The following is a 72089-nucleotide window of genomic DNA, read 5'->3' as shown; positions in this document are numbered from 1 at the left end:
TGAAGAGTGGCCCCCGCTTGCCACAACTAGAGAAAGCCCTCACACAGAAACGAAGATCCAACACAGCCAAAATAAATAAATAAATAAATAAAGATCGAAGTCAGAACTCTTAAAAAAAAAAAAAAAAAAAAACCCCGAGGCCTCAAGATTTAAAAAAAAAAAAAAAAAAAAAATCCTAGCTCTTAGTTTATTGATATTTTCTATTGTCTTTTTAGTCTCTATTTATTTCCACTCTGATCTTGTTGTTTCTTTCCTTCTACTAACTTTGAGCTTAATTTGCTCTCCTTTTTCTAGTTTCTTGAGGTGTAAAGTTTGGCTGTTTATTTGAGATATTTTATTTTCCTTAATGTGGGCATTTATCATTATAAGCTTCCCTCTTAGAACTGTTTTTGCTGCATGCCATAAGTTTTGGTATGTTGTGTTTCTATTCTCATTTGTCTCAAGATATTTTTTGATTTCTTCTCTGACTGGCTGTTCAGGAGCATATTATTTAATCTCCACATATTTGTGAATTTTCTAGTTTTCTTTTTGCAATTGACTTCTAGTTTTATACCATTGTGGTAAAAACATCAAAAAGATGCTTGATATGATTTCAATTCTTAAATTTAGTAAGACTTGTTTTATGGCCTAACATATTATCTGTCCTAGAGAAAATTCCATATTTGTTTGTGAAGAATGTGCATTCTGCTGCTATTTGATGGAATGTTCTGTATATGTCTATTAGGTTCATCTGTTTAATGTGTAATTAAAGTACAATGTTTCCTTATTGGATTTTCTGTTTGGATAAACACCATTGAAAGTGGAGTGTCGAACCTCTGGTATTATCATATTGTTATCTAGTTTCCCCTTTAGATCTGTTAATATTTTCTTTGTATATTTAGGTACTCCTATGTTGGATACATAAATACTTATAAATGTTATATCCTCTTAATTAATTGACCCCTTTATCATTATGTAATGACCTTCTTTTGTTACAGTCTTTAGATTAAAGTTTATTTTGTCTGATACAAATATAGCTACCACTGTTTTCTTTTGATTTCCATTTTCATATAATTTATTTTTCTATCACTTCACTTTGTCTTGGGTTCCTTAAAGATGAAGTTAGTCTCTTATAAGCAGCATGTAGTTTGGTCTTATTTTATTTATTTTTTAATCCATTTAGTCACTGAATGTCTTTTGACTGGAGAATTTAGTCCATTTATATTTAAAGTAATTATTGATAGGTTTGGACTTACTATTGCCATTTTGTTCATTGTTTTCTGGTTGTTTTGTAATTCCTTTCTTCCTCTATTTCTCTCTTCCTTTGTGATTTGATGACTTTCTGTAGTGGTATGTTTTGATTCCTTTTTCTTTGTTTTTTTTATATCTACTATAGGTTTTTGCTTTGTGGCTCCTGTGAGGCTTGCATAAACATCTTATATTTATAACAGTATTTTTAAAGCTAGTAAGAACTTAATTTTGAATACATACAGAAGCTCTATATTTCTATACTCTCTTTCAATATTTTATGTCTTCAGTTTTCATCTTCTTACATTATGTATTCATTAACAAATTATTGTAGTGATATTTATTTTTTAATACTTTTTCTTTCAATTCTCATTCTAGAGTTTAAGTGATTTACCCACCACCATTATATTAGAGTGTTCTGAATTTTACTATATATTTACCATTACCCATGAGTTTTATACTTTTATGTTTTCCTATTACTAATTAGCGTCATTTTATTCAGGTTGAAGAACTCCCTTTAACATTTCTTGTAAGGCCAATCTAGTGTTGATGAGCTCCTTCAGGTTTTGTTTGTCTGGAAAACTCTATCTCTTCTTTAATTCTGAAGGACAACTTTACCAGGTACAGTATTCTTGTCTGGCAGATTTTTCTTTCAGCACTTTGAATATATCATCCCACTCCCTTATGGCCAGCAAGATTTCTGTTGAAAAAATTATTAATAGTCTTATGGGGGTTCCCTTGTAAAACACAACAAGTTGCTGTTCTCTTGTTGCTTTTAAGACTCTCTCCCAGTCTTTAATTTTTGACAGTTTAATTATGATATGTCTCAGTGTGACTTTCTTTAGGTTCATCTTACTTGATAATTTATGGTCTTCCTGGATCTGGATATCTTTTTCTTTCCCCAGGTTAAGAAAGGTTTGGGCCATTATTTCTTTAAGTTTTCTGTCCCTTTCTCTCTTCTTTTTCTGGTACCGCTAAAATGTATATAATGGTCCATTTGATGGTGTTTGATAATTCTCTTACACTATCTTCACTCTTTTTCATTCTTTTTTCTTTCTGCTCCTCTGATTGGATGAATTCCACTACCCTGTCTTCAAGTTCACCAATCCTTTCTTCCAATTTAATATGGCCTGTTGTTGAATCCCTCTATTAAAATTTCAGTATGGTCATTGTACTTTTCAGCTCTGTGATTTCTGTTTGGTACTTTTTAACATTTTCTACCTCTGTGTTGAAATTCTCATTTTATTCATTCATTGCTCTCCTGACTTCATTGAGCATTTTATAACCCTTATTTTGAACTATCAGGTGAATCATTTATCTCCATTTTATTAAGATCTGTTTCTGGAGATGTATATTGTTCTTTTGTTTTAACATATTCCTCTGTTTCTTCATTTTCCTGGACTCTCCGTGTTGGTTTCTGTGCATTAGATAAAACAGCCACCTCTCCCAGTCTTGACAGAGTGGTCTTGTGTAGGAGATAAACATCATCAATTAGCCCAGCCCAAGCTCCTAGTTGTCTGTCAAACTTTTGTGATTGTCCAAGCTTCCTTCCTTGTTCTTAGTGGCTCCCAGTAGTTGAGGGTATGCCAAGATCCACTAGTTTCCCAAAGGGGAATATCACAGTCAGCATTTAGAAGCAGACTGATTGGAAGCTGGGCCCTCTGGCAGCAGCTGAGAAAGTACGTAGTTAATCTCGTTCCAGGGAGAAACTGGGAGACAGGCCTTTCTGTCTGTTCCCTCTGTGCTGGGCCTGGGTGTATAGTTGCGGGGGGGGTGGGGGGTGTGATCCTTAGAAGCAGAAGAAGGAACTGCTTCTTTGTTTGCCACAGTACTGTGGGTCTGTGAATTGTAAGCCCCATGGCTATCAGAGCCAGGTGAGAAGTGAGAAGATGGGAGAGGTGTCCACCAGTTTCTCTGGTCTCCAGGGAGGATCACAGATAAATTAGAAGCCTGACTCCTGGGCAACAGATTTTAAAGTATGCAGATAACCTTCTTTCAGGGAAAGATTGAGAGATGGATGACCATTTTTGCCTGCTCCCTCTGTGCTCCTGGGAGGGATAGCTGGTTAAGAAATGCTTTTTTGTTTACTATACTCTTGTGGGTCTCATGGGCAAGAGCCTGGCTGGCTTTGAAGCTAGGTATTTTGAGAGCCTATCCTTCAGTTGGGAGTCTTAAAGTTGAGGTGCTAAATGTGGGGTTCAAACCCTTCAATTATTAGGGAGAAAGTGGGAGTTGAGCATTCTCTCCTGATTGTATGGTGCTGTGCCAGGGATGGGGTTTGTGGTGATAATGTATCTCGGCCTTTCCTTCCTGTTTCAGTGTGGGTATTTTTTCATTCATCTAATGTGCCAGCATTGCTTAGCTAGTTTCTGGATCCCTCTCAAAGGAAATTGCTCTGTGTGTAGCTGTATGTTTGGTGTGTCCATGGGACGAGGGGAGCACAGGAACCTCCTATGTGCCATCTTGCCTTATCTTCATTTTACCTTTTCTAATGACGTCTCTACTCTTCCTCTTCTTTGCTGTTGATAATTATCGCACCATGTTCTTCTTGTCTTAACCTCTTTTTGGTTCTCATTATCTGTTTTATATGCATTAGCCTTTGGTTTTATACAATTATATATCAGACTGCAATGATTCTACATCTTAATTGTTTGATTTATCTACAAGTTCCTTACAGGAAGTTCATGGTACTGAATGCTGGCACAGTGCCTGGCACATAGTCAATGCTTCACATCTATGTGTGCCTCTACTGAAGTAGGACTGGAGATGTACTGGTGAGATTTAATAAAGTGTTGCCAATTTCTTCTTTCTGAGTCAAAGACTCAAGGTTGCTAAGCTATCCGTTTCCAGAAACGTCTTTAAGAACCATGTTGTAGTTGCTTGTTGATCAAAGTTGCTTTAACTATGTTCATGCCTGAAGGCAGACAAATCATACCTATTCATTCAGCCAAATATTTAATAAACACTTAATAAGCCCCTTCTATGTAAGAAGATCCTATTATCTAAGTATAAATAGCAGAAGATAAAGACTTTTGAGAATAAATTCACTTAAAATAAAACATCAAAATTTCATAAGAGTGAAGAAAATAAAAAAGGTCTCATTGGGTCTATATCTTGAAAAAAGGGACAAATAATTTATCTTACATTTAGCAAAATATCAGTAATAAACACAACAATTCGCTAACTCTTAGAATGAACAAAGAATGAATCAAGGGATAGGATTTTTGATATAATTTTTTTCAACAACATCCCTTTCCTAAACACTGACTTTTATTAAAATGCCACAGAAAAGTCACTTTTGGAGTGAAAATATTTGAGAGCTTCATCAGTTTCTCCAAAGATATCTATTAATTCTTTGACATGTAAATCATTAGTTTGAAACACTGTTCCTGACATCATTTATTGTTGGTTACCTCTTTGTTCATTGTTAAGTAGTCAAACTCTGAAAGACCCCTTAAGTCCTTTTTTTTTAAACTTTTTATTTTATATTGGGGTATAGCCGATTAACAATGCTGTGATAGCTTCAGGTGCACAGCAAAGTGACTCAGCCATACATATACATGTATCCATTCTCCCTCAAACTCCCCTCCCATCCAGGCTGCCACATAACATTGAGCAGAGTTCCCTGTGCTATACAGTAGGTCCTTGTTGGTTATCCATTTTAAATATAGCAGTATATACATGTACCTGTCAATCCCAAACTCCCTAACTATCCCTTTCCCCCATCCTTCCCCCCTAGTAACCAGAAATTTGTTCTCTAAGTCTGTGAGTCTGTTTCTGTTTTGTAAATAAGTTCATTTGTATCATTTCCTTTTAGATTCCACATATAAAGGATATCATATGATATTTCTCTTTCTCTGTCTGACTTACTTCAGTCAGTATGACAATCTCTATGAAAGACCCTTAATTCTTTAAGTTAAAGTCTATTTCGTCTGATATAAATATAGGATTTACCTTTGGTAGTTGGATTCTAAAATCTTTCTCCTATTAAGCTATTCTTTTTTAAAAATTGAAGTATAGTTGATTTACAATATTATATTAGTTTCATGTGTACAGCTAGTGATTCAGGATTTTTACAGATTATACTCCATTAAAAGTTATTACAAGATAATGTTTATATTTTCCTATGCTATGCAATATATCCTTGTTACCTATCTATTTTATACATATTAGTTTGTATCTCTTAATCCCATACCCCTAACTTTCACCTACCCCCTTCCCTCTCCCCTCTGGTAACCACTAGATTGTTTCCTATATCTGTGAGTCTGTTTCTGTTTTGCTATATACATTCATTTGTGTTATTGTTTAGATTCCACACATAAGTAATATCATACAGGATTTGTCTTTCTCTGTCTGACTTATTTCACTAAGCAAAATATTCTCTAGGTCCATCCATCTTACTGCAAATGGCAGAATTTCATTCCTTTTTATGGCTGAGTAATATTCCAGTGTATTTACATACCACATCTTAAGCTATTCTTGAACATGGAGTAATGTTGTTGCTGGGGATATAAAACTTGCTTCACTTATAAAACCACTCATCAGTTTTTGCTCTGGCAGATACTGCTTATCAATTTGGACAGTGTCTCAGCTCATATTTGGGCTAAGATTTCTTAAGACGATTCTCTAGGCAACCACTGCCAACTGATCAGAGCTGACATGATGATGAAATGTACTCTAATTCCTTTTGCTTTTATAGTTTGTACTTCACAACTAACTTTTGATATATACTCTCCCTTTTGAGTTTTAGTAGCATTTGATAATGTAACACTTGATTATATTGTTACACTATTCTCTTTTTTGATTCATATGATTTAAACATTGTTTCTCCCAAACAATGAGCCCAGAGTACTTGGACTGTGTTATATACCACCATGTAACCTTCTCAATGTCAAAATGGGTACAGACTAGGTGCTCAATAAATACTTGGTTGATTAATTACCTAAGGAATTACGATTAATCACGTAAAGGATTCCTTGATTGATTAACCCAAGGAATCCAATATAATGGAAGGCTAGGAAAAGTTTTGCTTACATGGAGCTAACAAAGGAAAACTTTGGACTGTGGATAGTTTAAGTCAACCTGCAGCCTTTATTTACCTGCTCAGAGTTTGTGAAGACCTCTACTGTAAGCACTGGAGTGTACTGACAATTAGATGTGGTCTTTATCCTCATGGAGTTTATGGCTCAGTACCAGAGACAAGAAAAATATGTATAATCATCAGAACTGTAGAAATATATAAGTGCCTTGAAGGGAAAGAATTAAGATGGATGGAGTGGGCTAGCTTAACAGCTGCACACTTCACAGTGGAAAGTGGGAGTGAAATGGGCAGTTATTCCATAAATCTGCCCTCTGAGAGTGTCAAAAAGAAATTCAATGCCATTTGAGTAGAAAATCTTCTGATGAATTCACAGTGTCATATGTGATAGACCTTTGACTTTACATGAAATTACTGATGCGTAAGTACAGTAACATCTTCACCTTGAGTATTCCCTTTTTATTCACTCATCCAAGCTTGTCATAAATGTTTCCTTGGGCATTCATGTCTTTTTCATGTTTGTTGGCACTGATTTTCTAGCAATGGAGCATCTTGGACTGAATGTGTCCTTCAACTGTGGCCTCTTAAGCCTGACCCACTTGATAGTCTTCAGTTTGTGAAGCATTTCACCTGCCCTGCTCCACCCAGATTCTCTCTCATGAGGACCACTTTCAATGCAGAGATCTGGTGGTACCTGGGAATTTGCATCCCCTGTGGGTCAGCCTATGACTGACCGGTGTGTGAAAGCCCAGATCCCTTGACCCTTGTAGGAACTCACTCACTCTTAGGCATCTCCCTGCAGGATTAGAACAAACCTGAGACTTTATCTGAAGTTGTATCCTTATGTACATTCTTTCCCTTTCCTGTCCTGTTTCCCCCACTTTCTTGACAGTTTCTACTGGGAGCAGTTCCTTAATCAATCACTTACGCATACACTTCATGCCAGGGCCTGCCTCTGGGAGCTCCAACCTAACACAAGTGGTACTTCTCAAAGTGTGATCTATAGGCTGGGAGACTTCTTAAAACAGCAGATGCCAAGTCCCCACCCCAGATATTCTAGAACAGAGTCTTGGGGGACTGGTCAGAAGAGCTGCTTTTATAACAAGGTCCCCAAGTGAGCTTATACATTTTTTCTTAGCTATAAAATATTGATTAATGAATACTAAACAAAACTAAGGTTTTGTTTATTATAGGGTTGATTATTTTAAGCAACATACATCAGATATTTGGGGATGGGATTAGTAAGGTGAGATATAAATATCCTCTAACCAATCTGATCCTGGGGTCTGTTAAATGATCAAAGGACCCAACTCCAGAGTTGACACTGATGTTCCGCACTGATGGCATTTTTATTTTGTGTCTTGTCTGTGCATAAATCTTAGAAACATTATTTTTCCCTTTGCAATAGTGATTGTTTTTTTCAGAGAGTTCACTCTGGAAGCCACCCAGTTCAGTGGTTTTCTATTTTATCTTATTTTTAGAATATTTTAAGCAATGAAACCCTTGAATGGAAAGAATAGGCAGAAGTCAATAAGCAACACAGAGTTGCATTTTTTAATGCAGGTGGGGAACCTGGGACCTCACCTGCTCCAATTCCTTCGCATGGTCCTAGGGCTACAGGAAACATAATTGGAAAACAACTAGCCAAGTCCCAAATTTCACCTTACAGGTGGATAAATCAAAGCCCCAAGAGGTCGGGAACTTGCCCAAGATGAGGTAACCGGTGTTGAGTGGTACCCGGTATGAAATGCAATTTTCCACATTCTCTCATCAGAGCTGCTTCCACTAACTCCTGTTAGTTATTGAAAGGAGGTTAATTATCCTGTTATCTCAGGGGCCTCTTAGAATTCTGTTTGAGTGGAAAAGAAAAAGATAGATGGGCTTTTTTTTTCTACTAGGTTGCTTGCTTGGTACTCTTGTGGACTCAAATTTGGGGACTGCAAAGTGGTTTCAGCTTGTTTGATCTATTTACAAGAGTATTAAACTACTCTAAAAGAGTCTGCATGAAGTGTTTTTTTATTTCCTAGTGCAGTAGAAAACTTATATGAACCCAGCTTTTAGAACTGTATGAAAATAGTTAACTGGGACTAGGGCATAGGAAAGAGTAAAACCCAACAGCAGGAATAACTAAGAAAGACTTCACTTATTTGTCAGAGCAGCGGATCTCAGAGCCCATTGTTTCCTGTCAGTTAGCTGTTTCTCCTAATGCCCTAGCGGGATGTGTCTCCATCCATGCTTCTCATTCTTTACCCGACTTTCTACTACAGAGAAAAGTCACATTGGGTCAGCCCTGAAGAGAGAGTCCCTGCTGTTTCACTGTAGCTTTCTCTGATCATTAGCCAAACGAGGGGACTTCTCCCTTGCCATAAGCTGCTGGAGGTTCAGATGGGCTGAATTTTACACAATAGCTTCATTCCTGAAACAAACAATTCAACTAGGCACTCAGGGATGAAGAAACAGTGTCTCTCTTGGCTGACTCGGGATGGGGGCGGCTATTGTCGCTGGGGGCAGGGAAGATGGCAGTCAGGTGAGGCCTCAGGAAGCAGGAACGGGGTCTAAGGCAGCTCTGGATCTTGGTAGGGTTTTCAGGACCTTTCCTCAGGTCCTTGGATGTGCTACCCACTGGGTCTGTGCTTTTCCTGGACTCTCCCCACTGTCCCTGACCTTGCTTTCTTTCTCCTCCCTATCTTCTTCCTTGCCCTGCTTTGTACCTTTCCTCATGGTACCTGCTTCCTCATGACTTTGTCTTTCCACGTTCCTCTTCAGGGTACAGCCTCTGCTCACAGCTTTGGCTCTTCAATCCCAATTTTTGGAAAGAAAGGTCTATTTCAACACAGAACTTGCTCTTCAAAGAAGCCCTCGGCGGAGTAAAGAATCCCTTTGGAAACCAAACATTATCTGTTTGTGGAGTTAATCATTTTGATGTGGCTTGAAGCAGGACACATGTATATGCTAAAGGAGTCTTGGACTGGTGGTTGCCAAGGGGGAGGGGGTTTGGGGAGGGATGGAGTGGGAAGTTGGGGTTAGCAGTTGTAAGCTTTTATATACAGAATGGATAAACAGCAAGGTCCTATTGTATAGCACAGAGAAATATATTTAATATCCTATGATAAACCATAATGGAAAAGAATATATATATAAAGAATGTATATATGTGTATAACTGAATCACTTTGCTGTACAGCAGAAATTAACACAACATTGTAAATCAACTATACTTAGATTTTAAAAAAAATAAAGTCTTGGAGAGATCTAGAACATGACAGTCAAAGTGCCTGGGGCTTCCCTGGTGGCGCAGTGGTTGAGAGTCTGCCTGCCAATGCAGGGGACACGGGTTCGAGCCCTGGTCTGGGAAGATCCCACATGCCGCTGAGCAGCTGGGCCCGTGAGCCACAACTGCTGAGCCTGCGCGTCTGGAGCCTGTGCTCCGCAGCGGGAGGGGCCGCGATGGTGAGAGGCCCGCGCACCGCGATGAGGAGTGGCCCCCGCTTGCCGCAACTAGAGAAAGCCCTCGCACAGAAACGAAGACCCAACACAGCCATAAATAAATAAATAAGTAAATAAATAAATTGTATAACTTTAAAAAAAAAAAAAAAAAAGTGCCTGAGTGTCTGCGTAATTGGGATGCAGAAGAGACTGCTGACGGAGGTCTTCAACAAAGGAAGTGAGGGTTCAAGAATAAAAATTCCTGGATGGAGAGTCAGGAGACGTGGGTTCTAAAACTAACTCCTCTGGGCTTCGTAAACTGTGAAGATGTTACTAGCTGTTCTGTAAAAATTCTGTGTAAGGAATGAAAGGTGGGCTTCCTACTTCCTCTTATCTTTCTCTTCCCCCCATGCCTGTCTGTAACGATGAACATTTGTCCCATCACATCCTGAGAGCAGCTCTCACATCCCTAACTCTGCCACACTGAAAAGATTTTCCAACTGATTACTCATTGGGCACCGAGTGCCAATCACTTGAGAAGTCTCAGACCAGGCATCCATTAGAGCAGACAGAGGCTGATTCGTGGCTCTTAAAAGATTGTCCACCCACACGAGCAAGCCTTTTCTTTGAGAAGAGTTCATTTGAAAGAAACACACACACACACACAGAGTGCAACTACTCCCTTTGGTCTTTTCTTTTTTATAGAGGCAAAAGTCTAACCCAAGATACAAGAGGTCTGGAGAAGACCTTCCTTGATCTCTCAGCTGCTGGGTTTTGGTAGAAGCCTGTTTTTTTGCTTCCTGATCCTAGAATAACTTTGTTACTAGATCCAGGTCTGGGACTTGAATTTATTCATCCTGTGAATTACTGGAGGTTGTATAAAAGGAAAATTCCCTGAGCATCCCTAAGAGGTGGGGACTGATGCTGTGAATAAGTTACTCTGGAGGACGTTGAAGCTTCGTGATAAGAATGAGGAAAAAGAGTGTGGAGACCACAAAACCCAGAACAGAGAAATGGGTTTCCTCTTTATGAGACAAAACAGCAGCAGGATTCACGGAAGGTGGAGCAGGGAAGCATTCTGTAGTTTGCTGATGTCTCCTTTCATTAGCGAGAGGCGAGCTCCCTCAGCCTGGAAGAGTGCCAGCCAGAAGGAAGAGGTCAACCTGAGGCCTCAGCTTTGTCCAGCTCTGAGCAAAGTCAGTCAAGGAACTTCACTGTTGCAAAGATCCTCAAGGTCACTGTCTCCACTCCCTATTTGACAGAAACAGAAAAGTAAAGGGACATCTCCAAAGCCATGTACACATCGGTGGTGGAGCTGGGGCTAGAACCCTGCAAGCTGCCTCCTACTGAGAATGAGTTTTTGCTGTAGATTTGAGAAGGGCAAATTTCTGAGTCAAGAACCCAGGGAAAGAATCAGTCCCTCTTGGCTGAGTCATTATAAAGGAATAAGGGAACAAATGCCACAAGAACTCCAAAGCATCAAGTTGCATTTTTTTCCAGCCCTCCAATCAGATGTGATGGTGTGGAGGCAGCCCAGAGCTTTGCTGCAACACGTCTTGTTAGCTATACAAGTAAAGTTTTAAAGCAGTGTGAATGCCAAGAATGCTGAGTAAAATCATGTTCTCAACTTTCGATGGCTTCAATCAAAATGTGAAGTAGGGTTCAAACTAATGTCCCCAAAAAGGGGACTTTGTTGGCAATGCAACCAAACTAAGATAAAGGTTAGAGGCCCATTTGTGCCTCAGAGATGACTGGACACCAGAAATCACGTGGGCCAGGATGTCTTCAAGCCAACTCTGCATGACAGTTTTATTTTATCAGAGTAGTTTTCCCATAGTCTCTGACTCCTCCTAATCTCATATCTCAAGTCCTCATCACTGAAGAAAACTTAGAATTCCTCCCCTAGTTCCAGACTGAAAAATCCCAGGTAGGTTTGCCCAATGTGGGTCACTTGCCTGTGTCACTTCTTTGATGAGCCTTCTCTGGACCAGCCCCTAGCAGAGGAGTGCTGTTGATTAGGTAACTTCTATCATTTCTCACATCTCCTCAGTGTTCTCGTGTTTCCAGAGCCCTTCCTTTCTGAGGAAAGCTTCATATTTAAACATTAGAACTGGGGTGTGGAAAAGATTCAGTTTTTCATGTCATTTGTGGTTAGTTGCTAGAGTCTACCCACAGGTCTGACTTGAAGAAGTCTATGACCAGCAAGAGGCTCAGTGCAGTGATTGATTAGTAATGTCTTCCACAGCCTGGGAAGGTGGAGCAACAGCACGCATGCCACACATTTGTCAGTGATTGATTAGTAATGTCTTCCACAGCCTGGGAAGGTGGAGCAACAGCACGCATGCCACACATTTGTCATCTTTGTGTAAGGGACCCTAAAGCCACCCAACCCAAACTAGGAGCACAAGGTGCTTCAGATAGGTCCTTGCCTTCAGAGTCAAGTGAAAAAGACAGATAATTAAGAGATTAATTACAACAAAGGGACAAGAGCCAACACTATTGATATGAATAGCAAAGGGAGCTAACACTGGAGAATGAATCATGTATCTTGTGGCACAGACACACTCTGATTATCTACATTTCTTTGAGGGAGGAACAGAGAAAGAACTATATTATTTCTATTTTTTTTTTTCCTCTAACATATTTACATGACTAATTGTGGTTTTCTCAGATCGGTACTGAAATGATAATGCATTACCCAAACATAACAACCAGGTCAGAGTTTATCTAGAAGTTCTCTCTAAGAGATGAGGGAGTGCCAACCCCCCTGCGCTTATTTTCTATAAATGAACTGTTTGGAGTTACTGATGACTGCTGCACACATTTCAGATTTACATTTTAAGTAATACTCTAATGAAGTGGTTAAAGATATGAGGACCGTGGCATTATTACTTGACAAATTGGCTCCTGCCCCCTTTACGCCTCCCCCATCAGAAATCAGACATGGGACCTTGAGAACTCACTGAATTCTTGAGCCTAAGAATCCTTATTTGGTAGTTACTTTGATAAAGTACCTGACATGGTTCAAGCCCTTCACACAGTGTCCAGCACATACGTGAGCTCAAGAAAGGATGGCGAGAGAATGTCAAGTCATCAATAAGTCCATGTATAAGAGCGTAGGCTCTTCAAAATCTGTCAGATGTATAAACCGGAGGCCCAGACACCCAGCTTCATATTATCTCCAGTAGTAAATATATCGCTGAGCCTGGGTTTGATGTCTTCTTGCTCAGAATCTGACTTTTGTAAGCTCAGGGAAGAGATCAAGCAATTAGTTTCCAATCTGCAGCCACAGTGGAGAGGAAGGAGTCCATCCTGGTCAAATCTGTCCTTGTACTTTGGCCACGTCGTGAAAACTCATGAATTCTGGCTGGTTGGCGGCAAGGTGCTGGACCATCTTGGGGTGTCACAGCTCCCAACGTCCACCACACCATTCAGGCTGGGTGCAGATCTCCCAGGAGTGCAGAGGGTGAAAGGTGGGTGGGCAGTGGGATGGCTGACCTGCTGTGCGACGCACACAGTCCAGAGCACCTCCCCGCTGGGCTTGGCCAAAACCACAATGCATTTTCCCCTTAAATTTTTAAGCCCATGTGTGTTTTGGAGGGAATTTAATCTACTTTTTTAAAACTCATTTTCATTCATTTTCATTTAGCTCATAAAAATGTTTCTAAAGAGATGGTGGATGGACAAGAATACATTTTTTTTTAAAAATTCTTTTTCTCCTTCCTCCTCTTTATAAATCTTCTTTCTTAGGAAAAGAAATTAATTCCCCCCTCAACCCCACCCTTTTTATTTATCTAAATATTTAAGACCATATGTCTGAGCTTGCTTGGAAGTTAGCATCCATTGATCTGAATAAGTGCTAAGTGACTTCTTCCAGGGCAAAACCTGAAGCAATTGTTCTATTTCAATGTCTGCTCTGTTGATGGCTTCACAGGGTACATTTAGGATAATGCTACTTATCACAGTGTAATATTAGTCATCTGGATGACTCACACTGAGGGTAGGGTAGAGCAGATGGCTGGAAGGAGGCTCTTTAACATAGAGTTTCTGGAAATTTGGGGTTAAAGTGCATGTCTTCAGACTCTGGAGGTCCTAAGAGGTTCTCCTACAGACATTGTAGCCCTCAACTCGGAATCCAAATCAGCACTTGTGACTGTCTCCTGGACCACTGCTTGGTATGGGGACCTGAAAATTGATCAGGGCACTCAGAATGCATGTGGAGGGACAGAGGGGGAAGACTGCACCCCGTTCCCCCCCAAGCCCCATCCTACCCGCTGCAGGGAGTGGAAGGAAAAATTGGGCAAAGTCCAATGTCTTTTTAACACAGTAACCACACCGTCCAATAAATGTCATCCTTCAGTTGCCTTAAAACACAACTTTTCCTCTCTCCATTGGGGAGGAGCTAGGAAGGGAGAGGCAGAAAACTGAGTGAAGGATGCCCATGACCCTGGCATAGGGGGGGTAGAGAGAGTTCTCTTCTCCCTTGTGTCTGATGTTCTAGAGTGTTTTTTGGGTTTTGGGGGGTTTTTTTTCCAGTGAAGACAAGACCATACTTCTTTTCTTCTCTCCTATCCCTCACAGCAAGTAGATCAGGGTTCCATAAATGAGGTGCTCAATTTGGTTATATTGAATATCACTTTAGTCTGTCTCCTGGAAGATACAGGGAAGAACATGGGTTTAAGATTTGAGTCAGGGGCTTCCCTGGTGGCACAGTGGTTGAGAGTCTGCCTGCCAATGCAGGGGACACGGGTTCGAGTCCTGGTCTGTGAAGATCCCACATGCCGCGGAGCAACTAAGCCCGTGAGCCACAACTACTGAGCCTGTGCATCTGGAGCCTGTGCTCCACAACAAGAGAGGCCGCGATAGTGAGAGGCCCGTGCACCGCGATGAAGAGTGGCCCCCGCTCGCCGCAACTGGAGAAAGCCCTCGCACAGAAATGAAGACCCAACACAGCCATAAATAAATAAATAAATTTATTTAAAAAAAAAAAAAAAGTTCTCGCCCTCAATAGTTAGATATTCTAAAAAAAGAAAAAAAGATTTGAGTCACAATTTTAAACCTGGGACTTGCGTTCTTTTCGTGGAGTACTTTAATTTCCAGTGGGTTGTTTTAGAGACGAACTCCTCCTTCAACTTGCTTTACTGTGAAATGGGGAAAGAATTCTGCACTATGATTCAGGAGATCTGGATTGGAGAGCTGGCTCTGCCTGACTCAGTGGCTGGGTGATGGCAGCAAGACGCTTCATTTCCCTGGGACTCGTTTTCATCCTCTTTATAATTGAGACCCTATAACCGCAGAACTTTAAAAATCACCTAGCTCCATTTACCTCATTTTATAGATGAGCAAACGAATTAATAGACTACTTAGAAACAGAAACTCAGATCCTTTAGGAAGTCAGTGAGCATAGCAGGTAGAGCATGGGCTCCCAGGTCAGATTGCCTGGGTTCAAATCTCACCTGAGTCAATTACTGGCTCTGTGACTTTAGGCAAGTTACTTAATCTCTCTGACCCTCAGTTTCTTCATCTGAGGAACAGGATAACAACAACAGTATAGACGACGTAGATTGTTAAGAAGACTCAATACACGGAAAGAGCTTGGAATAGCACGTGACCCATGGCAAGGAGTAAGTAAGCATTAGCTTTGATTATTGACCCAAGATCATGCAGTGCACCAACTATATTGACTTGAGATTGGAACCCCATCTTCTGAGGGCTGCTATTCCCATTCGATTCATCTGGTGGAACACTTTTAAAAATACTTGTGTCTGGACCCCAGCCCACATCAATGAAACCAGAATGAAGAGAAGAGGCCTGGGCTTATGTATTTTTAAAAAGCTTCCCCAAGCAGTTCTAATAAGAAGCTAAGACTGAAAACTACTGCTTCACACTGTTGCCCTCAACCACGTCAGAGAATTTTTTTTTTTTTTTTTTTTTTTTTGAGAATCAGGTACAATTTAAAAGCTTTATGGGTCAAGGGTGTCATTAACTATTTGTCAAGGTCTTTTGCTTTCGTAAGGGGCTTAAGCTGCTTTCCACTGCTATTCTCACTTCAAGGATGTGAGAAATACATTTTTTTCCCCCTATTTCCTCCCTTCCCTGCAAGCCCCTGCTGGGGGGCTGAGCGCGGGCACACTGAGGCTTATTTCAGAAGAACCGGGACAGCCTCCCACCCACTCTCTCCCCCTCCCTCCCCTCCCCTCCCCCACCCGCAGGAGCGACACATCTGAGCCCTCCCGTCATTATCATTTTAATGTACAAAATGACATTACTCCGAAAAGAAGGGGTTCATAAATTATATCTGATTTTAGAAACTTTTCCAGCCATTGTATAAATGACAGATCTATAAAAGAAGACTGAAAATGAATTTCAAATTAAAAAAAAAATAATTCTATGTTTTGGTGGCAAGCTTAAAAAAACCCTGGGAACAAAATGTTTCTGAGGAGGGTGATTCAGGAGCCCATGAAACTGAGCACTGCCTGGCAGGAGGTAGAGACTCAGACCTGGGGGCGAAGTGGGGGGTCTGTCCAAGGTGGGATACGGTCCCCAAGCTGATGAGCCCCGAAGTCAGAAACACAGCCCCGGAGGCCTGAGGAGGAACAGCTCCATTATCTTGTTGGGTGAAAGCAAACGCGTAGGGTGTGTTGGAAACGATGGTTTACAGATGCTGGGACAGGCCTGGAGGCCTAGATGCGGTTGATGGATGGAGTTACACCCTGAATGTCTCCACACATACATTCGGGGCTTGGATGTAGCAGAGTACAGTTGGGCGATGTTCTTCTTCTATTTGCACCCTCAAATTTACATCAGGTCAGAGAAGCCTCTTGGGAGAAGCGTTACCCTGAATGGGGTCCTCCCCTCATTGAGAGTCAGGGACACTTCAGCTTGTCTGAAGCCTGGGGTGGTCCCCAGGGAGGCCAGATTGCAAATCAGGACAGGGAGGCCTCAGAGAGCAGAAGACGGAGAGGCGAGGTGGCCGGTACCCCGAATCTGAGGGTTGGAGAGAAGAGGCCGCCATTGAAATCACAGGGGGCCGGACACCTTGGTGAAGTCCTGTAACGTCAGGGGCCTGGTGGGTCTTCAAAGGTAAGGAAGCTTTTTCCCGAAGCCAGGAGGCACCCTGGTTGCTGGAACTGCCAGGGGGACGGTGTACAGGGAGCAGTTACCCAATCCACGGCTCCACCTGCAACTCAATCCAGGGTTTGAGGTGACGGAGTCCAGTAGGCGAGCTGCTATGTGTGGAGACAGGGTCGCAGTGGTTGTGAGGTTCAGACAACAGAGGTGCCATCTCCCCACTCCGTGCAGCATGGGGATGGGTCAGGCACATGGAAACACTCCTAAGTGACTTAGAGATGCTCATAAACTAAACCAGAATTCCTGCTGGAAGAGTGGCGGCTGGGAACGTCCCTGGTTGTCCAGTGGTTAGGACTCCAGGCTTCCACTGCAGGGGGCACGGGTTTGATCCCCGGTTGGGGAACTAAGACCCTGTATGCTGTGCGGTGTGGCCAAAAAAAAAAAAGACTGGGGGCAGTGAAAGCAAGAAGAGGGGGCTGCGTATTTGTAACAGGGGATTTAAAAAAATGTGTAACCTCATTGTTTTCCATAAACTGATTAAGTTTTGATGCCATCTACCTAGTTTCCTTCAATCCATTGGGTCTCTTCATTCATTCAACAAACATTAACCCCAATTCAGTGATAGGAAGAGAAAAAACTGAGAAAAATTGAGGTGTTTCTTCATCTCCTGGGCAAAGTGGTCCCATATTCTGGCAGAACTGCTAGGAAGAAACTCATAGGTTGTCACAGTCTCCCTTCCTCACCCTCCATCTGGGATGGCTTCTTTCTTCTCACCCCTGCATTCCACACCAGCCCAAGCCTTGGATGATCACACCAGCACCTCCCTGGCTGGCTTTCAATTTCTTCAAGGCAGGTGTCCTGCATTCCGGGCGGGCATCCTTTGACGATGGGGGTCTTCCTTAAAACAATTGCCAAGGACAAAAACAGCCTTAGGTTCTATGGAAAGAAGGCCATGAAGCCAAATCCATTTAAGAAATACTGTCTGTTTCAGTCTTTTCTTGGAGTCTCTTCATAAACACTGATGGACATAAGACTTAGGTGTTCTGGGGGTGATGGGGTCTTTAATTTTGTTTAACCCAGCACTCCCCAAGCCTGTGCGGCCACAGAGGCAAATTTTTTCCCACTTATGAACATTGTCATTCCTTCCTCTTTCCCCACCACAATCCTCATCTTCTTTTCATGTTTTATTTTTCTCCTTAAAGCTTAACACTTTCTGAAATCCAGTTTTCTATATGTATGTGTGTATTTATTGACTATTCTATTTTCTGTTCTCCTTCACATTTCCATTAGAATTCAAGATTTATGAAGGCAGGGATATACATATATATACATATATGTGTGTGTGTGTGTGTGTGTGTGTGTGTATGGCAACTCTAGCAAACTATAAACTATGATACAAACACTCTGAGGAGGGCAGAGGAGAGATTCTAATTCCTACGTGACCAATGAGGAAAAAAAGGTCCTGCTCTCACCTAAGTTTATGTTAAAGCATGGGCCACAGGATCTTTTCAGTACCATGGCGTACCCTGTGTTTCATCCATAAAATCACAAGAGATTAGGAAGGCTGATGAGTAAGCCCATATATACCTGTATATAGAGAGATATACACACACATACATATACACACACAGGGGCCTAAAACAGTGCTTCTGTTGTTTACTGTTCTATATATTTATGGTGAGAACTTAAACACCCATGTGTCCCTCTGCCTGTGCTGAAAAATAATGGGACCAAGAAAAATAACATAGCTGGAGCTCCAGGAAATACCTGTTCCTATAAATCAACTAAATACTTTTCAAGGCCAGCAGTTTGCTCATTAAGGCTTGCGTCAAGATTCTTTTCTCACTCTACCCACCCATCTAAAATTATTTTGTCATAAACCCTGCCTAGTTTCAACCAGCTTCCTACCTTGTAAAACTCTCCTTGAAATCACCAAGCTCTGGCCTCAAAGCCAGAAGTCTGGAATCAAGGCATTGGCAGGGCCACACTCTTTCTGAAGGCCCTTGAGGAGAAGCTTCCTTGCCTTTTGCAGCTTCTGGTGGCTCCATGCATTCCTTGGCTTGTGGCTGCATCACCCCATCTTCACTTGGCCTTCTCTTCTCCCTGTGTGTCTCTCCTCTGTATGTCTCTTATCATTGGACTTAAGGCCCACCTGGATAATCTAATCTCAAGATCCCTGACTTAATTACATCTGCAAAGACCCTTTCATTCTAAATAAGGTCGCCTTCACAAACTCCTGGAATTAGGATGGGGACTGATCACTTTGGGGGCACCATTTACTCACTACTAACTTGTTAGAATTAACTACAGTAATTCCTGAAGCATCGCTTTTGAAAGACATAAGATGCATTTTAGAGGTAAGGGAACATCCCTGTTCCCGCAGTAAAGAAACAAAACCCCCTTCATAGAATGCTCTTCCTTACTTGTAGGTGTCCCATGTGAAATAATTCAGAATTATTTCTCTCACTTTGGATTTCCACCTCTGGCATCGCCTTCTCATTCGGAACTTCTAACCACCTTCAGAGCAAAGCATCCAGTCTGCATGGTCCAGGTGAAGCATATGCTTGCAGCCTCGCCTTCCACCACACCCCACCCGCCCCACCAGCTGGGACTGTTGAAAACACGGCCTGGACCATCCCGCCTCCAGGCTTTTGCTCAAGCCTTTCCCTGCCCATCTCTCCCTTTTCGACCTGTCCATCCATCAAGGACTCCAAAATAGTCATCCTCTGACGTTCTCTGCACCCCCTGACCTCTGCCTCCCAATTCCATTGTAAGATTTAGTTGCCTTCTTTCAAGTGTCATACTTTTCTATCTCTCTCTAGTCACCACTTCCACCCTGGTAATTTGTATGTGTGTCAATCTTGTTCACCATCTGGAGATCAATGAGACAGAGATCCCACCTCCTACTTCTCCTCATGTGTTTTCCACTCCTTGTCACCTCCACCATCTTCCCTTCGTCCTCCTTCCCCTCCCGTTCTCCCTCTTCCTCCTCATTCCCTCCCTTCTCTTTCTCCTTGACCTGCTCCTTTATAATAAGTACCACTTTCCACCTGCTAGACACTTTACTTATATTATCTCATTTAATCCCAACAACAACTTACAACACACAGAAGCATTATCTCCATTTTATATGAGCCCATGGATCAATTGAGGTGTGTAACATTTATAACCACATGTAGAGTGATGAGGCCAACATTCACATCCCGACTTGCGGGGCGCCAGAGCCCCTGCTCACCCCAAAATACAGCCTCATAAGGTCCCCCACAGCCCTGATCAAGTGCCTTGCACACAGTGGGTATTATGCAAATGTGCACTAAATGAATGAACAGATGTTGACTCAGCAGGACTATATAAAATATCTTAAAAATAGCAGAGGAGGGTAAGAATATCAGATCCTCTGAGCCGAAGCTATTTGCGCCTCGACAACTGCAGCAAAAGCATCTAAACAGCACATTTGTTAGTGGTCTGTGGGTTAATTAGTAGGTGTATGCTTGCTTTGGTGGAAATGAGACCTCATTATCCTTTTTTATTTCAAGTCTGACATTTATGAAAGGTGAACAGATATCTTATCTAAGAGCAGCCAGCCACGGCAGGGCTCCTTGCCTTGACAAAAATACATCTAATGCTTGTTTTCCTGGGAGTCTACACTGTTGGTTTTTTTGGCAAGACTTTTTTGAAAACATGACACTCGGGCTTGCAGATGGGAGGTGGCGATCTGGCAGCTCCATCAAAGCTGCAGAAGGGGAGGGGCTTCTCTCTGGACAGTGGCCTCTCTGGCCCTGGCCCAGGGGCTGCTTTCCCGCCTTGAGACCCTTGACTGCCTAAGGAGCACTGCTGCAAAATCTGCTGGGCGCCCTCTATGTGCATGTCTGAATTTAGGAGGGGGTCAAATTCAAAGACCCTTGGGGGCTTGAACAGGGAGGGGGCAGATCAGACCACGACTGCCACTTACCTTTTGCTGCCTGGCTGGACCACCCTAGTACGTTCTCAGAAGAGTCTTCAGCTGTTTTTCTTCCCCAAACTGGAGCTTCCCTGTTTTGCTCTGAGCTTCTAGATAACTCTCCCCAAGGAGTGAGTTTTTCAGAGCTAATGATAATGGTAAAAATAGCTCACATGTATTGAGTATATATTTTGGCCTTTCCGAAGGCCATGAATTCCCCCAGCAATGCCACGAAGGAAAATAATTATGCCAATGGTAAAGCTATAGCGGTCTCTTGATCTGGTGATATCCCTCACGGGAATACAGCTGTCAAAACTCATCCAACTGTCAAATGGGTGCACTTTCTTGCACCTAAATTATACCTCCACAAAGTTGATTTAAAAATTATATGAACACTCATGTGTTCTTCCTGCACGCGGAGCTTCCTGGGTGGCAAAGCATGATTCTAAATGCTTTACGTGTGCTGTCCCACAGAATCCTTGCTACAGACCTGTGAGGTTGGTGTTATCAATATTCCCATGAAGAAAGGGAGGCACAGGAAGGCTGAGAATTTGCCCGAAGTCACATTGCTATAAAGTGGGACAGCTGGGATCTGAACTCACTAAGCCAGACTCTACTGCACTCATGAGCTTTCTTGGGTCATGAAGCCCTTCGGGAAACTACTGGAAACTGTGGCTCCTAGAAATCCCAAGTTAATAACTTCTGTCGTGGATAAAATGTTCTCATGAAAGAAGTAACTAGTGGTTTGTCTTGTCTGTCTGTCTGTCTTTGTTGATGTGTCCCTCGTGCCTGATACTTAATAGTGGCTCAATAAATCCATGTTCAATGGAGTGAATGGGCAGCATCTCAGGTGGCAGGGTAGGTAAGATGGTCAATTTTACGTGTCAAGTTGACTGGGCTAAGGGCTGCCCAGGTAGCTGGTAAAATGTTATCTCTGGGTGTGTCTGTGAGGGTGCACTTTTCATGCATTCATTCAATGAGTGTGCTATCAGGTAGGTACAGTTTTTCATTTCTATTTCGCAAGGGAGGAAAGTGAGGTTAGGTAACTGGTCCCAACTCACACTTGGGATTGATGTTAGAGGTGGGGCAGACCCCATCTTTGGAGGCCACAATAATTGTCTCTTTCCCCAGGTTAAAGCCCATTGTGCTTTTTAGTCTCTGGGTGCTAAGCGGGGGGTTACAGGAAAGAAGGTGACCACATGGAAAGGAAGATGGTCTAGAGCGGAAAAGAAAGCAGAGACCCCCCTGAAGTCATTGGGGGCTCTGGGAAGAGTCTGAGTAACAGAGAAATCCTTAAGAGAAACTGAATCTGTGTTATTAGGAAGATCAAAACTAAATGACCGTTCCCTAGGATTCAAGCTTGGAAATTACCTTTCTCCACAGAGGAGAATTGAGGTATTGATTACATTTATTTTCTCATGACACAAAAGGTAAATGAATCCTTTTAGCGCAGAAAACATTTTTTATTACATTCTGAGTAATCTCCTTTGAGAAAGGAAAACATTTTTTAAAGCCACTGGCACTAAAACTAGATTCACGTCACCCCAACCCCCGCCCCACATCTTAGATGAGAAAGTGTGTCATTATTCATGCATAATCTGATTCCCAATGATTCCTTGTTTACAGTTTGTTTTTGGTATTTCCTTATGTAGGCAAGAATTAATACACTCAGAAATGAAAGAAATAAGCTAAATTATTTTTACTGCTTCTCTTTAGGACATACAATATGTCTTCTTTAAGTCTCAATGACATGCAAAACAGTCGGGGGAAAAACACAAATAAATACCTATGGAAACAAAGACAAATATCTGTGCTGCTGAGCCTGCCTCAGTTCTCCTGCTCCCTGGACCCTACAGGGGGTTGGGGGGGGTCTAGGACTCAGTCTGGAGCTGGTCTGCCCCATCAGATGCTGGCTCACCTCGGCAGCCATTGTTGGTGAGCCTCCCAGCGGAGCTGAAAGCAAAAGTAGCATCCAGATGTGCAGGCTGTCTGCACATCTGGGGAGGGTGGTTCCTTGTGGGGAAGAGCCCCTAGCTATTCTCAGCCTTTTCCATTTCCAACCCAGAGAGCTGCCAGCCAACTCTGGGGTGTGCGAATAATCTGAAGATTGTTCCTGTGTGCTAATTTATCAACTGGTTTATCAGAGGATGGAGCGTGATTTCAAAGCCCACTCACCCCCTTTTAAAAGCCTCCCAGGTTAACACAGCCTCCTTAAATTTAAGGTTGATCCCACACTTACACGACCCAGAGAGCAAGCACCTCCTTAAATTTACACCTTTACACCCTGGCCACCTCTTTGGCCTCACCCTCCTCTGAGCCCTGAGACTCCTCTATGTGTGAAGTGACTGCAAATTCATGTGTAAACTTCCTCTTTCCAGTACTCTTTTCCTGGCGATCTGAACACCTCACATTTTGCTCACTTACATTACAATAAACCTCTATATATGTGATATCTGCTTAGAAATATGTTACCCTTTTTGAATTCTTGTGTCACCTATGACTCTTTTGTAGCCATCATTATAAGAAAAACACAGAAGTTCTTCCATCTAATGCAGAGATGAAATAGATAGCATATCTTTGATAGGGATTAGCAAGTGTGGCAGTAAAAAGGCTGTAAAGTTTGACCTTATGAATCCAGAATACGATGGCCGCTGGGAACTTGAGGCCTCCTGTCTCCCTGGCCTGCTCTCTTTGAAGAGATGAACTGGCTTTATTTTCACTCCAACTCAAATAAAGTTTCTCCCTCATCATCTGTTGGTAGGTCTCAGGCTCAGAGGACAGTGGACCTTACACAGCTAGAGGCCATAACGAAACTGAAATGAAAGATGACAGCAGCTTACTGAATCTTTACCAGGTGCCAGCCCTGTTCTAAGCCATCACTTACTCCTTCCCCCCCAGAACCAATCTGGGATCCAGGTAAGAAGGGCCTCTGATCTGGGCCCTGCGTGCATGCTTGAGTATTTTTGTACATATTCTACCCACTCCACTCTGGCCCTTTGCAGTCTGTGCCTCTCCCCGTGGTGGGGACATTCTGAGCCAATGGATATGTCCATCTGGAACTCACGCCCCCTCTTCTAGACCACACTCGGCGTGCCCAAACCTCAGAATGTCCTGCCTACAGGCTGCACACACCTCTTTCCTGGGTCTGTCCTCTCAAAGTGGGATGTCCTACCAGCAAGTGCTCCCAGGTCTAGAAGTGGCTGTCCACAGGGGTAGGGGTGGGCTTGGGGTTGCGGGATGGATGGAGCAGGGAGCGGGAGATCACACGCATGATGGTCGCTTGTATGCTCTTTCTTCAGCCCTGCACATATTAGGAGTGGGACCACTCACCACAACCCTATGATGTTTTCTTATGATTATCTCCATTTTGCAGAAAAGGAAGCTGAGACCCAGAAGAGTCAATTAACTTCTCCAAATGTACAAATTGAGTGCATGGGGGCATCCAGATTTTATCTTGGACAGTACGGCTTCAGGAACCCCAGCTTTATCCACTGTTCCATGCCACACCCTTGAAGAGCTATGATCTCACTCCTGAGATTACTGCCACCTGGTAATGCAATATCACAATCTAACAGGGAGACCATGACAGCTACCCCAGAAGGAGCAGTAGCTGCCCCTGAGGGCTTCTGGAGACCAGGCTCTGTATATATGTGAAGAAATTTATTACAATAAGATATCGGCTCACGTGATTATGGAGGCTAAGAAGTCCCACCATCTGCCATTGCAAGCTGGAGACCCAGGAGAGCTGGTGGTGTGGGCTGAAGGCCTGAGAATAGGAGAGCCAATGGCGAGATTCCATTGGGTCTGAAGGCTTAAGATCCAGGAGCACTGAGGGCAGGAGAAAATCTATTCTTAGCTCAACCAGTCAAGCAGAACTAATTCAACCTTCCTCTGCATTTTGGTTCCATTCAAGCCCTCAACACATAGGATGATGCCCACCCGTACTGGGGAGGCCCATCTTCTTTACTCAGTTCACCAATCCAAATGCTAATCTCTTCTGAAACACCCTTACAAATACAGCCAGGGATAATGGTTAGCCAGCTATCTGGGTATCCTGTGATCCGGTCAAGTTGACACATAAAATTAACCATCACAACCAGTAGAACAACCTTAGCCTTGAAGTAGGGTGCTGAAGGTCTACTACTTGCTTCATTGTGGGTTGGTCCTGCAGGTCAAGGGGGACTGGTCAGTAGCTGAAAGGATGAGAGGGCACTAGGGGGACTCTGTGACTTCACCAAGTGTGGGACCTTCAATCAATAGTAAAGAATGAGATGAACTAGACCTAGACCTGTGCTACTCACGTATCAAGTGCTCAATAGCCACATGTAGCTGGCAGCTACCATGTTGAACATTTCCGTCACTGCAGAAGCTTCTACTGAATGCACTGCCCTGGACAGCCTTTGAGTGGCCTTTGTTAATATTACTGATGTTGAAAGGACAAGTTGTCAACCTTGGTGCCTTACTTCCAAAAGTGAGATAATCTTTCTATGTATCAAAATAGGGTTATGGTTCTGTATTCAATATATTTGCAAAATTTTGATTAAACAAGTTAAACTGTGTTCTTGATTTTTAAGGTTTTTCATATGCTAACGTACATTTCGATTGTCCAGAAGGGAGCTAGGGAAGGTAATGTTTTCCAACTTATTTCGACCATATTTTTCCTTTTCTCCCCCCAGTATTTACTGGGTCTGGTGCTCCCTCTATGAGTCTAACCAATCAGAAAATGCTTCTTCAGAGGATGAACATGGAACCAAACTTGTTGAAACTCTTGCTCTTGGGAAAGCCAGCTGCCATGTGAGAAGTTGGAGCACCCTGAGACCTGCAGGCTGGAGAGGCCACCTGTGCTCTGGTTGACATTCCAGATGAACTCCCAAGGGACAGTCACTCCACTAGACACGTGAGGAAGCTGCCTTGGTCCCTCCATCTAGCCCAGACATTCATTGAATACCTCTGTGTGATATCAGTTGCCACCCAGATAAATTATCCAACTACATGTTGGTCAAATTTCTGACTTAAAGAATCCAAGAAATAAATTAAAACAATGTCGCTGTAAGCCACTGAGTTTTGGCTTAAAGCAATGCTCTTTCTGATGCAATGAAAATAACCAGAACAGAATTTCTCCAGCAAGGAATTAACAGAGTGAACATATCAGTCACCTATCCCTAGCCTAGAGTTTCTTTTCAGTCTTCAAAAGAAAAGCCAAACCAAACAAAAATTACCAAATATTGATTGTTACAAAGAGGGAGCTGGACTCTGAAGGAAAAATCATGCTAGGTGGCAAATCCTAACTGTATTAGTTATCTGCTGCTGCATAACAAATTACCCCCAAACTTACTGGCTTAAAGGAAACAAATATTATCTTATGGTTTCAGGAGGTCAGGAATCTGGGTGTAGCTTGGCTGGTGCTCTGGCTCAGGGTCTCCTGGGGGCTTCCATCATGGTGTCAGCAGAGGCTGCTGTCATCTCAAGCCTCAACTGGGGAAGGATCCCCTTCCCAGCTCACTCATGTGGTTGTTGGGAGACCTCAGTTCCTCCCTAGCTATTGGTCGGAGGCCCCTTAGGTTCCTAGCCCTGGGGACTTCTCTATAGGGCAGCTTACAACATGACAACTGGCTTCTACAGAGCAAGCCAAGAGGCCAAGAGAAGGTGAGCAAGATGGAAATCACAATCTTTTGAAACCTAGCTTCAGAAAAGACTTCTCATCATTTTTGCCATATTCTATTCATTAGAAGCAAATTACTAGGTCCATTCCATACTCATGGGGAGGGGATTATACCAGGGCATGAATAGTATGAAGTAGGGATCATTGGAGACCATCTTAGAAGATACCTACCACATTGACCTTCCAAATAGTTAATGGGGTCAGGTTGCAGCCTTCCCTGATGGCCAACAAGGTTCGTATATTGATATGGCAAAAAGCAGTGACAACATTGTATTGAATTGGTTGTGAGCATAACAAATACAATACAACAAACCATAATATCTGGTGTCCTAACATAACTACATATCTGCCTCCTCACTCTCCAGTTCCCATTGCCCTTCCTGCTTGAGGATCATTTTTGCCAAATTCTCATAGCATTATTCTCCAAGGCAGTGACATCCCAAGCTAAACTTTCCACATGGGAGTTTCTAGTAACTCTGCTTTCTCAGAAAACTTCATGTGTTCTCCTTGTGGTCCTTTTGCCAACCGCTGGTGTTGATGGACTTGAACAAATTATAGGAAACTATCAACCTGAGCCCTGTTCATTACTGATGTGTAGAAGGAGCCTAACATTCAATTCATTCATTTATCTGAGCAGCTGCGGTATTCTTCCTCTCAGATCATGGGAAGCAGAATGAAATAATCCTCCGCACCCAACAAGAAGAAAAAACTCAGCCTGCCCACTGTGAGAGAGCATAATCTCACCCCTCATATTTATGAGTTATGGGTATAAGATTCCTAGGTATCATGAGGATAGCTTCTTATATACTAAAGTGAGTGTAATAAGGGGAAATCTTAGTCCTATAGTCAAAATTAGCCCCTGAAAAATCCCCTTAAATTTCACAGAAAGTACAGAATACATTGTTTTGTGTACAGGTTCTCGAAAAGGTCCATCACATTGAATTTACTTTGTCCCGCGTTGGAAGAGATCATCATTTTTTCAACTGAACCTCAGTTGAAGGAATTGGCTTAGTTGACTGGCCTTATTCTACCAAGAAAGCTTATTTAGTTATTCTAATAAATATGATTGTTTGTCTAAATTACCTTGTGTCAAATCTCTACAGTCGTCCATCCGTGCATCCGTCCACCCAGCCAGCTAGCCAGCCAGTCACTTACTGATTCAACACATGTTTATTGAAGGTCTGCAGTGTATGTGAAGCACAAGCATCTATATTAGGTGGAGGGCATCATTGCTTTGTTTCATGCCGAGGCGAGAGGGCACATATGGTAATTGTGCCTCTACTGCTCCGACTGTCACTGAGATTAGTGAAGCTGAGGCAAGTCACAGAAGTCAGGGCATCCTTCCTTTCACATCTATTTGCCTCCTACACCCACCTTCATTCCAAGCTGTCTCTTTTCCTTCTTAATTCCTCCTTGACCTGCAAGGAAGGTAAACAAACAAATAAGCAAATCTCCTTAAAATTGGGGTTGGCAACTTAAAAACCCTTTGCCCAGGCAAAGGACGTGGAGTGGTGAGATAAACAGACCCTGGAGAGGTTACCCCCTGGGCAACCTCCACAATGCCTTTCCTGTCAGATTCTGCCAGAGGTAAGAGGTCCCCCTTAGGGCTTCCTACTGTGCACTGAGCCGTATTTTTAAGACCTTCTTGTTGATCCCAAGCCCTCTAAGTGCTGTCACTAGTTCTCTTTGGGAAAATGTAAAGAGCCTCTGCCACCCCCAGGGTGCTATCCCAAGCCCCAAAAAGAACCTCTGAAGTCTGCTACAGCCCTGCAGACATTGCACAGATGGCAGATGGCTCGAGCCCAATGCCGCACCAAAGCCATGGCATTGCCCTGAAACATACAGAATAAAATGGTGGCGGGAGGGACATGGAGTTTCTGGGTTAATTTCTGACATAGTAGAAATAAGCTGACAGGTATATTCATGAGCCTCTGCACGAGGCTGGTCGACCCCTGTGTGGGATCTGCCGTTTGCCTCCCTCTGACACTTGTGGGAGTTAAGGGTCATCGCATGGAGGGGCCTGGATCCGTCACTTTGGCTCCAGCCATGACGCGGCCTCTCTCCAGTTACTGGCTGGGGCTTCTGATTTGTGCGCAGAGCTCCGAAGGCCCTTTGGTTTGAACAGGTGCTGAAAGGCAGGGAAAGCCAAAATATTTTGTTCTTTCTGGGTCACGAACTGTTTGCTGTTGGAAACATCTGTATGGACGGGTGTATGGGCTAAACATAACAGAAGTGCAGCAAACGATGCTAGCAGTCTTTGGTAGGGAGCCCCCGGAGGACCCCAATATAGTCAATCTCTTAAGCACAAGCCCGTGGCTTCAAGCCTCAGTGACAGGCAATGAATTATCCACATTGGTTAAAAGGGCAAGGTCGCCTCATAACAACATTGCCCATATGCTGTAGCTAAATCAAGCCTGTCCCCAAATATCATTTGGAAAAGGCGTGTGCGTGTGCGTGTGCGTGTGCGTTCGGAGCGAGGTGATGATGTGGGCCTGCTTTCAAAAGCAAAAATCACCATAATTAGAGGAAACGCTACAAGTTCATTTCCTCAGAAAAGAGCAAGTGGAGAGAAGGCGCTTAAAGACTAGATGTTTAGACAGGCCTGAAAGCCGCCTTGTGACCTTGCTCTGATATTTAACAAAACATTAATCTTCTTGCCAGCAATTATAAAGGATACAGTGATGTCGCTGGCTCTCAGTGAGTGAGTAATAGTAATTCCATTGTTCCCCTTTATTTATGCCTTGGCTGTACCAGGCAGATGAGGTAAGTTGGGGCTTTGATATGTTATTATTCCGCACTGGCAATACATAAAGGATGCTTACGCAAATATCTGTCTGTTTCAGAGGCACTGTTTCACACCTTCTTACAACTTGCGATCAAAGCGTTTCCACATTTTATCATGAAATCATGAAAATCCTCCTGTCGTTTGCATATGAATCATAGTCTTATTTAAAACCACCAGTGTACCCCAGTGACAGGCTTTTGAACTGCCGAAGGGAGCAAGGTGTTAGATATTTATTCCTTGAAGGCTGTAACCGACCGGATAACCCTGCCGAGTGCTGTTTGCCAGGGGACAGTCCAAGAGTAAACACAAAAGCTTGGGGGTTGGAGGGGTAGGTGGGGGGACCCTCGGGGCCACGAGGAGGCCAACGATGGCTCCTTCTCTGGTCGGGAAACAAAATTTGGTGTGGAAGCCTCCATTTGGGAGCAGAGGAGAAAGCAAAGATTACGTACCTCGTAATTTTAAGCTAAACAAAAAAGCCATCTTTGCCTTCCTAAAATAAAGCAAAATCCTTATCCAGAGTTTGGGGCAGTGGCTGTGATTCCTTAAGTGATGACTTTCTCTGTTGTCACTGAGACCTCTGGCTCACGTTGGTTCGGCAAACGGAGGAGAAGCAATGGCTCCTTTTGTGGGATTTGCATCTCAACTGGGGATCTTCCTTTTAGCTGGCCTCCTCTCCTGGGGACAATTAATAATCTCCCTTGGAATGCGGAGGGAGGGAGGGAAGTTGCCTGACAAAGTCGGTGTCTCAGGGGTAGATATGTGCTTGGCCTGAAGATGCTTTCCCTTGGGGTTTTGTTTCTTAGGAAAATCTCTGAGTATATAGACTGCAAGAAATCAAAGCCATCCTAGTTTCACGAAGGAAGCTTTGTTTGGGATGGAGAAAGAGCCATCTGCAGTTACGGAGGTTACATTTTAGACTTGGCAAAACTCTATCGCCATAGGCTAGGTCTCTGCCTTTGATCAGCATCTGTGGGTCTGGGGGACCATGACGACATCCTTTCTCAACAAGCGTGGGGGGAGTGGAGGTGCTGCCTTTGGGAAGGGAGAGAAGGAAAGGGAAGCAGAAGTGTGTTCCTTCTCTGATGTGGTCAAACAAAGTGTGATTCTGCACGGAATTCCAAGCCTCAGCCTGTGCTGATTCCAAACCTCAGCCTGTGCCGCTGTGCTGGGCAAAGGAGAGCAGCCAAAGCACCGAGCAGCTACCACCAAATCCAGACAGAACCAGACGGCCGAGTCCCAGCCTGAGAGACCTCCTGCCCTGATTTGGTAGAGCAGGAAGTGGGGTGGATGGCAGAGTGAAGGGCTGCCACAAAGCTGCCAAATTATCCTCTAAGGGAAGCTCTATCTCCCTGCCTGTCCATGCCTCTTGCTGGCTTTTATTCAAGAATACTACAAATGCAGTAGGTTGTGACGTACTATTCTTACAGTATTTTGTCCACAGCTCAGTAGTATCCTGAAAGATACACAGTTATGTGTAAGTAGCTCGCCAGTGCCTTACAGCTTGCCCCATTCCACTTAAAATGTGCATCGATTTGTCAGAAATACAGGCGGTGACTTCTAATCCCACCCCTCCCCATTATTTAGAGATAATGGGGCAGTTTAGGCCCTACTTAATCTCCACCATCCTACCAATCTGTCTCTATCACTCATGGCCACCAGGAAACTTTGCTCATGACTGAAGTCTCTTGAATACCTATATCTCCTCTCAGGCTTGTGTGCTTACTCATCTCACTTCCTCTCACTCAGAAGGATACAAAGTTTTATTTTATGAACTCACCCTAAACAGTTGGGGATCCCTACCTGGAATGCTGTGTTGAGAAGGATTCTGAAGCCTAGACTCGACTTGGGGGCAGGGGGACAACGGTGGCCTGATTGATTAGTGATGACTGATTAGTGATGATTGATTAGTGATGGCTGCCACAGTCATGGAGAGGAAACTGTGTTGAGTCTTCACAATATCTGAGCCTTCTTGGCTTTTCCTTTTCTCCCTCCAAATGCTACTGTCCTCCCAGGTCCCTCCTCTTCCCTGGAGCCTTTGCTACCAGCGACTACCTCCCTCTTCCATTGCACAACATCATTATGATTCCAGGTTCTACTGGGAATTGAATCGTTGTCAGCCTTGAGTGACTGCTATTTCATAGGTGCTAGGCTTCCCAGGGAGATGCCACATTCTGGAAGACGGGACCTGCATTCTTTCTCTCATCAAATAGCCCTACAGAGGACACATCGGTGTTGTTCAGTAACCACGCATGAAAAGAGTTGCAGAGCTTTCCTATTTGCACAGTTTGCTATAAAATGAGCAGTGGATGTTTCTTCTATCAGTCTCTACCCTGTGTGCTCAGTTCTGTCTCTTGAAATGCACAGTTCCCAACAGGCTACGTTAAAAACCCTAAGGCATGCGACCCAGGTAAATGTTCAAGGTCTCCCCAAGAAAGGAAGTGTATTAGTTGCCCAAACCCACAAGTATTTTTTCTGATACTTTGGGAGAAGACAGCGTGCTGCCATATTACTCTGTCTATTGCTAATTTAAAGAATGGTGTGTCACTTTCTTTTATTTATTCTACTATTAAAAAGGATGTCTTTTTCAGGTTTCTAATCCGCAAAGACAAGAGGTATGTTAAACCTTGATTCTCTTCCTCTCTTTCACTTTCCTAAGGTTTGTGAAGATTTGGCAGATTGATGATGAGATCTATCATAATCATTGTTGTGGTCACTGAATTGTCCATTAACAATGAAAAACTATGGAGAACTAAATCGGCAAAATGTGGGACTTCACTTAATGTCTCTGAACCAACAGAGAGAAGAAAAAGAAAATCCCTGCAATTAAGAATTTGATGAGAATCTTGCAAAAAACAGCTACTGGCAAACTAAATGGAAGAAAGAGAGAAAGGAAGGGAGGGAGGGAGGGAGGGAGGGAAAGGACAGGAAAAGAAAAGAAAGGGAAAGAAGAGAAAAGAAAAATGAAAGGAAGAAAAGCAGTTCAGGGACTTGGTGACAAAACTATGTTCAGAAAAAGAACCAGCCTTAGGAGTTTGCACCTGGAATACTAAAGTGATTACTAGCGTATTTCACAAATTCTCTGCGTAAAGGATGTTTTCTTCTTGTTATCCTGAGAAGATTTGGTACGAGTCTCCTAACACAACTTGGAAAGAGAACTTGAGAGAAGCCTTTCAGTTGCTACAGAGAATCCTCATCCAGGAAGTTTGTTTCAACTCCAGGGATAGAGAGTTTTCTTTTGGGGGTCATCTTGTGGCAGTTAGGAACCAGATGCTCACTGAGGATTCTAGTGCCCTACCTCTCACTAGGCACTTTGAAGCATCAGAGGTGGCCCGTCTTATAGAGAACCTGCTAAGAAGTGAGGGGGTGAGGGAAAATGGTCCAAATTGTCACAGGGTATATATTTCTCCTTATACTACTGTAAATGATAATAACCCCACCACACATTGTGAGGGTTTTCTGTGTACCAGACATTCTTCTAAGCCCTTTATAGATGTTGAATCTTACGACACTCGTATGAAGTAGGAACTCTTATTGTATGATGTAGGGGTCGTCATCTTTGTTTACAAATGAGGAAATGGAGGCACCAGGAGGTGAAGAGAAGTCAGGCTCTTTAGGATGAGGAAGTGCTAGGAACAAAGTATGATCACCCACATCCCTGGTGCTTTTTTTCCCTTTGGCCCTTGCTTGGGTTTTGTTTTCTTTAGCAAGGATAGTAATGGTGGAATATTTAGATCTAAAAGAAAAAAAGTAGGGTCAAAATAATTTTCTTTTCCCTTGTAATCTGAGAGAGAGAGAGAGAGAGGGCCGGGGGCGGGGGGAAGGGGCAGTGTTCCCAAGTGTGAAAAGTGTTCCAGCCCTGGGCTGGCCTCCTGCTGCTGGGATGTCCCCCACCCCCTGTCCCGGTCCCCGCCTTGGCCCAGCAGCCCAGCTGACATGTGATGCAGGCTCACAAAGGGAAGAATTCCGCAGGCTTGGCTCTGAGCTTGTTCATAATTTGTCACATTGTTCCCCCACTTTGCTGCACGTATGAGATATGTAAGACCCCCGACGGCTCTGAGACCACTGCCGGGGCTGGGCACAATGGGGGAGAGTTGAGGCTGAATTGTGGCCGTAACCTGGAGTTCCTTTGCTTTTGTGACTGCCAGTGAGATGCGTCAGGTCGTGCGGGTACGCCTTTGTGAGGGCAATTAAAACCGGGAGAGAGAGGGTGAGGAGGCAAGGGCTATGGGGGCTCACTTGGGCAAGTTATTCAGCGGGAAGAGGGGCAGGGTATTTGTCCAGGATCATGCAACTCCCCGTAGGCAAAGCTGATAACCCGCTACGGGCAGATTTCTGAAACTTGCAAGTTTCAACTTGCAAGTTCGTTTGGGTCTGATCACCTGCTTGCTCAGACCCTCTGCGGATATGCTCCAAGGCTCCCAGGTGGGCTGGACAATCTCATTCTTGTTTACATCGAAAGAATAAGCAGAATCAGAGCCGGCTCACTTGGGGATGGCACCCACATATGAGGCTGCAGTTGCCATGTGTCCTGACCGCCTTGGTCACTGTGGCTGTAGCCCATGTTCCAAAAAACCCTCTTCTGAGTCGGACCCAGGCCCTGGAGTTGCACCTCTGGTTCCCTGTGCTGTTGACCCTTTTGTGGCTGCCTGCACTGATGCTGCATCAGCCTGTAGGCGTTGTGAGACTCAGTTTTCTTATCTACAGAATGGGGGGAAACCCTCAACAGTCTAAAGTTTAGGAGTAGAGGGCTGGGGCCAATCATCTCACCCTCTTGCTTTGTCTCTTTCTTCTTCCTTCTTTTCCTAATTTTTTAATTATAAAGAAGATATCACGAATACAATATATGTAACACCTATGGAGGTTGTGAAGCATAACAGTAATAAACACCATGAACCCACCACTCAGTTTAAGAACTAGGACGTTGCCAATATGGTTGCCATTCTCTGTGTGCTTCTCTCCAATCTCATCCCCTTGCCTCCTCACTCCCACAAATTTAATCAAAATATGCACACCGATACGGACACATACGTATAAATACATAAACAGATCATAGTAAGTAGTGGGAAATTTCAAGCATGAACAAAAGTGGAGAGAATTGATAAGAACCCTACACTGACCCATCACCCAGCTGCAACCATTGTCAACTCAAGGCCAATCTTTTTTCATCTCTACCCTGCCTGCTTCCCTCCCTCTCATATTATAGTGAGGTCAATCTCTCACATCTTTTTCTTTCTTCTGATTCTGAAAAAATATTTGCTTGCTTTTTAAATAATTTTACCACATCTGTATATATATTTCTAAACACTATGTTTTTTAGTTTTACTTCTCTATGTATTTTATAGAAGTAGGATTATTTTGTATGTCTTCTGCAATTGTTTATTTTTTTTAAATTTTTATTTATTTATTTATTTATTTATTTATTTATTTATTTTTTGGCTGTGTTGGGTCTTCGTTTCTGTGTGAGGTTTTCTCTAGCTGCGGCGAGTGGGACCACTCTTCATCGTGGTGCGTGGGCCTCTCACTGTCGCGGTCTCTCTTGTTGCGGAGCACAGGCTCCAGACGCGCAGGCTCAGTAGTTGTGGCTCACGGGCCTAGTTGCTCCGTGGCATGTGGGATCTTCCCAGACCAGGGCTCGAACCCGTGTCCCCTGTATTGGCAGGCAGATTCTCAACCACTGCGCCACCAGGGAAACCCCTGCAATTGTTTTTTTATTCCATTTTATCTTCTAGATTTCATCCTCATTGATGCATGTAGCTGTAGCTTATTCATTTTTGCTGCTATGTAGTATTTTATTTATGTGTATTCCATCATTTATGTATCCATTATTCTGTGTATGGGCATTTAGGTTTTTCCTGTTTGAGCAATTTTAAACAAAACTGTTACAAATACTCACAGACATGCCTCTGGAATTTACATGCATGTGTTTCTCTAGGTAGAGACAAAGAGTCAAAATTTTAGGTCTTACCAGGCGTACCTTTCTAATTTTTTAAAATGCTGCCAGATTGTTTTTCTGATTATTTCTGTTTGTTTGGTTTTCTTTACTTATATTCTCAAATTGCTGTTTGAGTTTCCACCACCTCACATCCTCATTGAAAGTTGATTTTATTGATATTATTAATATTTGGCCAATCTAGTGGGTATAAAAAGGGTTTCACTACGGTTTTAGTTTCTCTTTCCCTATTTACAACTAAGGTTGAGCATGAGGTCCACTCTTTGCTGGCCATTTATGTTTCCTCCTCTGTGAAGTTCCTGTTCACGTCTTTTGCTTATTTTCTATTGAGTTGTTTTTCTTATTCTCCTTAATTTTCAAGAGTTCTTTAAATATTCTAAATACTTAAGTTTTATTGATTGATTATTGATTGTCTGGAAAATGTATTGTTCCAGTTTGTGGTGTTTTCCCCCAACTTTCTTTATTGTTTTTGATGAACAGAAGTTCTTTTTTTTTTTTTTGAATTGTATTTTATTTTTTTAAACAGCAGGTTCTTATTAGTCATCTATTTTATACATATTAATGTATACATGTCAATCCCAATCTCCCAATTCATCACACCACCACCCCCACCCCGCTTTCCCCCCTTGGTGTCCATATGTTTGTTCTCTGCATTTGTGTCTCTATTTCTGCCTTGCAAACCGGTTCATCTGTACCATTTTTCTAGGTTCCACATATATGCGTTAATATATGATATTTGTTTTTCTCTTTCTGACTTACTTCACTCTGTATGACAGTCTCTAGGTCCATCCACGTCTCTACAAATAACCCAATTTCGTTTCTTTTTATGGCTGAGTAATATTCCATTGTACATATGTGCCACATCTTCTTTATCCATTCGTCTGTCGATGGGCATTTAAGTTGCTTCCATCACCTGGCTATTGTAAATAGTGCTACAATTAACATTGGGGTTCAGGTGTCTTTTTGAATTATGGTTTTCTCAGGGTATATGCCCAGTAGTGGGATTGCTGAGTCATAGGGTAATTCTATTTTTAGTTATGGAAGAGACCTCCATACTGTTCTCCATAGTGGCTGTATCAATTTACATTCCCACCAATAGTGCAAGAGGGTTCCCTTTTCTCCACACCCTCTCCAGCATTTGTTTTTTGTAGATTTTCTGATGATACCCATTCTAACCAGTGTGAGGTGATACCTCATTGTAGTTTTGATTTGCATTTCTCTAATAATTAGTGATGTTGAGCAGCTTTTCATGTGCCTCTTGGCCACCTGCATGTCTTCTTTGGAGAAATGTCTATTTAGGTCTTCTGCCCATTTTTTGATTGGGTTGTTTGTTTTTTTAATATTGAGCTGCATGAACTGTTTATATATTTTGTAGATTAATCCTTCATCCATTGATTCACTTGCAAATATTTTCTCCTATTCTGAGGGTTGTCTTTTCGTCTTGTTTATGGTATCCTTTGTTGTGCAAAAGCTTTTAAGTTTCATTAGGTCACATTTGTCTTTGTTTTTATTTCCATTACTCTAAGAGGTGGGTCAAAAAAGATCTTGCTGTGATTTATGTCAAAGGGTGTTCTTCCTATGTTTTCCTCTAAGAGTTTTATAGTGTCTGGCCTTACATTTAGGTCTTTAATCCATTTTGAGTTTATTTTTGTGTATGGTGTTAGGGAGTGTTCTAATTTCATTCTTTTCCATGTAGCTGTCCAGTTTTCCCAGCACCACTTATTGAAGAGACTGTCTTTTCTCCATTGTATATCCTTGCCTCCTTTGTCATAGATTAGTTGACCATATGTGCATGGGTTTATCTCTGGGCTTTCTATCCTGTTTCATTGATCTATATTTCTGTTTTTTTGTGCCAGTACCATATTATCTTGATTACTGTAGCTTTGTAGTATAGTCTGAAGTCAGGAAGTCTGATTCCTCCAGCTCTGCTTTTTCCCCTGAAGATTGCTTTGGCTATTCAGGGTCTTTTGTGTCTCCATACAAATTTTAAGATTTTTTTGTTCTAGTTCTGTGAAAAATGCCATTGGTAATTTGTTAGGGATTGCATTGAATCTGTAGATTGCTTTGGGTAGTATAGTCATTTTCAAAATATTGCTTCTTCCAATCCAAGACCATGGTATATCTCACCATCTGTTTGTGTCACCTTTGATTTCTTTCATCAGTGTCTTATAGTTTTCTGAGTACAGGTCTTTTACCTCCTTAGGTAGGTTTATTCCTAGGCATTTCATTCTTTTTGTTGCAATGGTGAATGGGATTGTTTCCTTAATTTCTCTTTCTGATCTTTCATTGTTAGTGTATAGGAATGCAAGAGATTTCTGTGCATTAATTTTGCATTCTGCAACTTTACCAAATACATTGATTAGCTCTAGTAGTTTTCTGGTGGCATTTTTAGGATTCTGTATGTATAGTATCATGTCATCTGCAAACAGTGACAGTTTTACTTTTTTTCCAATTTGTATTCCTTTTATTTCTTTTTCTTCTCTGATTGCCGTGGCTAGGACTTCCAAAACTATGTTGAATAATAGTGGCGAGAGTGGACATCCTTGTCTTGTTGCTGATCTTAGAGGAAATGCTTTCAGTTTTTTACCTTTGAGAATGATGTTTGCTGTGGGTTTGTCATATATGGCCTTTATTATGTTGAGGTAGGTTCTCTCTATGCCGACTTTCTGGAGAGTTTTTATTATAAATCAGTCTGAATTTTGTCAAAAGAATTTTCTGCATCTATTGAGATGATCATATGGTTTTTATTCTTCAATCTGTTAATATGGTGTATCACATTGATTGATTTGTGTATATTGAAGAATCCCTGCATCCTTGGGATAACTCCCACTTGATCACGGTGTATGATCCTTTTAATGTGTTGTTGGATTCTGTTTGCTAGTATTTCGTTGAGGATTTTTGCATCTATATTCATCAGTGATATTGGTCTGTAATTTTCTTTTTTTGTAGTATCTTGGTCTGGTTTTGGTATCAGGGTGATGGTGGTCTCAAAGAATGAGTGTGGGAGTGTTCCTTCCTCTGCAATATTTTGGAAGCATTTGAGAAGGATGGGAAGGATGGGTGTTAGCTCTTTACTAAATGTTTGATAGAATTCACCTGTAAAGCCATCTGATCCTGGGTTTCTGTTTGTTGGAAGATTTTTAATCACAGTTGGAAGATTTTTAACCTTTGTTTTAAGATTTTTAAGCACAGCTTCAATTTCAGTGCTTGTGATTGGTCTGTTCATATTTTCTATTTCTTCCTGGTTCAGTCTTGGAAGGTTATACTTTTCTAAGAATTTGTCCATTTCTTCCAGGCTGTCCATTTTATTGGCATAGAATTTCTTGTAGTAGTCTCTTATGATGCTTTGTATTTCTGTAGTGTCCATTGTAACTTCTCCTTTTTCATTTTTAATTTTATTGATTTGAGTCTTTTCCCTCTTTTTCTGGTTGAGTCTGGCTAATGGTTTATCAATTTTGTTTATCTTCTCAAAGAACCAGCTTTTAGCTTTATTGATCTTTGCTACTGTTTTCTTTGTTTCTATTTCATTTATTTCTGCTCTGATCTTTAAGACTTCTTTCCTTCTACTAACTTTGGGTTTTGTTTGTTCTTCTTTCTCTAGTTCCTTTAGTTGTAAGGTTAGATTGTTTATTTGAGATTTTTCTTGTTTCTTGAGGTAGGATTGTATTGCTATAAACTTCCCTCTTAGAACTGCTTTTGCTGCATCCCATACATTTTGGATCATCGTGATATTGTTGTTATTTGTCTCTAGGTATTTTTTGATTTCCTTTTTGATTTCTTCAGTGATCTCTTAGTTATTTAGTAACGTATTCTTTAGCCTCCATGTGTTTGTGTTTTTTACTTTGTTTCCCCTGTAATTGATTTCTAATCTCATAGTGTTGTGTTCAGAAAAGATGCTTGATATGATTTCAATTTTCTTAAATTTACTGAGGCTTGATTTGTGACCCAACATGTGATCTATCCTGGGGAATGTTCCATGTGCTCTTGAGAAAAAAGTGTAATCTACTGTTTTCGGATGGAATGTCCTACAAATATCAATTAAATCTATCTGGTCTATTGTGTCATTTAAAACTTGTGTTTCCTTATTAATTTTCTGTCTGGATGATCTGTCCATTGGTGTAAGTGAGGAATTAAAGTTCCCCACTATTATTGTGTTACTGTTGATATCCTCTTTTATAGCTGTTAGCATTTGCCTTATGTATTGAGGTATTCCTATATTGGGTGCATATATATTTATAATTGTTATATCTTCTTCTTGGATTGATTCTTTGATCATTATGTAGTGTCCTTCCTTGTCTCTTGTAACATTCTGTATTTTAAATTCTATTTTATCTGGTACGAGTATTGCTACTCCACTTTTCTTTTGATTTCCATTTGCATGGAATGTCTTTTTCCATCCCCTCACTTTCAGTCTGTATGTGTCCCTAGGTCTGAAGGGGGTCTCTTGTAGACAGCATATATATGGGTCTTGTTTTTGTATCCATTCAGTGAGACAGTGTATTTTGGTTGGAGCATTTAATCCATTCACATTTAAGGTAATTATTGATATGTATGTTCCTATTACCATTTTCTTAATAGTTTTGGGTTTATTTTAGTAGGTTCTTTTCTTCTCTTGTGTTTCCCACTTAGGGAAGTTCCTTTAGCATTTGTTGTAGAGCTGGTTTGGTGGTGCTGAATTCTCTTAGCTTTTGCTTGTCTATAAAGCTTCTGATTTCTCTGCTGAATCTGAATGAGATCCTTGATGTGTAGAGTAATCTTGGTTGTAGGTTCTTCCCTTTCATGAGTTTAAATATATCATACCACTCCCTTCTGGCTTGTAGAGTTTCTGCTGAGAGATCAACTGTTAACCTTATGTGAGTTCCTTTGTATGATATTTGTTGTTATTCCCTTGTTGCTTTCAATAATTTTTCTTTGTCTTTAATTTTTGTCAATTTGATTACTATGTGTGTCTCGGTGTGTTTCTCCCTAGGTTTATCCTGCCTGGGACTCTCTGCGCTTCCACTTGGGTGGGTATTTCCTTTCCCATGTTAGGGAATTTTTCAACTGTAATCTCTTCAAATATTTTCTCGGGTCATTTCTCTCTCTCTTCTCCTTCTGGGACCCCTATAATGCGAATGTTGGTGTGTTTAATGATGTCCCAGAGGTCTCTTAGGCTGTTTTCATTTCTTTTCATTCTTTTTTCTTTATTCTGTTCTGCAACAGTGAATTCCACCATTCTGTCTTCCAGGTCACTTATCCGTTCTTCTGCCTCAGTTATTCTGCTATTGATTCCTTCTAGCATATTTTTCATTTCAGTTATTATATTGTTCATCTCTGCTTGTTTGTTCTTTAATTCTTCTAAGTGTTTGTTCTTTAATTCTTCTAGGTCTTTGTTAAACATTTCTTGCATCTTCTTGATCTTTGCCTCCATTATTTTTCTGAGGTCCTGGATCATCTTCACTATCATTTTTCTGAATTCTTTTTCTGGAAGGTTGCTTATCTCCACTTCATTTAGTTGTTTTTCTGGGGTTTTATCTTGTTCCTTCATCTGGTACATAGTCCTCTGCCTTTTCAGTTTGTTTATCTTTCTGTGAATGTGGTTTTCGTTCCACAGGCTGTAGGATTGTCATTCTTCTTGCTTCTGCTGTCTGGTGGATGAGGCTATCTAAGAGGCTTGTGCAAGCTTCCTGATGGGAGGGACTGGTGGTGGGTAGAGCTGGGTGTTGCTCTGGTGGGCAGCGCTCAGTAAAACTTTAATCTGCTTGTCTGCTGATGGGTGGGGCTGGGTTCCCTCCCTGTTGGCTGTGTGGCCTGAGGTGACCCAGCACTGGACCCTGCAGGCTATTTGGTGGGGCTAATGGTGGACTCTGGGAGGGCTCACACCAAAGACTACTTCCCAGAACTTCTGCTGTCAGTGTCCTTGTCCCCACAGTGAGCCACAGCCACCCCCCACCTCTGCAGGAGATCCTCCAACACTAGCAGGTAGGTCTGGTTCAGTGTCCTATGGGGTCACTGCTCCTTACCCCAGGTCCTGATGCGCACACTACTTTGTGTGTGCCCTCCAAGAGTGGAGTCTCTGTTTCTCCCAGTCCTGTCAAAGTCCTGCAGTCAAATCCCACTAGCCTTCAAAGTCTGATTCTCTGGGAATTCCCCCTCGCATTGCCAGACACCCAAGTTGGGAAGCCTGACATGGGGCTCAGAACCTTCACTCCAGTCGGTGGACTTCAGAGATATAATTGTTCCCCAGTTTGTGAATCACCCACCCAGTGGTTATGGGATTTGATTTTATTGTGATTGCGCCCCTCCTACCATCTCATTGCGGCTTCTCCTTTGCCTTTGGATGTGGAGTATCTTTTTTGGTGAGTTCCAGTGTCTTCCTGCTGATGGTTGTTCAGCAGTTAGTTGTGATTCTGGTGCTCTTGCAAGAGGGAGTGAGTGCACATACTTCTATTCTGCCATCTTCTTGATGAACATTAGTTCCTAACTTTAATGTAGTCATGTTTGTTAATGCTCTGTGCTTGTGATGATGATGATGATTATTACTATCATTATTTTGATCTTTCACAAGAAAATTCTCCACATCCAGCATTCCTGAAAAACTTTTCCTACATTTTCTTTAAAAGGCTTAAAATTTTACCTTTTACCTGTAGGTGACTGATTTACCTGGAGTTAATTTTGATGTATGGTGTGAGGTAGGGATCTGATTTTAATTCCTTGCAGATTATCAATGTCCCCAACAGCTCTTATTGAATAATTCATCCTCTTGAAGTAGTTAATAGAGTCAAACTACAGCCTGATAAGTTCCAAGAAGAAAACAGAACAGAGGGATGTTGCCCAAGAGGTACTGGGATTTGGGAAAGGAGAAGTCAGAGATACAGAATGAGGAAGTGTTTTTATTGAACAGGTGACATTCTGAACTCAGAAGAAATCAGCCAAGGGAAGATCTGCAGGTAAGATTTCTATGTAGAGGAAACAGTGAGTACAAAGGCCCTGAGATAAGAAGAAGCTTTGCATATCTGAGGAGGAGAGAGGAGGTTTAGAGGGGCTGGAATGTAATGAGTAAGGAGCCATTTGTACAAAAGATTCCAGGCTCAGAGATATTACAATGAGATGGAATTGGGGTGTTATTCTAAGTAAAGTGGGAAACAACTGGGAATTTTATTCAGGAGCATGGTGGGATCTAATTTATATTTTTAAAAGATTACATTGACTGGAAGGTGAGGAATATACTATAAGGACCCAAAGTGGAGATAATTACAAAGTCCAAGTGGGAGGTGATGGCAGTGAGGGTGAAGGTCCGTTTTGGCAGGCTGGGAAACTGCAGTGTGCCTCCCTCCCTGCATTCGCTCATCTGGCCAGATCACACACAGAGCACATTCCTGGGAGTCTCAGAACCATCCTTCTCTCTGCTTCTCCTGTTCTCTAATCCACCTGTCCCTCCACCCCGGAGTATCCTTCCTCCAAATTTGTCAGAATTCTGTCCACCCCAAGGCCCTGTTCACATGATTTCTCTCCCAGCAGCCTATTCTGGACTCCAAATGAAATAAGTCTCTCCATCTTCTGGGCCTTGTTCTCATGCTGCTTCTCCAAACCTGCCTGCTGGCTCTTTGACTAGTTCACCTTGTATTGGTGTTACCTGTGTGCACATGTTCTAATCTTGGAACAACAAGCTGAGTGCCCATAAGCCAGTCTCTTCCTCAATCTGGGCCTCAGTTTCCCCATCTCCAAACAAGCAGAGCTGTTGGCTAACTCCTCTCCAGGACCATCCCTTCAGACAATAAACTCTGTATCATCTCTCTCCTGCTTTATTAGATCTAAGCATGTTGAGTCCAGGTATCGTATTTTCATTTTTATCATTCTGCCCAGGCTCTTACTGAGTAAATAATGACTATTGTTATAATCTAAATAATCATTATTTGCCAATAAGCATTCATTCAGTTCTAGATGGTGTTTTGTGGGTTATATAAAAGGAAAAAGTCAGAAATTTGAGAGTGTAGATTAATATTCTTAGCTCCACTGACTACTTTGTTTAGATCCTTCTTGAATATCTATTTGGGGCCCTCCCTGGGTCTGATCATATATTTGATCAAATATTTGCTTTTTTTTTTTTTCTTCTGATCATGGGAGAAGTCAGACATGTCAGTCTTTGTGCTGCTTGTGTCTGTCCACACGGATGTGTGTTGTTAAAGTAACCTCGTCATTAGCTTGACTTGACAAGTGGTCTGATGACCGGTTACAAATTATCTAGTCTTTGTGTTGCTGTTGCAGGCCAATTTAACTTGATTGGTTCCAGAGATGCCAGGAAAGAGAGACAGCATCTCTTCCTTGCCTGGATTCCAAATTGGCAGTTGAGCAGCTTAGATGCCAGCATTTGAAGAGCTGTGGCTGCTGGCTGCTGTACCCAAGGATGGTCCTCCAAGATGCCTTAGAAAATGGCACACGTCCTCCTTCCTCTCTGTAGGGGTCTCTGTGGGTCATGGAATGCCTCTCTTAAGTTCAGTATTTCTTGGGCACCTGGTTGGCCCTGACATTCTTAGAGACACAAGCTATGATCTCTGCTCTTAGGAGCTTCCAAGATTGAGGGCGTTGGTCCTGTGCCCAGAGAACTCTGAACCCAACTTGGCAAAAGCTATGGGAGAAATGTCCTAGAATCTGACACAGGACTTTACGTGATGAAGTCAGGGAAACCTTCTCAGAAGAAGTGGCTTTTGAGATGGATCTTAAAGCACTGATTGGCATTGGCCAAATGAGAATGGCATTCCAGGGAACTGGAAAAGCATACATAAATATGGGCACATAAAGAATGCTTCGTGTAAAGCAATGAGTCCAGTGAGCCTAAAAGTATGAGGTGTGTTAGAGATAGGAGGTGTTAAGAAGGTCGGAGTGAAGCTCGGACTTGAACCCTAACCAATGGGACGCAGAGACTAAGCCAAGATTTCTAGGCAGGGAACTTTACTTTGGGTGGCAATATCAAAGTCAGAGAGTTCTGGGAGAGACTAGGGCAGTGAGGCCCCCTAGGAGGCCTCCTGGGAAAGTTTAAATAAGAAAGGACTAGCCATGGGTATGAAATGAAAGGGGGCAATTTGAGAGGCATTTAAGGGAGACAATAAATAAGGCTTGGTGACCTCCCAGATGGGAGAAAGAAACCTAAATTTCTAGGTTGGGCAACTGGGTGAATGGGGGATGCCAGCTAAGACAGTGATCTTGCAACTCCCTACCCAAGATCTCTGATGGCTTCCCATAAGCCTAGAACAAAAGCTAAATTCCATGCTGTGACCTGCAGATTCCACCCTGATGTGGTCCTGCTTTCAGATCTCATCTCCTGCCACTCTCTCCGTACTCATTCTCTCTAACCAAAGGGCTCCCCATTGTGGGTCTCAAATACCCAGGTTTGTTGCCACCTTCTGAATATTGTACTTATGTCTCTGTATGAAATGCTCTGCCCCAATCTTCACATGGCTGACTTGGTGCCTGATTTGGATCTCCATTCATGTCATTTCCTCAATGATGTTTTCCCTTCCCTAGTGCTCCCGTCAAATGTGGCCCAATGCTACCCACTCTCTACTCTACTGCTTTATTTTCTGCATAAGACTTATCACTATCTGAAAAAGATTTTTTCTATTTATTGTATACACATTTCTTTCCTATCTTCCTTTCTAGAAGTTGAGTTCCATGAGAAGGGCCACCATGTTTCACAACTCCAGCAACATTATTTACAAAGAACACAACATAATTGGTGTCCCTTACAGTTGTCTAATCTGGTAATCTTGTCCATCATTTCTCTAAATCCTCTGTATCATTCACTTCTGTGGCCCAGTGCCTAGAATGGTATGTGGCACATAAAAAGGTGCTGAAGATATATCTACTGAATGACTAGAGAAGACGAGAAGCAAAGCAGCATTTGAGCATTGTGGAAGCAAATCATAAGATTGCGTTTTGTTTTGGACGTGTTGAGTCTGAGTTACCCAAGCAACATCCAGGTTGATATGTATAGGAGGAGGTTAGAAACATGAGTCCAGGAAGAGACAGACCAACCTAGAACTGAAGCCTTGAATCTTTAGACACATCCTTGGGGACCTAGGATCTAGTCTTTCAACTTAGAATATCATGTTCGTGTAGGGGGAATTCATTTGTCTCTTGTCTTGCCATTTTACTTTCTTGCTTGTGAGATATTATTTACTTATAGATTTGGCTTGGAAATCTTCCCAGTTTGGGAGGTAATGGGACCTAGTGCTTTTATAGCTTATTAGGGAAAATAAGAGATAGTTAAAGAAAGTATTTCATTATGAGGTATAGGAAAGTAGTGACCCAGCTCTTTTACCCACAATCTTTTGGTGACATCACCAAAAGCAGGCAGGATGGTGTAGATGTCTAGAGGAAACTGTGTTTTAGGAACTGCAAATCCCTAAAACCATCATCCCACTATCCTCTGCCCATGCAGACCCTGCTAATCAATCCCAAGATTGACTTTTTTTAAAAAAAGAGCTCACAACATGGCACTAAAATTCTTCAACACATCACTCCAGGCAGATACCAGTAATCTGGACTTGAAAACTACTTGTTATACTGGACATATAACAGGACTTTCTTCTACTTTCTACTTTGCAAAGCAGAGAAATACTAAATACAGGAATGAAACTTCCTCTCTGCCGGGTCATGTACCACTCGGGTTATCTATGAACAGGCATTTAAATGGGGGAGGGGCACTATCGATCAGAAATGGCTCAGGCATAGTCTTGTCTACAGGTGGGAGAATGGACTTTTCAGGGTAATTTCAGTCCTGGAATTTGTCAATACTCTATTACAAGAACCGGGAAAGGGGGGGGACGCAAGGTCAGCAAATGCAGAAATCAGGTAAGAGCAGGGGCTGCTGGGAGTGATTTGCTCTCTCATTTAATAAGAATCTATTGAGAACTACTATGAGCCAGGCGCCATTCCAGGCACTGGGGACACAGGGATGAACAAGGCAAGAATAGAGGCCCAACATTCACAAAACTTAATATTTAGTTTGGGCCAAAAATACACATAGATACATTTATGTATATAGGACATATGTGTTTGTATGTATACATATCTGTATGTGTATACCTATATGTAGATACATGTGTAAATATCCATATAACAAATTAAAGCCATGATTTCAGGCGATGAGAATTAGAAATAGGAGAGAGTAATGTGGGGGAATGAGCAGTGTTAGATCAGGCGGTCAGGTAAGACCTTTCGGAAGGTGGCACCAATCTGAGAGAGGAATCTAAGAAAGAAACAAGCAATGCAGAGACATGATTAAGAGCATCCCAGGCAGAGGGAACAGCAAGCACAAGGGTCTGGAGGTGAAAATGAGCCTGCTGTGTTGGAAGAGACTAGCGTGACTGCCTAGTTAGGCAGAGAAAGACCTGCAACGGGGCAGAGGCTAGTTCACTGGGCGCTTTCTAGACCACGGTAAGGAGTTGGGATGTTGTTCTCATTGTGATAGGAAACCCTTAGAAGTTTTACCCAATGCAGAAATTTTGTTTTACTTTTTTGCAAAGATCTCCATGGGTGTTGTATGGAACATGGACCACAGGAAAGCAAGTCAGGAGAATGAGCTGTTAGAGAAAAAGCATATTTTCCACTGGGAACAAAAAAATGCCCAGCCTTGCAGATTGCTCTCATGAGTCTCCATACCTGGGAAGGTTGGCCATTGTCCTGTCCTCTCGCCTGTTGTGTCTTTATTTGTCCTCCTTGGTTGTAGTCAGCATCGGCCAGTATGTTATCTTTTATATTTTTGGCTTCCAAGTCTTGCTGAGTTTGATTACTTGCTGTCAGTCTCACTGGTGGTCTTCTGTGATTTCTAGGAATCAGGCTCAAAATCCATACTTTACCTTGATTTTAGTCATTCTCCTCTTGGGGTTAACGTAACTTCAATGTGGCTGTTTGCTGTGATAAACTGGGTCACTTCGCTTATACCAGTAAAAAAGCCTTCAAGTCTCAAAGGGAATCACCCCGTTATCCCAATTCTTTGCCCCAAGAGTGTCCAGTAGAACTTGTTCAGTCTACATAGCGTGTTTCTAGCTATGAATGTGTGATGACAACTTCTACTGTTTGCTGTAAAACTCTGTAGCCTATTTTTGCATGTATTATCTCATTGGGTCCCAAGGAAGAAAAAAAAGTTTTTAATATTATCCCATGTTACAGATGAAGAAACAGAGATTCAGAAAGGTTGAACAGATTCTTTGGAATGGCTTTGTACATGATAAATTACTGCTTTTAGTTTCTAACTTTCCTTCTCCTCAAGTGTTCAGATTTTTTCAAATAATACTTTTTGGAATACACGTTATTTGTGATCTTCTGAGGATAGTTTTGTAGCATAAATCACAACTTCCTCTGTGGATTATGTGTATACAGAGACCAACATTCCTCTTTTTTTTTTTAATTTTATTTATTTATTTATTTATTTATGGCTGTGTTGGGTCTTCGTTTCTGTGTGAGGGCTTTCTCTAGTTGCGGCAAGTGGGGGCCACTCTTCATCGCGGTGCGCGGACCTCTCACTATCGCGGCCTCTCTTGTTGCGGAGCACAGGCTCCAGACGCGCAGGCTCAGTAATTGTGGCTCACGGGCCTAGTTGCTCTGTGGCATGTGGGATCCTCCCAGACCAGGGCTCGAACCCGTGTCCCCTGCATTGGCAGGCAGATTCTCAACCACTGCGCCACCAGGGAAGCCCCCAACATTACTCTTAAGGGCCTATCGTCTGCTTAAATTCCCAAACATACTATTGAGTAGACACCCATATGCGCCATTGAGCTGAGAGCTACAAGAATTACACCGATGAGTGAGGCAAAGTTTTATCCTTGAGGAACATCCATCTGGTAGCCGGAAGTTAGGACACTTCCCCAGGCATCAAGAATCTCTCTATTAACAGAAGCCCGACTCAAAACAGCTTAAGAAAAGTGGCAGGATTGGCTCATGTAACTGGGAAATCTAAGGGTGCATCTGATTAAGCATAGCTGGATCCGAGAGGCTTACATGATGTCCATAGGACTGCTTTTTCTTCCTCTCTCTAACTCTAGCATCTTTTCTCTGTGTTGACTTCATTTTCAGCTAGACTCTCTCCTTACCGTGGAAAAGATAGCCCCCTCCGGTGCCAGGCATATGTTACTCTTGTAGCTGGGAGTCCAGGTAAAAGAAAGCAGCTTCTTCCAAAGAGAACATGCCAGCAAAAGTCCAAGGAAGGATTTGTATTTATCTAATTCGGGTCACATACCCATCTCTGAACCAAACACTTTATCTAGGCTCATAATTGGCACTCAATTATTATAATCTGCTCTTTGAGTTAAGAAAACAGTAATAGTGTTTAAATAATATTAGTAATATATATGCCCAGGACTGCACTTTACAAGCATCATGAAACTGAGTCCTCAAACATTGTATGATGTAGCCTATCTGTCACCTTAGGCTAAATTATACTTCTGTAGCAAACAACCCCAAATGTTAGAGGATTGTAACAGCAGAGATTTGTTTTTGCTTGCATTACTGCTTATTTCAGTTTTTCCCCAACTATGTTACATGTTATTTTCATTTGGGTACCTCGGCTGAAGGAGTGGTCCCTATCTGAGAACTGTGTGTCCCTGGGAGAGGAAAAAGATAAGATGGCAGAACCTCACGAGGCTCTAAGAGCTTCCGCTTGGAAGTGGTACATCTCATTCCCACCAACATTTCCCCAGCCAAAGCAAGTGATATGGTCAAACATGACATCAACTAGATGAGGGTGTATCCATCTTCCCATAGGGAAGAACAAAAGTATTGAACAATAACACAATCTACCAAAGGCAGGAAATGTGATTATCCCAGGTATCTGTTTCCGAGGGCTGCCATAATGAATTACCACAAACTGGGTGAAAACAATAGAAATGTATTCTCTCACAGTTCTGGAAGCTAGAAGTCAGAAATCAAGGGGCTGGGCCATGCTCGCTCTGAAAATCATCTTTGCCTTTTTCTAATTTCTGGTGGTTGCCCGCGATCCTTGGCATTTCCTGGCTTCCAGCTGCATCTCTCTCTTCTCTGTGTCCGGCATCACATGGCCTTCTCTGTCTGTGGCATTCTCCTCTCTATATGTCTGCATTCAACGTTACCTCTTCCTGTAAAGACATCAGTCATCAGGTCCACCCTAGTGCAGAATAACCTCATTTTAGCTTGATTACATCTACTTCCAAATAAGATCCCATTCACAGGTGCCTGGGGTTGGAACTTGAACATATCTTTTGGGGGGACATCATTCAATCTACAACATCTCATTTTAACAGTGAGGAAACTGAATGACAAAGCAGCTAAATGACTTGCTTATGAGCATATAACCAATGCCTGATGAAGTTGGAATTAAACCTAAACAGTTTGACTCAGAGCCTGTGCTCTTAACCATTAAACCATACCTCCTAGGTCTAAGTTCAGAATCCTGGATTCTTGCTTCAGTTCTGCCTCTGATTAGCTACAGCCTTGGGGAGGACCTCACTTACGATATCTCTCAAATGGGCATGAGATCACGCAGCCTGTCTTTCAGGGTTGCTCCAAGGGCAAAGCAACATGATAGATGAGAAAGCCCTTTGAAAAAGTACTATGTTCTTCATATTTGCAAGGCTATGTTATTAGTAACTGTTCAGGAATGAGCTACACTCAGTAAGATATTTCCTACAGTCATCACCACAAACCTACTGCTTCTGAAAGGTGAGAAATTACAATATTTGGTAAAATTGGTCTCTAGCTTTCCTGTTCCAAGTGCCTCAGTAATAAGCATGAAACTGTAATATGCAGTAAAAGAGTTCATGACATAAAATGTGTGTGTGTGTGTATATATATGTGTGTGTGTGTGTATGTGTGTATATTAAAAGTACTTGGGATGTGAGTACCACCAAAGGACTGAATGGTGCCCAGATGCTGTACAGACAAGATGTGTTGGATGGAGTGGAGTTAAGACATCCCTAGACATTTTGGTTATTGGAGCAAATTTGAGTTAAGCCAATTTGAGTTGCATTTCTCTCATTTGCACCCCTAATAATCCTTTGTAATAATGCCAACTCTTTCTTCGGTCCCTTGGTATCCACAGCACAGTTCTAACAATGCTTTTCCTTCTTCTTGGATGACTTTCATTCTCATACCAACTTTTATCTTCCCCTGTGTGCTCCAAAGAGGGTATTTACGAGCGTCTAACCACTGTGGTCTTCTCTTTCATCTATATTGACTCCCTTGGTGATGCGACTTACTGCCTGTCTTCAGCCATCACTTCAACATGAATCCTCAAAGCCAGGAGAGGCAAGAGGAACTCACTTGACAGTATTAGTGGGCAGCGTTCCCCAAGCTTGACTTTATTGATTCCCCCTGGTTTCTCCCCCTTGTCACTAACCCTTGTCTCTTGCATATGTAAGTGTGGATGGTAACGGATGATGGGTGTCAAAGTCTGATGCTAAAGTCTACAGCTGTGTGTCTTCTCTCTATCAACCCCCTCCCTAACCAGGATTTAGTGCACGCTTCTCAAATCCTTTGCATCTTCTTTTATTATTGATTTTTGAAAACTATAAAAGTTGCCATTAAAAATCAAAATCATACCCCATCCCACAACCCAGATGTAGCACTTATTAAGAGCATGTACATATCTTCCTAGATCTTTTTCTATGGATACACACAGACACACACACACACACACACACACACACATGTTTATGGGCATCATTCCACATCACCAGCCTCTTTTCTCTGTCATTTTCCCATCTTTTTTTCTGTAGTTTTGCTTTCTCCTGTCCTTATTCTCCCTTCAGTCCTTATGCCTTATTCTCCCGAATATGTCTGTAAGGACAACACATTTGTCTGACATCAGGGCCACTGCACAGAGTTGTACGCTGCACAATTCCAGGGGGTTCTAGCCACTTAGATTCCTCATCACTGCCTCTCCTTGGAGTTCTTCCAGAATAAGACACTGCAGTATTAGTCATTCTTGCATAAGGCCCTTTATAGATTTTGTTTTACGAAACACTTTTTTACCTCTACAGCATTCCTAGATGGTAAACCAAGAAAATAAAATGATCTGTTTTCTCATGAACCAATGAGAGACTCAGGAAGAATCAACTGTAGGAACCCTTGGCCAAGCTGAATGTCAATCTTTTCCCAGTGGGAAAAAGGGCATCTATGTGGGTGGAGGTGTTCAGTCTAAAACTAGCCTTGAGAGAAGCTCAAAAGACATGACCGCAGGTGGGGGAGCAAAGAGAAGAGGTGGGTGGAAAAGCCAGGAAGCTCCCATGAAAGTGAAGACATAAAACAATGCAGTTGAGAGCGGTGGGACGTAAAAGCAAATAGATTAATGAAGGGTATTTGGGGGATGGTCCAAGGCCAGGACTTATCTGCCTAGTCCAGGAGGACATCTGACTGAGGTTTCTAGTGTGAGGGAGCTATGGGCTGGTCTTTCCATTTTTCTAACTCTCGGAATGCAGTTCCTCCAAATCTGCCTGTAAGTAGTCTTTTCTGATTCGCGCAAATGGGAATTTCTGCCTTTCTCACCAACTTTGGAATCCAGTTGGTTCTCAAGTTCAGAGGATCACATTATATTTTGGAATACAAATTGTAATTGGATTATGCTCAATTGCAGTTGTAATCGGATTGGCTCTTGCGATAGAATATGAATGAGGTCAACCTAAAGGAAGTAATTCATTCCTCTAATGACAACATCTTGGTCTATGAAATGAAAAAAAGATCAAAGCTCATTAAAAAAATAAGTGTATTTCATGGAACAGTAGTTTAAAAAGTCTGGAGAATTCATTTTATTTTCATTGTATAATATCTGTTTCTCATAGAATTGTCTTGTTCTTTAGTACTTTTTATTCTTACGACTGTGCATGGGTTTGATTAGCTTAATTAGAGTTAATGTCTTGGGAGCAGAATGTGGGACTGTGAAAGTTTGGGTTCTTGAAGACTTTGAAAAAGAGAACTGTTGGCCTCGTTCTCCCTAAATTCAGAACCAAAAAAAAGTCTGATGATTATTATCATCTTAAAATAATTGAAGCACTGCTAAAAATAAAAACCAGAAGGAGAAAAACTGAACTCGAATAAAAGGAATGGAGTTATCCCAGATTTGGATACAATTCTTGCAGCAAATTGAGCTTAAATCTGAAGTCTTAGGTAATTTGAGATGAATGCCCAAAAAAAATTTTTTTTCCCCTCTGAGCTGTTAACAACAGCAGTCTCCCCGGTTTCACAATGTTTCCTTCTATTTTTCTCCTGTTATCTGTGGCTCCAGTGAAGATTGAGAGGAGCCTTAGAGGGAAATGCCATTTCAGATTAAAGTCTTGTCAGATCTCATTTATTAACTGGCACAGAGTCCAACATCCAGGAGCTATGGGGTCTCTAGGAAAGCACTTGCTGTGGGCCCCGCTCGGAGGCACTGAATGGGCCCTGCATCAACCCCTTCCCTCCGTCCCCTTGAAACCATCCATCTAGCCTTAGGCTGAATTTGGGGGCTTACTTCCCAGGCAACCTCCCTGTGTTGGGAGGAGGGAAGTCCCACAAAACTGGGGACCCCACAGAGGATTAAGTATTTTGTTCTTAATAAAGAAAAGGGTTGAGGAATGGTTAGGGGTGGAGGAGTATTCTAAAAGTTCTTGCCTCGAGGACCTGGTCTTTAAATTCTTTGCACTAAGTGAAAACACGCTTTAATCAATTTGCAGTCAATGAGCTATTAATTCAGTCATTCAACAAATACTTATAAGTTTAAACATATGTATATATTTGTTTGCAGGCCTGCAATGTGACAGGTCTGTACTCCAGGGCTGTAGAAAAGTGGTAAATAGAAATGATTCCATTGCCACCCTTTTGGGGTTTACGTTCAGTATGGTGTGTATATGATGGAGGGACAGAAATGAACAACTCAATAGACAAAACCTTTTCTAGCAGTAATCAGTGGTAGGAAGGAAATAAACAAGCTAATGACATATAGTAGGACTCAATAAAAGTTATTTCTATCCTTTTCAACAACATGTTTTACAGAGGTTTTTTTTGCCTAATAAATAAACATTAATAACCATCAACTACAATAATGTTGATATAGTAAATATTCTATCACTGGAAATTTTTCCTTAATGCTACTTCTGAACATTTCTTTAACGTGTCTATGACTTTTCATGCCATTTCAGAACCAAAGAGGTTTTTAATATTTTCAGTAGCATTTTAGTGTTAAAGGTTTTTCATGTTCTGATTCCTTGAAGGAGGGGCAATCCATATAAGTGCTAGTCATTCATTTATTCAACAAATACTAGTTCAATCCCTGATCTGTGCCAAGCTGAGTCCTGGGTGCTGGGTGTGTTCCGGGTACCAGTATGAGAGCCAGTTCTGTGTTAAGCATGATCAATTCCAGAATTATTTTCCTGAGGCTGTAGGTAATAGAAAATCTACTGATTTATATTATCTGCCTATCCAATTCTTCTTCCAGACCAGATTTAAAATTAGCACTCAGTTCAACCCAGGTCCAAGCACTGTCAATTACTGTTAATGAAGCTTTTCGCCATTTGACTTTTGCTCCAGATGGTCACACAGTCACCTGTGGGAAGGTGTGGATGGGGAAAGTCCCCTAGAATTGCAAGGAGCCCTGACATCTCCTTCTCCCTGGAGTGAACCACTTCGGGGAGGAAAACATTTACTAAAAGAAAAGGGATGATAATCTCTGGAGGAGAAACTTGGGGAGGTTTTAAACACACAGTTGGGGGGGAAATTCGAAATATTTTAATGTGAAAAAGAAAATGTTTCCAGCAATAAAATGAGAAATGTAAAGGAAAAACCCAGAGGTAGCCCCATCCCTATGTAGTGCTGTCACTTACAGACCTTCTTCTGGGAGAAGGGGCTACCATTGCGAAGGGGCTACTCTGGGTGCCCGGACAAGGGAAGAGAGGACACATGGACCCTCACTCTTCCCTTCTGAAGATAAGGATTTGAGAATTTTATTAGAATCCCAAATTGTCTAATTGATCCCAAAGGACATAAGCTTGAGTGAGATTCATACAGGTTCTTATTGTCAGTTTCTTCCTTGCCACATTTGTTAGGAGTCTGTATTAGTGATCTATCGCTGCATAACGAATTACCAAAATGTACTGGCTTCAAACAACACAGGCTTATAATCTTACAAATTTGCAGGGGTGGGGCAGTCAAGAATCTGGCGCAGCTTAGCTAGGTACCTCTGACTCAGGGCAAGGATGAAATCAAGGAATCAGCCAGGGCTACTGCCATCTCAAAAGTGGACGTGAGGAAGATCCCATGGTGGCACGCCCTGGGTCCTCACTGGCTGTTGGTTGACCTTAGGACTTGGGATCTCCAGAGAGCTATTCATGACATGGTACCTTGCTTCCTTCAGAGCCAGAATCCTTTTGTAACCTAATCTTGAACATGACATCCTATCACTTTTGCTGTATTTGTAAACTTTTCTTTAGAAGTGAGCGCTAGCCTCAGCCCTCCCTCGAGGAGAGGAGATTCCACAATTTCAGCAGACAGCGATCACTGGGGGCCAGTTACAGTGACTCGAGACACTGTCAGGTCAGTGACACCTCTTTTTCAGGCCAAATGCAGAGAAGCGTTCATCCATTTCCAGAGTCTCAAAAAACTGGGTTTGAAATATTTGAGGAGGAAGAGAGTATGGAAGGAAGGGTTTCCTCTAAATTTCCTAAGGATAAAGTTTAAAAATGTATAGACTAAACTCCGAGAGGGTAGGGAGCATGGGGGGAGGGGAAATGGTCTTTGGCCAGAGGACGGTAGCAACAGACAACCAGATGCTGAATGACAAAAACCTTGGGAATTTTGTAATTCCGGATTCTTGTAAGAATCTGGAGAGAAATGTGTAGGATCAGATCTTCAAGGAGAAGTATATCAAAAGTGTTGAAGGAGAATAAATTTATTTATTTATTTTTAATTTTATTGGAGTATAGTTGATTTACAACATTATGTTAGTTTCAGGTGTACAGCAAAGTGATTCAGTTAGTTATACATGTTATATATTCATTCTTTTTCAGATTCTTTTCTCATATAAGTTATCACAGAATATTGAGTGGCATTCCCTGTGCTATATAGGAGGTCCTTGCTGGTTATCTATTTTATGTATAGTAATGTGAATATGTTAATCCCAAGCTCCTGATTTATCCCTCTCCCCAGTGAGAATAAATTTATAAAGCCAATATACATTCATTGGTCCTACTTGTAGGGATTTTTAATTCTCTCTCTGCTTTAGATGGAATAAAGTCTTTTGTCCTGTTTATGAGATCACGCTGACCACGCACAGCCCACTACAATCCACTAACACATAGTGGAGGTTGAACGTTGTCCAACGACTTGGATTCAGGTCCTTCCAGGTGAGCCTGAAGTCAAAAGGAGACACAATTCCCATTTCTGTTTTAAATCACGTCTGATCTTGATGCGTGCCTAAAACGTTCTGCCAGCAAAGAGTTAAACAAGGAACTGTAAAAAATGATAGAAACAATATGAGACCTAACAACTCAACAGTTGCCAAAACTAGCAAATAATCAAAATCTGACCACAAAACCTCTCCAGATACACAGTGGCACCAATGCCAGCTTACGAACAAAGCTGCCCAATATATTTTTTAAATCCCTCGTCTCCCATTCATCTCCTGACCAAATGTTGGCAACAAACTGGCTCACAGAATTTTGAGTTGTAAAAGGGTTCAGGGATGAACTGGAGCAGAAACTCTCAAATCAGGGAGCCGGGACGATACCACCCCCTGGGAGATGGGTGCAGATCCGAATCTGGGGAAGTGGGTGTTGAAAGAATATCTGTTGTTGTAATTGTATAGCAGGGGCAGGAGAGCATTTTTGCTTTCCTAGAACAAAACACACAAAGAAACACTGAAGATCTTCTTGGCTGGTGGAGAAATGCCTACATTTTCTCTACCAAGCAGGGCATTCCTGGTGGAGGGACACACCAGGATCTTGAGAGGTAAAAGAGGTGACGTGCAGGATATTAATGTTATCAAAAGAGAACATTGTTGAAGAGCTGATAAAGGCTGATAAAGAGTAACCTCCTCTTTTTACATATTTAAGAATTCATTCCGGGCTTCCCTGGTGGCGCAGTGGTTGAGAATCTGCCTGCCAATGCTGGGGACACGGGTTCGAGCCCTGGTCTGGGAGGATCCCACATGCCGCGGAGCAACTGGGCCCGTGAGCCACAATTACTGAGCCTGCACGTCTGGAGCCTGTGCTCCTCAACAAGAGAGGTCACGATAGTGAGAGGCCCGTGCACCGCGATGAAGAGTGGCCCCCACTTGCCGCAACTAGAGAAAGCCCTCGTACAGAAACGAAGACCCAACACAGCCATAAATAAATAAACAAATAAATAAATTTAGAAAAAATTAAAAAAAAAAAAGAATTCATTCCCCTTGTATTCCATTCAGCAAATTATGGTTGAACAGCATGTGCCAGGGAGAGTGAAAAGTATTGGGAAAACAGGGCTAGGTAAGGCACTGTTCCAGCCTTCCATATTCCATATAAACAGAAAATGGACAATGTCAGGTTCGTTCTATAAAGATATGCAACTTGCCCTAGAAGAGACAAAACCTAGCCACAGGGTGTAATTAGGAAAGGCTTCCATGGAAAGGTGATACCTCCCCATCCTCTTCTTCATCATTACCCGTGTCATTACTGTACTTGCTATGAGCTGGGCTATATAAAGAAAAAAGGGAATTACAATCCCCACATGTAGGACCAATTCATACGTATTGGCTTTATACGTGTATCCTCAATCAACACTTCCGCTACTTCTCCTTGAAACACCTAACCCTAGATATTTCTCTCCAAATTATTAAAAATTTCCCAAGATTTTTACCCTGCAGCATCCTGTTGTCTGTTGATACTGCCCTCTGGCCAAAGACCACCTCCCCTTCTCCCCCATTTCTCACCCACCAGGAGTTTAGTCTACACATTTTTATTTTATTTTATTTTTATATATTCATTGCATCAGTTTGTCTATAAATGGCATCATTATAACAAATGCAACTGACATTAACAGCCTGGGAGGCTTACACAATAATTCGTGATAAGCATAAAGCTCAACTGGTGGGCAGCAAAGTGGCAGGAATATCAGGAATCAGTCTATGGGCTCTGTATATTTGGCATCCTGTGGGCATGTCAGTTGGTCTTTTTTGGAAGGGATGAACCAACCTGATAAGTCAGTTAAGTGTAGATTTAGAAGCTTCTATTATAAAATCCAGTTTTTCTCTTCTGCTATCCTGTCCCCTTCAGCCACATCAACAGACTTGTGTCACTGCCACCTCTCAGAGACTCCCTCTACCTCTAAACTACGCTCCCCCCACCTAGCTAGTTAGACATCCTAACTCAAGCTACACCTAATTTTTATGCATTTTTAAACTTCATTCTTATGAACTTTTAAGGAAACCCTTCCTTCCACCCTCGTCTCCCCCCCGAATATTTCAAACCCAGTTCTTTGAGACTGTGGAAATGGAGAAGACTTCTCTGGGTTTGCTCTGAAAAGAGGGGCTGCTGATCTGATGGGTCTTGAGCAACAGGCCGTATCACCTATCACGTCTTAACTGTGGGCCAACACTGACATTTTTATAGCCACTTATTATACTATGGGTTTTTTAGCACATAGCTGAAAATCATATTGATAAGAATATGACATCCAAGCACTGGAAAAATCAATCCCAAGTCCTGGATTCTTTGCATGCCGATGCTACAAGTCACCTGGGCAGAGTGCTGTGTTAGGCACATTACATAAACCACACAGGCTCTGAGTTGAATTGTTCTGTATTTTGTAATGCATAAAAACCTGCGATGACACAGCCAGGAATCTGGTTAGCAGTGCCACATGACTACAGAGCTATTTGCCTCAGAGCTATTTGGAGGTCATTGTGGTAGGCGTTGGTTACCTCCCCAGCAAACATTCTCTGTCCCCCTTCCCATCGGCTCTTATACAAGTTAAGGCAGTACTATTTGCCATAACAGAGAAAAAAACAACATCTCAGAGGCTTAACATAATAGAAATATATTTCTTGCTCAAGTAAATCCAATTTGAGGTGGAAGTTGGAGGGACGCTCTGCTCCACGCAGTCATTCAGGGACCGAAGCTCATTGCATCTGTGACCCCTTCCTCCTCTAGGGTTTTAGGATGTTCTCCATTTAACCAGTGAACAGAGGAGGAGACTGCAGAGGATTGTGTGGGAGGCTTTTACGTACCAGGTCTAGAAGTAGCTTACATTCACGGTCCATAATTCAATAACATGGCCCAAAAGGATGGGGAACCTATGTGGTACACACTATTCCTTTTTTGGAGAGAAGGAAACGGAGACACAGAGGGTTTACAGAACTTGCCCAGGGCTTCCCTGGTGGTGCAGTGGTTGAGAATCTGCCTGCTAATGCAGGGGACACGGGTTCAAGCCCTGGTCTGGGAAGATCCCACATGCCACGGAGCAGCTAGGCCCGTGAGCCACAACTACTGAGCCTGTGCGTCTGGAGCCTGTGTTCCGCAAGAAGAGAGGCCACAATAGTGAGAGGCCCGCGCACTGCGATGAAGAGTGGCCCCCACTTGCCGCAACTAGAGAAAGCCCTCGCACAGAAACGAAGACCCAACACAGCCAAAAATAAATAAATAAAAAGAAATTAAAAAAAAAAAAAAGAAAAGAAAAAACACAGTTCGAGTACTTTCTTAAAAAAAAAAAAAAGAAGAACTTGCCCAAAGTCACACAGCTGGTCACAGTGGAGTTGAGATTTGAACCCAAATCTCAGACACCGGAGAGTGTGTTGGCTGCGCCACATGGCATGTGGGATCTTAGCTCCCCAACCAGGGATCGAACCCATGCCCCCTGCGTTGGAAGTGCAGAGTCTTAACCACTGGACCACCAGGGAAGTCCCCTGGAGAGTATGTTTTTCATCATTCTATTTTATTCTGGAGGAAGTGAGCCCTGAGATGGATCTTTGGATCTTGAAAATAGGATATGGAACAGTGGAAGAAAAGACAGAGGACATTTCTTTTAAAAACCAGACATCTTTAAAGGCAAATTAAGGTAATCTTCTCTGGGAAATGTACCCATATGACATCATCCCCCAAGGACCTACCTTACCAGCCTCCTTCCATTTGTAGTAGCTTCACCCTCTCACACATGTGGGCAGTGTTGGTACCTCCGTATACATGTCCCTCCTGTTTGACCAGGGCTGAGATATCCCAGAGGGTGGAGGCTTTCTCCTTTCCTTTCCTGACAGCTCTGAGCACAGTGCCAAGGGGATGTCAGTAATCCATCACTATTTAACAGGTTGAGAATGGGCTACGATGTGGGACCAGAGGTGTATCTGCTCACCTAGAGAGGAAAGAGGCTGCCAAACAATATCAAGGTGGGCTGGGGGCAGTAGGGAGATGCACTGTCTCCTGTAGTGCTCCTTGCTGGATGGAGAAGTACGTTTGGAGCGTGATGGGTTCAGGGCATGATGAACTGATGGACAGCAGTCTCACAAATAAAAATTTGGAATATGAAAGGCATTCCTGACTTTTCCTAAGTTTATACGTATATTCACGAAGCTGTGTTGACTTAATTGACCCTTCCAAGACTGATGGGATGGAAATAAGAGGCTTTTTTGGACAACTTTGGTAAGGCAAAAGGACAGTGAAAAGCAGTTTATAGTTGGGCAGAACTACGTTTCTACCATAAGAAACCAGGAAAAGAAGAGCAAATTAAATTCAAAGCAAGAAAAATAAAGGCAACAAATAAAGATCAGAAAATAAATAAATGAAAAAGAAAACCAAATCAATACAGAAAATAAGTGAAAACAAAACTAGATATTTGACAAGATCAGTAAAACTGACAAATATTTAGCCTAACTAACCAGAGAAAAAGAGAGAAGGCAGAAATTACCAATATCAGAAACAAGAGCAGTGGCATCACTACTGATTTATAGATGTTAAGATGATAATAAGGAAATATTATCCTTATTATCCAAATAACACCTTGATTCTAATAAATTTGACAACTTAGATGAAATGGACAAATTTCTTGAAAATACAGACTACTAAAACTTATTCATTGAGAAATAGATAAGCTGAATAGTCCGATATCTGTTAAATAAATTTTTAGTTAAAATTCTTCCCATGAAGACAACTCTAGGCTAGGTGCTTTCACTGGGGAATTCTACCAAACATTTAAGGAAGAAATAATACTAGTTCTACACAAATTCTTCTGGAAAATTGAAGAGGTAGAAGACTTGCATCTAGAATTCTAAATAACTCTCAAAACTCAGTAATAAGAAAACAAACAAACTAATAAAAGCTTTGAGCAGATGCTTAACCAAAAAAAAAGATATACTGATGGCAACTAACACACAAAATGATTGTTAACATCATTAGTTATTAGGGAATGAAAATTATGACCACAATATGGCACTACTATGCAGCGGGTGTGATATTACACCCACTAGAATGGCTAAAATTAAAAAAAAATCAATGACTCCAAGCATTGGTTAGAATGTTCACCAACTGAAAGTTTCACATGCTGTTACTGATTATGTGAAATGGTACAACCACTTTGGAAAGCAGTTTGCAGTTTCTTAAAAAGTTAAATGTACACTCAACCATATGATTTAGCCATCCCAGTTCTAGGTATTTATCTAAGAGAATTAGATCCACACAAACTCTTTTTCATAGTTTTGTAGTAGCTTTATTTATAATAGGTAAAAAGCCTGGAAACAACGACAATGTTCATCAATAGGTGTGTTGATAAATCAATTGTGTATCCATTCAGTGGAATACTGCTCAGCCATTAAAAACAACAATAAAAATAAAACTATTGTTACAGGTGAGAACTTGGGTGAATCTCAAAACAGGTATGCTGAGTGAAAGAAGCCGGACAAAAAGAGTACATATTATATACTCACTTATATACAACTCTAGGAAATGCAAATTTATCCATAGTGACAGAATGACATGTGGCTGCTTGGGACCCAGAGGAGCGGAGGGGGATGGGAGGATGTGACTACAAGAGGTCAAAAGACATTTTGATGATTATATTGATCCATGGTTTCATGGATGTAAACTCATCTCACAACTTACCAAACTTGAAGTATAAACAAGTATAGTTTATTATATGTTTATTTATACCTCAATACAGCTGGAGGGAAAAGATCTTTCGGGCAGTAGTTTAGAACATGGATGGGTGGACGAGATTCCAAAGTGCCTGCAAAGAGATAACTTAAAAGAGTGGATTATGCAAGAGAAAGTGGAAGCTTACACCAGAATAGAGAGGAGACAGATTTGAGAAATATTTAGAAGGCAGAATCCACAGAAAGCATCAAGGTTGGCCCCAAATGTTTTTGCCCATGTAACTGAGTGTTTGGTGTGCCATCTGGAGATGGGAGAGAAGCAAATGGAAAGAGTGTGTGTATATGAGGGGGTGGTGGTGGTAATGAGTCCACTTTTGGGTCGGTTGAGCTGAGGAGCCACCAACAAGCAATTTGCTACCAAACTAAAATAATTCTTTGCGGTCAGGGACTACATCCCTGTGTTATGCCCATATATTTTGCCCACGTGAAATACTGTGCCTGCGGGGAGTTCTTTAGACATTCCCAATAAACGGGAAAGAAGCTATGAGATGAAGTTCTGATGCTTTCTTATCTATTTTAAGCCAAGCATCTCTTTGTTTTGGTTTTATCTGTTGCTGCTCTATTCTGAGTGTCATTCTCTGTCACACACACACACATATCACACCCTTGGCTTGGTCCACTTGCCCTGGAATCTATTCTTGACGACTCACAAAGATGGCTAATTCAGAGACTAGGCCTGTCAGAAATAAAATCTCTTCCCTGTACTAGAAGTAAGCATATTGGCAACATTTGGCAAAGGAACGCACCCAAGCTGGAGGAATACCAGCTGGGATGCCTTTTCCAGCAGAGTCACCGTGCAGAAGATGTGCTGAAATGAGGACAGGCTATTAGAAAACCTTGGAGAATCTAAGTATCTTAGTGTATTTTAAGATTGGGAGGTGTATTGACCATCATCTAATCTGACTCCCCACTTGATGCTTGGAGTTTTTGTGCAACATTCCAACTCACAGACCTGGCTTATTCACTGGGAGCAGGGACAGAGACCCTGCTCTGTGAGCCTGTGGGTTTCTACGTGGCTTGCTTGTGAATTCTGAACAGCTCTCAGCCATGCTAGTGGTAGAGACAATCAGCTCACCTTGCCTTCCAGAGGGTTTCAGTTGTTAATTTCAAAGTACATTCTCTTAAGAACAAATGCCCTTCCCTCTACCCAACAGGAAAGAGGATTTAGCCTTTAAAGTCAAGATCCATTGCACATATCAGCCGTAGAAAGCAGACGTGTTCCAAGGTCTGTACCATGGGATCCCGCCACAGCTGATTAGACCAGAGAGAGCACTTATTTCAAGGGGAAGCAATCTACTGGCTGGTCAGAGCTCTATGATTTGTACACTATGATAGCTGAGCCAGTGGCTATGGAAGGGCAGCTTGGCAGAGATTTGAAACCAACCATAAATTTTCATCCCTCGTATATGCCTCTACCTTTATGCGACTTCTTTCTCGCTCACTGTCTTCAGCTTCTCACTGTTACATCTCCTGAGGCAGCCATTAAAGAGACTCTTTTGATTGGACACACTTGAGTGAAATACCCATCCTGAATTATTTAACCATGGCACGGGCTGGGATCTTGTAGGAAACTGGAAGCTCCCCCTAAAGGATGTGAATAGTTGTCGTGTTGCTCGCATATAACAACTCAAATGCCCAGTATGCGTGAGTGAAGCCTCTGTGAATGAGGCAGTGGGCAGGTCATTTGGACTATTAATGGCTCAATAAGGAACACTAGGCTTAAGCTTCCAGACACTGGCAAAAAAGAAAAATGGTAGAAGGAAAGCAGGGATGTGGCCTGGAGGGGCTAATGAACAAGGCTGGAAATTTGGAAGAAAAGAATGTGAATGGATTTGCGGGAAGGCAGCCCAGGTAGGGTAAATGGAGTGGACGTGACAGTTGGTGGGAAAGTACAAGGCACACTCGGGGCAAGTTGAGATGTGAGGGATTATATATGTGAGCACGTGGGTGTATGTAGGGGAAGGGGTCACTAACAGGAGATACGGCTGGAAAGGAAAGATTGCAGAAAGCTTCCCATACTGGGATAAGTGGTTTGGATTTTATCTGTAACAGAGTCATTGAAGGGTTTTGGACAGAGTTATGGTTAATGGAAGAGACCTTGTTTTCTTATGTTTGTCAGAAAGTGGTCTATTGGATTCTAGGCAGAGGAGCCTTAAAAAAAAGCCCTGAAGGAGGAATTGAAAGTTCCGGGCCCGAATTTTAGCTCTGCCAGTTACTTACTACAGGCAAGCCAGGAGGCTTGGGCAACCTCTCCAAACCTGTTTCCTCTTTTGTTAAATAGGATGCTAATGTCTGCTGCTCTTACTTTACAAAGTAATTTTGAGTGTCAAATGAAATGCTAGAGTACATGAAAGTACCTACCAAAATATAAAGTACTATAGGGACTTCCCTTGTGGCACAGTGCTTAAGACTCCATGCTCCCAATGCAGGGGGCCTGGGTTCGATCCCTGGTCAGGGATCTAGATCCCACATGCATGCTGCAACTAAGAGTTTGCATGCCACAACTAAGGAGCCGGCAAGCTGCAACTAAGGAGCCCGCCTGCTGCAACTAAGACCAGGTGCAACCAAATAAATAAATAAATAAATATTTTAAAAATTACTATATACACAGTGATTTGTATTATCATGCTCTTCTCCCATCCAGCTGGACTGCCAAAGCCATATCTTACTGGTGAAATATGGATGTTTTCTTGTCATGAAAAGGAGGCCATTAAGAGGACCAGACAGAGAGAAAAGAACGTTATTTAGCCAAGGCCAGAATGGTCCCTTGTTTGAGAGAGTTAGCTCATTTTAGACTTCTACACTACAAAAAATGAGTTTCAATGGTTGTGCATGCATTAAACATTTATTGGGCACCTCCTATGTGTCTGCCTTGGGATAAAAAGGTAATCACGATAAGTTTCCTGCAATCTAGGAGCTCAGAGCAAGGAGTTCCTCCTACCTGTGTTCCCTTTCCTCCTTCATGCAACCTAGAAATATATATTGAATGCTTATCTGGTGCCTGGCACTGAGTACTAGAGCTAAAGCAATGGGTTAGATAGAGATAGCCCCTGCCTTCAGGGACCTTACATTCAGGAAGGAGAAACAGAAACGTAGGAGCAAACAAATATTTAAATCAGAGAATTTCATATGGTGACAGGGGCCAGAGAGAGGGTAAAAGAAGGTGATGAATTAGAGAGAAAGATTTAGAGAGACAGGGAAGCCCTTTAGAGTAGCCACATTCACAAATGCAAAAAGAAATAAACAGGTGGAATTAATTTTAATCATATGCTTTATTTAAGCTAATATATCCAAAATATTATCATCTCAGTAGGTAATCAATATAAAGAAATAGTGACAAGATGATGAGACATTTGACCCTTCTTTACACTCAGTCTTTGAAATCCGGTGATTATTTTACACTTGTGAAAGCACATCACAAAGTGCCCATGTACCCCTGCCCCTTTGTGAGTGCTCATAGCCACATGTAGCTAGTGGCAGCTGTGCCCAATGGTACAGCTCTGGGCCTCTCTATTAACTCAGATAAATCTCCTTCCTTTATTACATGGGTGTGTTGGTGCTATTCTTCAGCTCCATAAAGGGATTTCTAAAAATTTAAATGTAATCTGCCAATGCCAAAATTACCAGCATCGTGCTCTCATTAATTCCTGTAAGCAATGTCCCAGGGTTGACCCCCTGGGTCTGTTGGGAAGGGCTGAGTCATGGGGTTGATAAGCCATCCCTCACTGGGTTGTCATGGGGGCTGGCCTGGCCAGGATGGGACCAGCCTTCAGATGGGACCGGCTCTGGGGAGCCAGCTGCAGCAATGGGCCGGTGGTGTTTCTTCTGGGAAGATCCTTCCCAGGCTGAGGCAGGAAAAAAGACGAGCTCATTTTTGTCCTGCATTGGTTCTCACCCTGGCAAAGGGGAAAATGAGATGAACACTTTGAAATGCTAATTATTTAATCTCTGCCAATGTTGGCTGCTTCCAGGAGAGCCCATGTTCATTTTAAAAATGAAACTATTTTAGAAAATGACCCAGGTCATGAAAGTGTGGTCCTCTGGGGGGGGCCGAGGGGCCCTTCCCAGAACCCATCAGCCCCCCAGCGGGCTTGAGCAGCCTCCCTTGGAGGTTCAGCTGTTCCCCTGACTCCTTGTAAGCAGCCCTCAGAAAGTCTCTTGAATTTAGAAAATTGTGCCAGCAGAATGCCATGGGGATTGAAAGACCCGAGTCCAGCCTACAGTTTCTGAACTTTCTTCGTAAGGGATGTTGGCAGATTGTCAGACTCCGCAAGCTGTAGTTTCCACATGTCTAGAATTTTCTTCCTGGATTTGTAGTGAGAATCAAGTTATATTACTCACATGGTATGTGTAGCCCTGACGGTGAACAATCCAGTTTAGTACTCAGTACATTTTAGTCATTTTTAATTGTGTCGTTATAGTTGAGAAGGGTGGGAAATTGTGTGGTTATCTCTGATACACACTTATTTCTCGCTGTGTTTTTTTGTTTTTGGTTTTTTTTGAATTCAGATTAAATATAGGAAAAAAGAACTTTCTGGAAAAAAGCTCTTCCCTTCACCCATATAAGCCTGTATTAGCCTGCTCAGGCTGTCATTTAAAAAAAAACACAGACTGAGTGGCTTAAATGACAAAAATGTATTTTCTCATGGATTTGGAGACTGGGAGTCCAAAGTTGAGGTGTCCGGAGGTTTGGTCTTTCTTGAGGCTTTTTTTTTTTGGCTTGCAGGTAATCACCTTCTCCCTGTATCCTCACTTGGCCTTTTCTACATGTTCCTTTCTCTTCTTGTAAGGGCACCAGTCTTACTGAATTAGGGTCCCACCCTTACGACCTCGTATAACCTTAATCACCTTCTTAAAGGACCTGTCTCCTAAGGTCCCTTTGGGGTTAGGGCTACAACATATGAATTTGGGGGACACAATTCAGTCCATAACAAAGCCTAATCCCAAGTTTCATGTAAAAATTCAAAGTTATGGGGAAAAGCTAACAGAGAACTAAAGAATCCCATTGCACGTTTTGGTTGTCTTTGAGATAAACATCTGAGAATTTGCCCCAAGTCTAATCACTTATAATAGTGTTTTTTTAAACTTTAGTCATTTCTCTACAATCTTTATGTTTTTAACACATCTGCCTTTTCCCTGTACTATGATTTATTTAGTATCTTTCATTAAATTGACTCCATATTCTACTTAAATAAATATATTTTGAAAGAAAACCTTAGGTCATTACCAAGAAATTTAAATGTTCTTGTTGTTTATAAGGAGAAAGTGATCATACAATAAATCAATGTATACAAGGAGTGTTATTGAATTCTTTCTAGACGTTGCCTTATTTAACAAACACTTACTATATGTCAGACACTATCCAAGCACTTTGTAAACATAATCTTGTATATTCTTCATGACCTAAGAATGAATAGGTAGCTTTAATATTCTCATTTTGAAGAGGAGGTTAAATAACAGAGAGATTAAGTAACAGAGAGGTTAAATAACTTGCCAAAAGTCACACAGCTAGTGAGTCCAGTAACACTGGGAATCTGGGCAGCCTGATGTTGAACGTTTAATGTTTAAACTATATTTATTGAAAGACTAATTTTTACAGATTTAACGGTGAAAACCCCTTTGGATTACTTCCCTACTTTCTCAGGAGAAAAATTTCAAAGTCACATCAAATAAACTAAAAATGATTTCCCATTCCAAAAACAAGCCTCAGTGTTTGACTATTAGCTAAGTGCCCGGGCTTAAAGAAAACATTTCAACCCAGGCCTTCCTGACTGGGAAGTCCCACAGATTCACTGCATCTCTGCAGTTTTGCTTGTGGGGAAAGCATTCCCCAGTCCTGATCAAAGGCAAAGACTAGTTCAGCTCTACCAGCCTCAGGGTTCTTCCTGGTGGGCTTCCTTGGGGACCATTTACTCACCAGTGTCTTTTCCCAGCTGGCAGGAAGATTGGGAAACTGATGCAATTTGGAGGTGGGGGAAGGGAGACTCATTCACAGCCTTGTCCCCGCCAGCCACAAAAGCATAATCTGCTTGTTTCCCAGATAGCGGGAACAAATCATGATTGAAGGGTCCCTCTGTGTAGATCTCCACCTTGTAAAGTCTATGCAATGGATTATCAGGATCTTGGGTTCTCCTCTAACCACACAAGGCTCCTGGCAGAACTTTCTTTCCAGAACTAAACAAATTTAGCACCAGATGGCTAATATTGTTGACTTGAAGATTTATGTGTGTGTGTGTGTGTTATACATATGTACATGTATATATATATACATACATAATATATATAACTTTATACGGTTTTGAATTTACATATGTATATATAATTTATTTTTACCAGAATGCTTGAGATATTATATACATGTGTATATATGCATATGCATACATACATATATACACATATGTACAGAAATTATTTGTTCATTTCAGCATTGTGAATTCAATTTTACCAGAGTGTTTGAAATGATACATACATATATATTATTATATATACTATATATATATGAATAATATATCCTTTGGTCTTCTTCCCTATGGTTCTAACTCCATCCCAGAAGAAATAGGAAGACCAGGACTTTATTTCCTTTCTTCTTTTAGCTCAGCTAAGAACCCAAGCCACACTGTGGGGAAGCCAGTCCTGATTTTAAGGTGAAGAAGTAAAAGTCAAGCTCAACCCAGCCCCACCCTCGTCCCAGAATCCAGTGTGAGACGGGCCAGCAAGGCATGGGGGTGCGGGACCTCCGAGTCGCCACCCAGCCCTGGTCCTGCTGTCAGGCAGCGAAACTAGCACAGGAGATCTTGGGTGTCAGACCCCTGAGCAAGACCACTCTTTCAAAGCCTGTGTTCCACTTTGCCATTCTGTCCCTGAGGGCTGCCTTGGAGGTCTGCCCTGGCATTCAGAGGGCCATGCCTACTGTCACCGGCCCAGCCAGTTGTCTGTTGCTGTCAGCGGGGGACTAGGGCCTGGCAGTTTCGTGCATTAAAAGTAGTTTTGTGCAACTCAGCTCCTCCCAGCCCCCTTTCTTTTGGAGCCCTCATGGCCCACAGGATTTGCAGGCACCGGAGAAAAAGAAGCTGGTTTGATTTAAGCACACGAGGAGTCGGGAGCTGGGGGGTGGGAATGTGTGTTTATATTTCCCGTGCATCCATTAGGGTGAGTGGCTGAGGGGTAGGGAGAAAGGGGGAGCGGAGGAGGGAGAAACTTCATTTATATGTTAATAGTTGCCAGCAACGGGGCTAAACTGACAGAACTATTTCATGGGAAACTGACAAATTTTGTCAGCCGGGCTGTGCGGCCACATCTCAATGGGGCAATAATCTTGATTAGCAAAACAATTGGGGGCCTCGGTTCCCACTCAGGTTACACCCGGCCAATGTGAGGAAGGCTGGTGCCTTCAAGCTTGAAGACGTTTTCAAAAGCCACCGAGTTTAGGCAAATGGAGTGAACCGTTCGGGTGGGGGGAGGCAGGCGATGGACGAAAGGGGTTAATTCGATTGACCGAATCTTCATAGTCTTATAACAATCATTTACTTAGCCAGTAATTCCGCAAGAAACCAGCGGTGCTGACAGGAAATTGGAGTATCTGTTTGCCCCAGATGTGTGGGAATTTTAGCTGCCCCCTCCTGACCCTTGCCAACCTTGAAAAAAATCCACAACCCCCTTGGGGCCCTAATTACCAAGTGCAGAATAGAAGTTGTTATCTAAAAATGCACACACAACTCAACACCCACGCACAGAGTCACTGCAGGCCCCTGTTGTTACCTCATCTTGACTCCGTTTGGGCTTTCATTTTTATTATTCGTTCTTTGTATTGCTAATGAAAGCTGGAATATGATGAATTCATTTTGACCAGAGGGAAAAGGGTACTGCTCCCCGCCTTCGATGAACACTGGAAAAGCTTGGGTGGCTTTATTTTCCGTGTGACTCCACTGGCCCTGTTTCTGTTTGTAAACATACCCTCTGGAAGGGCTCTGGTTCCCCCATCTGCCTTGATGCCCGGAGAATCCAAAAGAAGAGGACATCCCCGCACAGGGGGGTGTGAGAGGGACAGACGCAGGTTTCACACCTCTCCAGTGGGGAGCCTTCATATCCTGTTGGACTCATCTTGCTGCCTTGCATGGTTCAGCCTTCATTGGAAGAACAGTTGTTCCGTGCGATCTAATTAATTCATTTATTTTCAACTTTTTATTTTGAAATAATCACAGACTCCCAAGAAGTGGCAAAAATAGTACAGGGAGATCCGCTGGGCTCAGGACCCAACTTCCCCTCATGGTGACATCTACAATGCATCATGAAAACCAGGAAATTATTGGCATAATACGATTAACTAGACTACAGACTTTACTCAGATGTCACCATTTTTTTGCATGCGCTGATTTTCTTTTTTTGCATGTCTTTGTGGATCATCGTGTGACACATTTATTTTTTTTTAATCTAACAAATAAAGCAATCCTGAAATTTCAAAACTGGAGAGGCTGTAACAATCATTTCACCCACTACCTCCTCCAATCCTACCCCACCCTCCCAGCAATCAAATCTATACTCCCTCTGATCCTTGAGTTCCCTCTGAAAACAAATTGCCTTTAGAACATCAAGCCACTGCTTGCACACTGCACATGACAGGAGGCTCATTACTTATTGAGGCCACTAGACCTTTCTTGTTTGAAAGTTCACAGGAAGAGCTAAAACTCTTCTGTCTCTAATGGCCCCTCAATGGCTCTAGTTCCACCACCTGACTCTGGATTATGTCAGTCTAATCCAGTGGCTATCAACCTTGGTTGTACCTTCAAATCACCTGTGGAGTGTCTAGACATCCCAGCACAGACTGAACCCCAGAACAATTATATCAGACTCTCTGGAGGTGGGACCCAGGCAACAGCATTGTTTTTAAAGCTTCCCAGCTGATTCTCATATGCAGCGGAAGACTGCCTCGTGCCAATCCTCAAGGAGTTGAAGCTATCCCACACCCCACTTAAGTAGGATTGCCAGATAAAATATAGGGTACCCAGTTTATTTGCATTTCAGATTAAAAGATGAATAACTTTTTAGTATAAGTATGTCCAAACATTATGTGGGACATATTTATACTAAAATATATTTGCATCTGAAATTTAAATTTAACCGAGTGTCCCATATTTTTATTTGTTCAATCTGGCGCTGCTACACACAAAACTTTTCCTCTCCAGGCTCTTCCTTACTTCAGCATCTGATCTGTTTCTAAAACCCTTCAGCAGCCTGTCACCCTCTGCAGTAATGCGCTGGGATATCAAACTCCTTTTTGACAGTGGCTCTGGTGACTGGTCCCTTAGTTCCGGACTCCTAGATCTTTGTACTTGGGGGCTGGCCTTGGACTTTACTGCTCAGTGCGTCCTCTGTGCTCCTCTTTCTTTGGTCCTAGCTCTGGGTCTTTCTGAGTCCCAAATGTAGGAGAGTGAAGTCGTTTGGACAGCCTCAGATATGGGTTAAGTACATCTGATTCCATGTTCTTTGGATAGCCCTGCACTGTAGTTTTCCCCTTATCCACATCAGAGCACATGTCCTAAGCCATGACTACTCAAAGTGTAGTTCTAGGATAAGAATCATTGGCATCACTTGGGAGCTTATTAGTATAAGGCATGAAAACTTTTTCCCCTCCCTCTTAGGTTTAGTCTCTGGGGGCCTGCAAATTAAACTTACAATATAGAGAAAAGCATACAAATTTATTAATATGCACAGCATGTCCTTGTGAGAGAACTCAGTGTTGAGTAATTCAAAGGGGTGATGAGAATTTGGGGCCTAAATACCTAATTTAATAGGGAAAAGGGAAGAGGGTAGAAAGATAAATGGACCCTTAGGAGAAGAGACAGGAGATATGATAGACTTGTGATAGTATCAGTTTGGGTGTGATGTTGACTTTTCCTCTCAAAGAAGGTTAGAATTGCTTCTAGGGAGGGGATTTACTATAACTGAGTTCTTTTGTGAGAGGCTCTGCTTTTAGGAAGATAAAGGATTTCAGGAACTCAAATGCCTTCAGTTCAAAATAATTCACACGCCAAAGTGGTGTATTTTGCGGTAGCATATCCTGCGCCTCTTCATTAAAAGTGCAGAATTGCAGGCCCAACCCCAGATCTGCTAAATCAGAATCTGCATGTTAACTTCATTGTCAGGTGATTCTCATGCATTAACCTTTGAGAAGCACTGTCCTAACTACAGCTTCTTTAAAAGCAGCGTCCAACATACCATAATTCCTCTTACTTAAAGGGTCTCCATCAGTCTTAAATACATGGGTTTTCACGTGGTATAGACTCTGTGGGTGTGTGTAGGCCTCTTGGAAGAGATGGGCGTTCTCACTGTCACTCATCCAGGGAGATCCTAGGACAGAAAAAAAGGAATCTAAGAGGAATCCACAGGAGAGGAACTCTAGTCTGTCTTTGGCCTTGATCTGGTTGGTATGGACTATTTTGGAGAGCTCTGACAAGGTACTTGATGGTGCTACTTGGGGAGAAACACCCAGGATGGTCCCTGGCACCTGGAAGCAGGTCAGAGGAGCTGCCCAAAGTGAGAACTTGCCAAACTGAACAAGCCATGCAAACTTATTCCATGGTTCTCTGTGTTTGTTCCTCCCACCTCATCTTAATGCTATGAGGGATTAAAGGAAGGGTTTGTGCTCCCAGTGGGTAGACAGCAGTAGTGATCAATGGCACCCCTTTCACCTCACCATGGGCCAGAGTGGGGGTTACACTAGCACCCGGGGGCAGCCCCAGGGAAAGGTGGTTCTCAGGCCTAAGAGTCGCAGCTGCCAAGTTTCACTCTCCATCCTCACATGGAAATGCTTCCTTCAATACTAACTTGAAAAACCCAAGTTTTATTTTATTATGGAAGGTGGCAATTTCCGTTTTGAAGGCTCTTCAAAACTTTCTA

Source organism: Eschrichtius robustus, chromosome 19 (genome assembly GCF_028021215.1).
Source record: "Eschrichtius robustus isolate mEscRob2 chromosome 19, mEscRob2.pri, whole genome shotgun sequence".
Taxonomy (NCBI): domain Eukaryota; kingdom Metazoa; phylum Chordata; class Mammalia; order Artiodactyla; family Eschrichtiidae; genus Eschrichtius; species Eschrichtius robustus.
Note: the sequence above shows the minus strand (reverse complement) of the source record.